Source organism: Passer montanus, unplaced genomic scaffold (genome assembly GCF_014805655.1).
Source record: "Passer montanus isolate IOZ18808 unplaced genomic scaffold, ASM1480565v1 scaffold191, whole genome shotgun sequence".
Taxonomy (NCBI): Eukaryota; Metazoa; Chordata; class Aves; order Passeriformes; family Passeridae; genus Passer; species Passer montanus.
In genome coordinates this window covers 1-72,089 of record NW_024366492.1, presented here as the reverse complement: position 1 = coordinate 72,089, position 72,089 = coordinate 1, and the positions used below count along the sequence as shown (strand labels likewise).

General features: G+C 38.8%; 2 protein-coding genes across 3 annotated transcripts; both read left to right on the top strand.

Annotated features, from left to right (window-relative positions):
* The first annotated feature begins 14,359 nt into the window (after positions 1-14,359).
* EDNRA (endothelin receptor type A) lies at positions 14,360-47,510 on the top strand. 2 transcript variants are annotated; one of them, XM_039706401.1, is made up of 8 exons: positions 14,360-14,627; positions 17,502-18,007; positions 32,084-32,211; positions 37,785-37,983; positions 41,767-41,919; positions 43,563-43,696; positions 44,069-44,177; positions 45,491-47,510. In XM_039706401.1, exons 2-8 carry the CDS (start codon positions 17,606-17,608, stop codon positions 45,629-45,631), a joined length of 1,266 nt encoding a protein of 421 aa, XP_039562335.1. In that variant the 5' UTR covers positions 14,360-14,627; positions 17,502-17,605; the 3' UTR covers positions 45,632-47,510. The 2 variants fall into 2 exon arrangements, with proteins under 2 accessions (XP_039562335.1, XP_039562334.1); XM_039706400.1 differs by having other exon boundaries at positions 14,362-14,697.
* A 17,387-nt stretch (positions 47,511-64,897) lies between these two features.
* Positions 64,898-71,843, top strand: LOC120500899 (transmembrane protein 184C). The gene is made up of 8 exons (XM_039706394.1): positions 64,898-65,230; positions 66,973-67,103; positions 67,201-67,237; positions 67,931-68,136; positions 69,047-69,121; positions 69,884-69,977; positions 70,880-70,992; positions 71,675-71,843. The coding sequence occupies exons 1-8, from the start codon at positions 65,114-65,116 to the stop codon at positions 71,826-71,828; spliced, it is 927 nt and encodes a 308-aa protein (XP_039562328.1). The 5' UTR covers positions 64,898-65,113; the 3' UTR covers positions 71,829-71,843.
* Positions 71,844-72,089: the final 246 nt, after the last annotated feature.

The following is a 72,089-nucleotide window of genomic DNA, read 5'->3' as shown; positions in this document are numbered from 1 at the left end:
TACAGGTAGAACAAGGTCTATGCTTGGGGTTCAGAAGCCTTCTCCTCAAGAAAACACATTTTAAAAGTATTTCTGTGAATATAAATTAAACCAATTTCACTGACTGTCAACATCAGCTCAGTCTGAGAATTGGTAAGTTATGTTTTTGAATGTTCATGAAGCTTCTTTAGACAAAGTCAAGCCTTGCAGCACCAAAATGATGTGGGAAAGATGGTCTGAAGAGTATTTCCATCAAAGACAGAACAATTCCAGGAAAGCCCCTGGTCCCCTGAGGCTACCAGACCAGTGTTGTTCGTTTCAAAATGGGGCAACACATTCTCAAGAACCATCACATAATCACAAGACAATTCTATGGCTTTCTCGGAAGCACAGATGCTTCTCGAAAATGAAAGAAATTTGTAAAAATTATCTCTCTCCTACTTCTGTCAAAATCTACAGCAAGACTAACAATGTCTATGTCAAGAGAATTCACAAAATACCTGCAAATTCAAGCAATCAAAACTCGAAAATGAAAGAAATTTGTAAAAATTATCTCTCTCCTACTTCTGTCAAAATTACAGCAAGACTAATAATGTCAATGTCAAGAGAATTGACAAAATACCTGCAAAATCAAGCAATCAAATTAGTTGAAATCCATGGAATTCAGGGTAAAAAAAGAAGGTGTCCTCATATGAATGGGATCTCCAAGGCAGAGTTTTGTGAAATGAGACATTTGCTACCAATTTTTCTGACAAGTCACGCAGTACAATCTTATTTAGAGCAATGCCACTACATCCTGGACCAACCTCAGATATGAATCTAGACCACTGAAAACTTATTTATCATGGACTTAAACTGATTTTATATGGTACCAATTTTACGGCATAGAGAAAAATTAACTTCTTTTTCTTTATCCATTTATATAAACTGCATACACATGGGATATATGCAGTGGTGTAGTCATTATATGTATATATTTTAAGATACATTTGCAATTTAATTACATCATCTGTCAAGGGACAGGAAGCAAAGGAAAATATATAATGGCTGTGAGTTAATAACCCAGGTATAGGGACCAAAAACCCCAGTTGATCTCCGGGTGGTGGGGGGGGGGTGTTACATTTTTCCCATGCCCTATAAACATTCAAATATAAACTGGTTCTATAGATTACAAGCTATCATTTATTATTTATCAACTTTACTTACTCCAGCCATGCTTATTTATGGACTATATTACTGGATACCCTTTACAGGATGTTGCTCTATTGAAAGGAATTTGAACTGGCTTTATAGTAAAAAACATACTATGCTTCTTGTAGCTCTGGAAACACAAACAATTTTTCTTGGCAAGACATATCCTGAGCTTTTCACCCTCTTTCTTGGGCTATCTATTACTATCTTTTCTCTTAATCTGTGTTCAGCCCAATATTTTATCCCATGTACTTTCAGAAGTGTTACCATTTACTTTCCTGGTCATAAAAAAAAAATATATAGTTAGTAACACTGACACGGTTTACTCTGGACAGGCTACCAGTTCTATATCCACAGAATATTCTACTCCAGACACAGAAGAGAGAAAAGGGTTTAGAACTAAAAGGCTTCAAAAGTTCCATTAAAATTGCTGAGATTTTTAAGTCCTACTGATCGCGGGTCTCTAAAGTCATGTGTGTGACCTCACGAAGTGTCCCTTCCAACACAGAGCTTTTCATGTCTGCTGAATTAGTGTCAACCCCCAAAATCTTGAATGCTGTGGTGATAGTCATCAGAAAACAAGCACAATATTTCCAGACTATCAATGAACCAGTAGGAAATAGATGGAAAGAAGCTAGTCTACCTGAAATGCACAAATCAAAATTCTTAATGTGCCCAATCCCCCCTCTGCAATAGGTTTGTAATCAGTGGTGAGAAACCCTAAAGCTTCTAATGCAATGTCAGTGAAATAGGAGACTCTGACCCTCCAGGAATCATAACTGTTGGACTTGCTGCTTCTTTTTTGCTGCAGAAAACACTCCCAATTCTTCAGAAGCAGCCTTTCTGTACAAATTCTTTGGTGTACAATCAGAGGAGCATGAATACTTATGGAGCCCTCTGGTTTTCAGTCTGCATATGTCAAAAAACCCATATTGGTTCTCAGACCTCTGTCACAAGGCAGAGAAGCTGAAGAGAACAATCTCTTAAGGGCTTCAAGCAAGATGCCAGTTGAAATTTACTTTAAAGCCTGAAGCAGGAAAATGGTATAAAATAGCAATCTAACCTCCTCCACAATGCAATTTAGAATAACGTAATACTTGAGTCACTTGGGGTGAAATTCTAGCTTCACTGAGAGACAAAAAGAATTTTCCAAGTGACTTCAAAGTGGTCAGGATTTCATTCCTTATATGCTTCAGATATTTTATTCAGAGGAGGAAGAAGCTGTTGAAGTATAAAAAATAGGCTTGCTTTAGTTAACTTTCAAAGGCACCAAGATGCTGGAAGTGTACCAATTCCTTAGTTGTAAATGGGGAAGAAAACCTTTTAAAATGTCACTTTAAAGAGAAAACCCAGGCTTCTTATTAAAGGGTCTTATTTGGCAACAACAAATTGTAGCATGCATTCTCCTCTTATAACTATTATTTGTTGCCATTACTGGGATGTGTTCTATAATTGGATTCTGGCACAGATTAGTGGAAAGAGAAAAATCTTTCCAATCTCATCCAAAGTAGGGTTTTTTTCTATGTAAAACACACATGCAAGAGCAAAAGATTATCTCTGTGCTCACCAGTAGTTAGTCAAATAACTTAGACATTTTAGTCTAGGCAGATGTTAAACCTACAACTTGTGAAGTTGTTTTTATAACCTGTGATTTGGAGTTTGGGTAATTTTTCATTTTTGGTGGATAGCTTTCTAATCATAGATTGTGGCTGAGCAACTGTTATGTTCCTTTCAAGAAATACACTTTGAATTAAATTTCCCTCCCACCAAAGAGTCACATACATCATGGTCATAAATAAAATAAAGTCAATATTTTATAGACTGACTTAAAAGCTGAAAATGAGGCATGGTGATTAGACACCCATCAGAAAGCACACTGAAGTAATTAAGTAAATATAAGCATAATAGTAAGGAATTGAGTAAATATAAGCATAAGTAAACACAGTAGTACAACAAAAGAACAAATACAAATAACAAGAAACAGAAAAATAAAGTTAAAGCTTCTCCCTCTGCTTAGAAGTTGGTCTTCCACACTTGAAGAACTTTTTCAACCAATTGATCTCAACATAAAAGTGGCCAAGGTGAGAAGTGTCAGCAAACTCATATAGTATCACAAAGCACAACTGATTCAGGCTCATCAGAACAATACTCACAAGCTAATAGGAAATAAAAATATAAGGAAAAGTCAAATTGGGCAATACAGGAAGCTGAAAGCACTTAAGTAAAACATCAGTTTGTTTAACCCTTTCCTCCTCTATAAAGCTTAAATTTTAGCAACTGCCAGCACACACTAGCTAACCAGCTCTTCCCAAGAAGAACTCCACAGTCTTGACATAAAAATAGAGAAATGCTTCTGAGTTTTATAATAGCTTCCAGAGTCAGAGCCACAAACTGACATCTCTTTTAAACAGCATCTCCTGTTCCTCAATGCCCACTCTTGCAGACAGAGGGCCTGACCAAAGTTCTTTTGATTTGTTTCAGACCAACTGAGCTGTGGTGATTTAATGCCTAAGTGCAAGCAGGGATTATCATCAGGTGGAGTTGGCATGAAGAGAATTAAAAATACACGTAACCTTCCTTCCCAAAACAGGGCTTTAGGAGATGGATTTGTTCAGCTTCTGATTGATAACAAGCAATGGATGGGCAGCACCACATGAAATTTGGGTAACAACATTCAGAGGATGCCTCTTTGTGGCCTCCTTTGCACTGGGAGAGAGAAGCTATTTTGTTTCAAAGCAATGAGAGAGCAGATTCTGTATACTGGTTCCTCTTACCAATGCCCCAGAAGAATACCACAGACTTGTAGAAATGTTCTAATTTCTGTGCAAAGATATTTTTTCCTAGTGCCAGCCATTTTAAAAGCTCAGTACCAGCTTGTTTTCATCAAGTGGTTGAAAAAATTTGACTCAATCATTTTGAAATCAAAAAACCCTAAAATCCTTTATTTCTTTAAAAACCCAAAGGACTGCCACAGAGAATTTCACATGCATCTACAGTGATGTTACATACAAAAAGTGTATTTTTAAAAAACATTGATAGTTTTATTTCCTTGGATGTTTGTGAGTACAGGGGGGGAGAATTAGGTATGTTTAATGAAAGATCTGGTTAAACTGACAATTCAGTCTTTTGAATGCTTTCCAGGATCAACACAGTCCCTGACTATTTCTCTCAGGTTTATTATGTATGCATAAATAAAGCAAGTGACAATGAACCCCGAGCCCTTCAGACAAATGCAATGCATATCATGATATATGTTTCCTTCCAAGAAGAATGGTGGTTTTCATTAGAGGCTTGGATGTATCTCTGCTCTCCATTACTCAAAGTTAATCTCAAGAAGTACATTTTTTGAAACAATGAAGCATAAAATATTAACAATAAGTAAAGTGCTCTAGAAATACGCAACTAAACAGGACACTGTCAATAAGTCTGCAATGAATACAGTAACAGAACATTTTTTCAGAAGTGCATGGCCTCTGAGAAGCAGAGTTTAATCAAAGCAGACAATGATACACTGCAGTGGTAACTTCTGCAGCAGTGCCTCAGCAAACACAGGGGAGTGATACAGGCTTCAGTGTAGATCTTAAAATGCGGTGTCCAGTCTGTAGAATACTGTAGGTCGTGACAGGGGACATAATCAGGTGAAGTAAAGAAAATATGATAAACCTAAGAAAGCACAAGCAAATTAGAGAATAAGAAAGCACAAGAAACAGTTCTTTGAAGAAGAACCTTCCTAAGATGGTAACTGAGTGGTGCTGTCACTTGTTCAGCAAGGGAAGTGGTGTGAAGCTCAGCCAGGGAAAATATTAGAACACAATAATGCTCTGTGTCCCTCCCCCTCTTCACCTGCATTTGCAGCTGTTCTGAGCATGTATTCCACAAAGCAGCATTGTGATACCAAACTGAAGTCCCCCACTAGGTCAATGTGTTTTCACATAAGTGGTTTAAAGTGGTTAAATAAGAGACCAAAAATTGCTGTACTCTATCAGAAGAAATAAAATTTTTTAAAAGTTGAGTTGATATCATTACACATCCAAAGGCCTAAGTGAAGAAGAGACTCTGTGTGTTATTCATCCACCTTCCAGAACACGGGAGATGCTCTGTCAGTGGTAATTGACAGAACCTTCACATGACAATGGGAGGCAAGGGGTACTATCATGGGACAAATTTCTAGAAGGAGATAGCATGACCCTGATAGAAATTGCCAAACACATTTCCTCAAACTAGAATTTCTTAATACTGCAAATCACACCAGCCCTCCAGGGCAGAAGGAATTAAACTATCAGTTCCTACCCACCACCAAGAAAACCCTTAAAATCTGTTACATGTTGAGACACCTCATTGGGGGTGGGAAGTTAAATCTACAGACAGCATTATAATAAGTAACAATTAATTAAAAAATAAAAATGAAAACACAACAATTGAGAATTTGAACCCTTTAGAAAATTGAAGAGACGAAGCATGTGACTATCTGGAGGCAACAATTATTGTTACTATCTCTAGAGAATGCTTGGCCCAGACATGTCTATTAATACCAGACTTATTAGGTCTTGACAGCTTCTAGGACATCTGTTTGTTTCATTTCCCTTCAGTCTCGCCAAAAGCTAGCAGCAAAAATCACACACTTTTTGTTCCTACTTCTGCATAACTTTAAAGACTTCTTTGCATATACGAATTTTGACAATACATGAAATCTAGTATTCTGTAGCTGATATATATATACAGGCATGTGTATTCAAAGAACCACAAAGGCGGGTAAATTTCTTTAATCTGAGGGCATCTATCCAGGAATAAAGGTGCTAGCAAACACAAAGTGGAGCTAACAAACATTCCTCAGAGGTGGGACAGTTTTCATAGATTTGTTTTGCAACCTGAACTTAAAAAGTTTGCAGAGACCAAAATATCTCACCAGGAGTTTTTCACAAGCAACTCCCTCAAGTATTTCAGTATATTGCAAAATTCCAAGAAAACACTACAGAATTGCAACAAATAATATTGAGGCTTTTGGTATGGCTTTCCCTATTTTTCCAGAAGTCATCACACAGGTCCTGACACAAAGTTCAGTCTGAGGTGAAAAATAAAGGTTCTAAGTTAAGCTCTTGCATTTTGCTAGACTGTTACTGTACTCTAGACCTAAATCCAAAAGGCATTTCTGTCCTATGTGGCTCATCATTCTAGTGCATAATTCTGTTCTTCTTGGCCATCACTTCAAAAGTAATAGTATAGGTGAGATCTAAATATCACCTGCTGGAAACAGAAAGAGAAGGAGATAGCTTCTTGTGTGCTATAAATCAACCACAGGCAGTTGCAGGTGCTTTGATCCAGATATTTCTATGACTATATGCCAAACAGTGAAACTATTTTATTTACAAGAGTCCGGCCCTGCCCAATCATTTCATTTTCATATGCCTGTATAAATAATTTGCTTGCATTTTAAAAATAACTATGCTTATAAACTTTATGTGATCAAAAACCTCTACACATATACATTATTTGTAATTAATTTTTTAAATGCTCTCAGTCAAGCTGTAGGACCCATTCAGAATGTCAGTACAAAGTAGTTTTATTTCAGTTTAAAGCTTGTTTGGATGCAGATTACTTTAAACTACAGATTATTTCAGAATCCAAATTTGAATTTCAACTTTTTTCAACACTTACTGAAAACTAGCCTATCTAGATTATTATAGCCACTAGCTACTAGCAAATAAATAATAAGTAACAATTCAGGAAGTACTAAAAAATATTCAAATAAATCAAAATTCTTATGAAGCAGGATCAGCTTTTGCAGAAAATTAGAGCAGCTGCTCTGTTTCAGGTACATTTTGAGAAACATGCATATAATGGCATGGATCCCTTCAATGTCCATGAATGTGACTTGAAAATAATTACACTATCTATGATCATTCCCTGAAAATACAAATAAATGTATTTCCATTTCCAACAAGAGATTTACACTTGATCATGCCAGCTGAAAATCTGATCCTACAATGCTGTAAGAGCCCCACAAGAAATGTTTGACTTTGGGGGTCTGTAGGAAATAACACAGGACCAGAAGGTTGATATGTATGCTTTCAGCACCTGTTTCACAACAATATTCCTGGGGTTTAGTATATTCATAATCCAGTATTCTAAATATGTACAGAGGTTTCATGGGGAAAACAGAACATTACATTCCCACCATCTTAGATCTGAACCAAGTTAAATTGGAGCAGATACCATTTATTCATGGGTTAGAAAACACGAGTTTTACATCTGAAAGTAAGTGGAAAGCATTTTCCCAGATGTTCTTCCCCAGGAAAGTATGATGCAAATAATTTGCTAGTTCAAAGAGTACATAAACTTCTATTTGCATGCATTTATTGGCTGTATTTTTTAACCTCCTTCCTGAATAGTTTAATTGAATAGCACATTAAATCAATTAAGAGGAGATGAAAATTTGTGACCAGGATAATTTTTAGTTACAAATACAAATTCTGAGCTTACTGTTGCTCGATACCTAAAACATATTATTTTAATTATTGACGATAGTTTGCTTTTACCTACATTCATAAGAATTATCATAGAAAACTACTATCATTTTTGACCTCACTGTGCTCAGGAAGTGCATTGGTCTCAAATTTAATTTTTTAGTCTACCGCAGAATAGTCTTGTGTTACAGCTTAATACAAAGGACTTATTGTATACTCACTTCTGTATGTTATTTATGACAAAATTCCAATGTCATAAAATGAAAGTCCGTATAACTGTAGTGGAATATCGGCCAGGACAGGGAGACTGGCAACAATATCTCTTGCTCCTTTCCCTTTCATAATCTGAACAACCTATAAGTAGTGACTGTCACGAGAATAAAAATAAAATTAAAAAATACACACGTATTATTATATGCTGGTATTTTAACAGAATCATTAGTTTACCTTTTTGTCATTTCCCTTTATTTGAGAGGACATAGTGGCTTGACACATGGAAATCATCTCAGTTTCAAGTTATTTTATAAGACCAAATAAAATTTCTGTTACCAGAGAAAGAAATATTTCTGTCCAAAGATAGCCAAAGTGAGTTGGACTTTTGTCTGGGGTACTTGGACTAAGACACATAAAATTGTTCCTTCTTCCCAGTGCACTCTCCCTCTGCCAGGGAGCAGCAAGGGATGGCCAGCAGCCAAGGGGGATGCCACAGTCCTCCCACTTTGCTTGTCTGTCTGTCCTCACCCCACCAGGCCCCAGCACTGTGACTGGGATTAAGGGTAAAACAGCAAAATCCAACCATTTCCTGTTCAGTGTATGAAGAAATGGGCACAATCCCAGCTGCTGGAGAAGCCACAGTGGGTCATCAATAGGACAAGGATCAGGAAGAGGAAGACAGCTGATGATCACTGGTGTCAGTGGCTGAGGACTACCAGGACTACCAGGAGAAGGGAGGGGTTCTCATTAGACAGAACACAGCAGAAGAGATAAGGCTCTCTATGAAGAAGCTGGGGTGGAAGAGGAATGAAGGAAACCAGGGTTAATTGCCTCCCAGACCTCTGAATCCTCAAGACAAAATTCAGATTTCTTGACCATTCTGAAATTTAGTATTACTGACCGCCAAATACCATAAAAACACATAATCCACATAGCAGGTAAAAGTCATTGCAGTGGAAATCCAGGTCACAGTAAGGCCATGACAACATGAGACAGCACATCACACCAATCCTATAGCCAGGAACACAATCATATCCCACCCCAGCCTTTCCAAACTTGAGCTGGAGCCAGCTGTACTGTTTTAAAGGATTGAGAGCCTTTATCACCAAAACCTAAAGAACTGTCAGCTCCTTCTGTCTCATATCTAGATTTTTCTATTCATACTGTCTTAATGCTGTGTTAGTTACCTAAATGTGTGTTTTGATTTCCAATAGCAGAAAAGAATGGTGAATATTTTTCCAGAAACCTTGATCATTTATCTCAAAATTGTATGGCAGAGAATTCCTTACATCTATAAAAACACTCAGAAGTTTGTAATTAATTTATCACTCAATAAGTCTGTAAATAGGCCTACGTATATAGCTTACAGAAAGATAATATGTCGAACAGTTTATGCTAGCCATTTAATGTTGAATAATATAAAAATGAGACTTTACTGAGTCAAAGTAAATGTACATGCAGCTTATTTCAACTCAGCTTTAGTTATACTAACAAAAAACTAGATAATGTAGAAACATTAGAAAGAAGTGAGATGAGTCAGGGTTTTCCATGAAAAACAGCTTCACTGCAGAGTAGCCAATAGAAATAATTTTAACCTTATTTAGATTAAGATAAAATGGCATTCTAATATCTCACTATCTTATCTAGATAATTTTATTAGTGCTTAAAATGATAAAAGATGCATCTGGCAGCAGAATAGCATTCCTCTATTGTAGAATTTGTGTTCTGCACAGGCTCACATCTGCAAATGCAGATTGACATTTTTGTAAATTATGGAAGATTTTCTAATCTAAGACATTCTCTTCCTCTTGTGGTTCTTTAAATCATTCCTTCTAGTTTTTTTCTGGTTTTCATTCCTTCTAGTTTTTTTCTTTTGTGTGTTTATAATCATTCATTGCATAATTTCACTTATTGCATGATTATATAACGGGGATCTTCTGTGACATATTGCTATTTTATTCTTCTTCATGTATATATATTTTACTGCATACCGAGGGGCTCATGTAGAAATATTTTTATCTGTCACCATTGAAGACTGGTCTTTTTGGAGCAGGTTCCTTAGCTCACAGCTAGCTTCAGGGTTGCCTGAAACAATGGGGATGAAGATCCCCAAATGCTCCCTACAGTCACTCATTTTGCTGTTTTGGCCTCAAAAGCGAAGACAAAAATAATTTCTTCATTTTATAGAACTAGTATTTAAAAAGTACACTCTTTGATAAATATTTCAGTAACCATCACCCATTATCCTTTTGGACATTATCCAACTAGCCACAGGGCAATAATTTACAAGGACTCTTTTGCGTGTGTGTTTGTGTGTGTGTGTCGTTTGTGCTCTATTCAACAGCACATCAGCTGCCAATACAAACAACATAACTTGAAGAATTCTGAATGCCATAATGCCAGAACTCAGGTCAAAATACTCTTGACATAATGGAAGTTTCACCTGAATCACAGATTTACAGACTTTTGAGATTGGAAGAGACCCTTAGAAATCATCATGCCCCTGCTCAGAGCCCAGCCACCTAAAGCAGGTTACTCAGGACTGTGCCCATCTGGGGTTTGAATATCTTCAAGGATGGAGATTCTCCAGCCTCTCTTGGCACCCTGTGCCACTGTTTGATGACCCTTAAAGGGAAAGTGTTTTTCCCTATATTCAAATTTAATTTATTGTATTTCAAGAGCAAATTTCTTGTGTCCTTTGCCTCCCCTTCTGTCACTGAGTATCAGGGAGAAGAGTCTGGTTCTCTCTTCTTTACTGCCTGCCAACAAATAGATTTATAAGATCCAGACCTTGAAAATTAGAGCTTCCATCTGTGGAAATGATGACCAACAGCACTGCCTCTCCCAGTAAGTCTTTTCTGAAATGTTCTTAGTCTATCGCATTTCACAGAGTAGGTAAATGCTCCCCAGAGGAATCTGAAATGCTCAGCAATTGAAGGGAATTATCAACACATATTATTACTTCTCTAATCTGCACACTAAAGGCCCAGGAAGCTCACTTCTTACTCAGATTTTCCATCAAGGTTCTGCAAAATTTAGACACACCCAATCCACAGCACCTGACAAATATTCCCTTTTGGGGTGCAGTAGCTCCTGCAGTTTTTCCTGTATTAACTGTTTGGATCCATGGTCAGTTTTGTCCTTTAAACTTCAATCCTTTATCCCTTTTGATTCTTTTACAGCTTCCATAGTCCAAGGGCAGGAACACTTTAGTGGTTCTAATACAAACACTTTTCTATTTATAAGAATAAATTAATACAATAGTATTCTCACTATAATTTTCTTTGAATTATAAATTCCTATTGTAAATTGCCAGATTTTTCTATTGACATGAAGGAAACAAATGAGGGAGACAGGGAAAGGGGGAGGACAGAAGGAGGAAAGGAGAGGGCAAGAAGAGAGGGAGGAGCAAGACAGCCTTGCCAGAAACAGGATTTATTTGTGCTAAGCCCTTAAATAGAGTTACAGATATGGCATTAATAGATATACAATTTAAATAAATCAGCTGCTGGGAAACAGAAATGTTATGCAACAGAAGCAAATAACTGGTTCAGTGATCACTGGAATTAATGAGCCCTGAGTTTCAATGTATTTAGATTTTCTGGAGGGTGCCATTTTTAACTGAATTCTTCTAAGGCAGCTGCGTAAGTGCATCTCTTGTCAAAGAACAGACAATCTACACAAGATAGAAATACTCTCTATGGTTTGGATTATTCTTCTTTTTGTTCAGTGATGTGCAGCTTCAGACTGAACTGGGGTAATAAAAGTTGAGAAACCTGTCCAACAAGTGTTTTTGAAATTAGCAGGATTCCATGAGAAGTTTTGGGTTTGCTGAGTTCTTGTTCACTAGACCTAGGTATTGAATTCAAAGTGAAACAGTTATCCGGTATTGTAACCAAAGTATTTAGGTGCATTTTTCCAAATTCTCCACATGGCTCCTATTTATTATTGTTTGTATTGTTTCTGATAAAAACTGTATCAGAAATCTAGTGAAAGAATTCAGAATAATTAGATATTTGCAACCTTTGTCATTAATAACATCTGGTTTTCTGAAAATGCTACGGATTATAAACCCACCAACTGACTGCTTATAGAAATATCAGTTATAGACAATTCCTGGTTTTGATTTTGGTCTTTTGAATCTCAGTAATTTGATTTAGAACTCAACAATTTGATGATCATATGTTCCTATTTCATACCAAATCCATGGAAGTAAGTGGCTTAACAGGTAATACATTTGGTTAACACACCTTTCAATCCAATAAAATGAAAATATTTCTTTCTATTGATTTCCATGAAGGCTTCATGGAAATCAATAGCTTTATAAAAGCTGGTATTTGCTGATAGTCTTCTCGACTCCAGCTGCAAATCCAATTGGATTTTTTCCTAATGAGATTGATACATTGCCCTTACTCTGAATCTCTGGAGTTATTTGAGACAAGCTAAGCAGTTTGCTGAAGACACAAAACAGAAGAGGTCAGGGGAAACACTTTCACTGTGCTGAAACTGGTACACAGAGTCCTCAGTCAACTCTTCCCCACACAGGACAGCAGTCCTACAATGATGGTGAAAGTGTCTCTAAAAGATGAAAATATCTTGGTCTAAAGAACTGCATTTTATCACTTTTCCCAGTAGCTGAGGTCAGCTGCATTTGCAACTACAGTTTTTGCCTAATTCTGTGAAAACTTCCTCTTCCATGTTACTTTCCTGAACACCATCAAAGCAGGAACTACTAAATATAATTTTTGAATTTATATTAGTTTAAGACAAGATATCAACTGAGCTTTAGACACCTAGAAGATTAAAGACAAACCAAAGGTTCATTTAAAAAATCAGCAACAGTAAAAATAACAAAGGATCAGTAATTTCTAATAGCTAATACTACTTATGTGGATTAGCAGTAAAATAAGCTGTTATAAAGGCTGTCTATAAATAGATCTTTAACAGCGTAATAAATTTGATAATTTCATTACATTTATTTCATGTAATAGTAAATAGAGTTACGCATGGAATCATGTATTATGAATTTAAATAAAAAATGTGTGCTTGAACGAGATCAGAAACGTACTTTTTTGTTTTGTTTTGTTCTGGTTTGTTTTGGGGGGGGTTGTTGTGGTTTTTTTTTACAGTTCTAATTGTTTAGACATAAAGGTCAAATAATCCCAGGAAAGGAATTGGGTCTTAACAAAGTTTAGAGAACATACAAGAGATTTAAGATTTGCATTCAATAAAGCACTCCATAAAGTGAACATGGTTTTTAATAACAGCCTTTCCAGCTCTTCAATGTTTTTTTCCAACAAGTTACCATGAAGATGATTCTTGACAAAGCTAATCATTAATACTAAGCACCTAGGACCAAAGAGTAAAGAATTTTTTTAGTAGTATATGGATAATTTAGTGGCTTATCAGACTTTATTGAACTTCACAGCAACCTGAGATTTTGAATAAAACTTTCTACCTGATTCACAAACAGTAGGCTGCTTGTGATTCTCAGCTGAACATGTATATTCCTTCAAAGATCCTGTGCTTTGACACTTCATTTAACTGAGATGACTTTCTCAATCCAGCAAGTGGATTGACTGGATTAGCAGTATTTTATTACTTCTAGAAAGTAATAAAAACAGGTTTTTCCTGTTCAAGATTTATCAGATGATTTCAAACATATTACAGAAGCATACTTTTAACTATGCAAAACTGAAAAAGTTCAAAACAATTTCCTACATGATTTAGTGCCAGATATTTTTATTCACATTTTCTATTGTTTTTTTTCAGTCTACTTTTGCAGTTTTAGGACGACATTTTTTACATCTTATTTAGGAAGGTTGCCTTTTTTATTCAGATGAAGTCCATATATGTTTAGAAAATAATTTCTGTGGTACAACAGATGACAACTTGCCAGGAAATGAAAAACCTGAAATGATTCAACAAAGGACTCAAAATTTCATAAACTTGCTGGCATGAAAGAAAGGATTTTGAAACTCTTTCCTGTACAAGCTGCTCCCTCTGATACACATTTTTTTTCTCATTGTGAGAAAATATCATTAGGTATAAGTGAACTTTCCCCTTTTTCTGCACAGATTTTTTGCATGCCTCTCTTGACAGAAGAATAGTAATGGGAAACACGGGAATGACAGAAAATGCCTCACTCTTACTATCCTTGTAAATGCAACTAAAAATGTATTAGCAAGCAAATGTATTAGCAAATGTATTTGTCCTTGATGGATCAAAGAAATTTTCACTTAGGAGCAGTTTCTGTTTACGGATCCAGCATTTTTGAAACTCTCACACACGAAATTTTACCGATTGTTTCAGAGACTGATCCCGGCCAGCCCCGGGGCAAATGCAAAGCAAAAGAAGTTTATTTAATCCGATTTCCCAAGGAAATCTGATTTTGCTCATGGATCAGTTTTTGCTCATGGATCTTCTGCCGTCTGGTGGGATCAGGTTCAGACCCTTGCAGAGAATCCTGCGTGCCATAGCAGGCAGCTGCAGCAGTGGGTTCCGGGGAGGAACTGTGGTTTGGATGAGTCCAGCGAAGCAGCTGTGCTCAGTTTCAGCCAGGAAAGAGTTAAGGAGCTCCGTGTTCCCCTGTGCCCGGGAGGCAGCCTTTGTGTTTAACATTGGCAGGGGCTCAGTTCGGGCTGGAGGTTTGTTTTAATTGGGGGAGGGGGCAGTGAAGAGGGGACGCTCCGACTTCTTCACTCTGTCTCTCTCGTTCACTGATTCAGCGGAGGTGGGGATTTTCAATTCCACCCAGTCAGACGCAGGCAGGAGGATCTGGTAAGACTATCCCAGGAAAAGCCACTCCGAAGGAATTCTCCGAGGCGGCGGCGGCAGCCGCAGCATGAGGGTGAGCCGGGCGGGGAGGCGCGGCGGGGGGAAGTGCGGGATGCTGCGGGAGCCCCATCCCCATCCCACGCCGGGAACAGCCCGGCCCGAGCCGCGGGCACCTCCGCACCGCTGGGAACGCCCCGGACAAGGATTCGGGGCCGGTGGTGCGCCTCTGTGTGCGGGTGTGAGCGTGAGAGACAGAGGGAGGGAGAGAGAACAAGAGACGGGCACAAGGCAGCCTGGGGGAACTGCTATTCCATAAAGTTCAGCAATGTATGGATCTTGCCAGAGGCTCTCTGTATAGGCGGCAGGGCAGGCAGCACTGCTTTGCCAGTGCGTGCTGGAATTGATCCTTCGCTGGCGGAGCAAGGAGCGTGTTTCCTCTCGCCTTGGAGAAGGAGCAGCGGGCGGCTTCCCCGGCAGCGCTCGCTGGGAGCAGCCCAGAGAATCCCCCTTGCCGGCGTCGTTCCCTTCGGTGCCTTGCTGCCCTGCTCCGCTTCATTTGCTCCTGTTCACATCTCAGCTGCCTTGCACTCGTCAAGAACTGTTAGCATCTTAGCTGGTCTTTGGAACAATTTCTTTTCCACTAGTACGGTCTCTTCTTGCGAACCTCGGCATGGGAATTTTTTTGGTTTGGTACTCCAGGCAAGTCAGGAATTCAGTTCCCCGCATCCGCGGCTGCAGGCACAACACAGGCGGGTGGCTCCCACATTCACAGAGCATCCTCACACCCTCCAGGTACCCGGGTTGCCTGCGTGAAGGACAGTCCTAGATTACCTTATCACAGAAAGTTATCAGGGATGCCAGTGTGTTACTCATATGAGGCAGACTGCATGTTATATTCTGCAACAAGATAAACACTTTAAAAATATTCACAGAGGAATGAAGGGCTGTCAGGAACCTATAAAAAAAGTACCCTTAGTAGTTAGCCTATTAAAAACTTTCTCGTTTTTCTTCTAAGGCAAAAGTTTCTTCCGGGAGAGGGAAGAGATGGTAAATGGCAATTTTGTTCGCAGCCATGCTGCCACCATGTTTATATGATACATACATCAATTTTCACAAAAAGGGTCACCAAGTAAGGAGGAAACTAATATAACTACTAAAACATAGGGTTATGGTTTCTATTCATAGCTTTATCACATTTCCTTGGGAAAGCCATTAATAGTGATACATGTTTCCCATTGGTAAATTAAAGAACCATAATCAAAGAAAATAATACAAGTATTAATCCTTGCCTGAAAAGAATTACAGCCAAACATCTCTGTTGTTTCTGGTAAGATTTAGAAACCTAAAGTGAAAACACTTGGACCATGCTGCTGCTGTATGTCCTGAGATACTGTCATAACCAGCATTTAATTTAATTAAATAACGAAGGATTTACTATTTAGTATGTTAAACTTTGAAATTAACTCCATGGAAACTCACAGTTGACCAGTTCCTGAACTCCAATACAGCAGTACAAGGATTGAAAGGCGGATCCCTGGTCTGTGAGGCACAGCACTCTGCATGCCAGACAGGAATACTCGGGTCAGCATCGCATCTGCTGCTCCACAGAGGTACACACACTTCCACAGACCACATACAACAGGAGCCTGCAATACCAGTAAATATTTATACTCTGCCTGCTCCAGAAGTACTATCAGTAACTTTTCTCCCTCCTTCTCTGGTAAACGTCTTGCTATAAACTCTGATTTAACAGCCCCACAGGGAATGAAATTAGGATTCATTTATTTAAAAGGATCCTCCCAAATTCTTCAGACGAGTCCCTGGAAATCAGAAAGTTATAAATACTTAATTTGCAACTCTTCTTTTGTCAACACTGCAGCACTTTGTCTTGTTTTGTAGACACCAACCATGTTAAAAAAAAAATAAAAATCTTAATCTTAAATTAAACCAAGGCTTCAGGAAAATGCACTTAAATGGCATCCCTGGTTTCACTGGAGGTTTGGTATTTACAAATCCAGTGGCAGTGGTTACACACAGGCAGTCACACTTACTAGGGCAGGATTCTATGATGCTTTCTTCCCTACCTGGAAATGTCATGAGTTGTTGCTTAGAATACTAAACCAAGTATTTTTTTATCCTTAAAGAGCTTAATTTTTTATTATTAACTTCACTGTGGCTAAGTACTGAGCATGAGTTGCAATTACATTCAGAACCAGATGACAGAGTTTGAAGGTATTTTCCTGGCCAGAGATCTATCCTAGGACTATAAAATCTTCCTCCTAATATTTAGGGATTTTGGATCTAGTCTGGATTTTGGATCTGGTCCAGATTTTGATTTCAAATACATGTCTTATCAGTTTTCATTTGAAATCCAGATAATAAGTCAGACAAAAATAATGTAAAGTCTAATTGTTGCAGGAACTCAAAAATACTCAGAAAATTGATGAATTTGCTGCCTTTAATTTTTAATGTAGTGCCTTTACCTTTCATTGTCAAAGAAAAAAATAATAAGTTCTTCTTTAGCTAAAATACCATTTAGCAGTCTCCGAGAGAGGTCGACTCCAAGACTATATTTCAAAACAGAATTTCATCCCCCTTATTTTTTCCATCCCTATACAAATTCTGTTTCAGCAGCGTTTTGTGGGATCTTATTTGCATAGGCTATCACTTGAGGAAATTTTTGTGTTTGCCTCTTGTCAGACAGGTAATGGGGGTAATCTAGATTTCAGAGCAGCACAGTGAGTATAAACAGGTGTTTATCCATATGTGCTGCAGAGGCTGAACATTCAGATACCTTCCCTAAGTAGAAACAGGATGTGTTAGACTACCTGTTGTACTGACTCTGTGGTTTTTTTCCTTTTCTTTTTTTGCTTACAGTTTCTCTCTGCAGGTGAAAAAGTGAGAAGTATCTCACTGAAATACTAAAGAAAAAAAAACCCAAAACACTTGTCTCACTGAATTTACTCATTGGGGACTTCAGGATGGAAGCATTGTGTTTAAGAGTTTCCTTGCTGCTGCTGGTCCCGGGATTTGTCCTCAGTGACAGCTCTGACAGAGACGTTTCCAACAGGAGTGACTTGGGAAACCCCCTTTCCACCTTCTCAGGGATGGAATCCAGCATTCTCCTCACCACCATGCAGCCCCCGGTGTCCAACCAAACTGTCAAATGCTCCCAGCAGACTAAGATTGCTGAAACTTTCAAATACATCAACACCGTGGTGTCCTGTGCTATTTTCATCATTGGGATGGTTGGGAATGCAACTCTGCTGAGGATCATTTACCAGAACAAGTGCATGAGGAACGGCCCGAACGCACTGATAGCCAGCCTGGCACTGGGAGACCTTATCTACATCGTCATTGACATCCCCATCATCGTCTACAAGGTAGGACACCACCACCCATTCCAGCTGCAGCTCCTTGCCGCTTCCCTGGCTGTTCTCTGTGTTTCCTCCTCTATTTAGTGCTCTTTTGTCAATGAATAGTGCACTTAAGGAAACAATACAACTCCTTTTTGTTCTGCAACAAACCCCTTGCTCTCAGGTCTCTCCTCCATCAAGAAAAAGTGTTTCTCCCGTTAAAGATAATGTAGCTCTTAGCTCCTAACCCAAGTGTGGCCTTGGGAATTTCAGAGGAGCTCTTCATTTCTCATAGCTGCTACAGCTAGCAAAAGAATTTATGAGGGAAGACTTTTTATAAACTGTTCTCCTCCTTGATGAACTAGCTGCTATTTTTATATTGTCCAATCCTTACTTTATATTTTCACAGAAAATACTCCCTGTGATATGCAGGCTTCATATTATGACTTTGAAGGAAGAGGTTACGTCAGTTAAGTTGAGCTTAAAGTTTTCATTTAATATTCATTAATAGCAGATTCTCAAAATCATTCCAATTATATCACAGACCATTTCTGAAATATTAAATTTCATCTGGATTTGTCAAAGTGTAAAAAGGCTCCTCAGCAATTCTTTTATTCAGTATAAAGTTATCTTCTCCCAGTGTTTTGATTTTCCAATTTAATTAAACAAAGCCATTAAAGCAGTGCTTTTTTATTGGTACAGTTTATGTTTACAGATATAATTCAAGCCAGAACATGCTTGAGTGAGCAGAACTGAGCCCTTTTTAAATATATTTCATTGATATTAACTTAGAATCATCATAGAAAATAATCTTAGAATTATCTTATAAAATCATCAAAGAATTTTGTAAGCTTGTACCTGCCTCTTTGTGGACCATACACAGGTGCATAGCTGACAGGATATTTGACTTTTTCTTTCTTTTTTTCAGTAGAAACATTAAGAGTTTTATTTACAAACACTAAGTCATATAATATATATGTCATATAATTAAGAAAAAGTGTTGTTCACAATTTCAGCCCTTAAAGATTCAAATTACTTTTATTTACATGTGTTTTATATTTTAATGCATTTAAATGCATGGTTTTATAATAACTGGTGCCCTGTGGTTTCAAACTGGATTTTAAAACTAAGGAAACAATGATTTTAAAACATTCATTTTGCATCTCTATAACACTGACATCATAACTGCATTATAACTCAGGTATTCATAGGACAAGATAATAAAATTTGAATTAATTAATGGGAAAAATTCTATGTGCATGTATTACATTTGTACAGAGGCACTGGGAGCCTGTTAAAATTGTACACTTGTCTACCCAGCCAGGAGGAAGAGGTGGACAATTTATTCTATAAGCAGCTGGAGAATGTTTCAGGATCACCAGCCCTTGTTTTTGTAGAACCTACCACACATCTGCTGGGAACTTAATACAGCAGAAAAGAGGCAGTCCAGGAAGTTCTTAGAGTGTGTGGAGAAGAACTTTTGTCACAGCTGGTGAGCGAGCCCACCAGAGGAGGGACTGTGTTAGACCTGTTGTTTGCAAACAGAGATGGGCTGGTGGGAGATGAGGTGGTTGGAGGCCGCTTGGGGCAGAGTGATCATGAAATTATAGAGTTCTTGATATTTGGTGAAATCAGGAGGAACATGAATAAGACTTTTACATTGGACTTCCAGAGGGCAGACTTTGGCCTGTTTAGGAGACTTAATCAGAGAGCTTCATGGGAAGTAGCCCTTAAAAACAAATGAGTTCAGGAAAGGTGGGTGCGCTTCAAAACAGAGATCTTGAGGGCCCAGGAACAGACTGTCCCTGTGTGCTGAAAGATGAGTCAACAAGGCAAACCTCCAGCCTGGATGGGCAACGACATTTTGAAGGAACTCAGGAATAAAAAGAGAATGTATCATCCTTGGAAGGAGGGTAGGGTCTCTCAGGAATTATTAAAGGGGTTTGCTAGGGCACGTAGCAAAAAAGTTAAGGGAGATCAAAGCTCAGCTCAAACTTAACTCGGCAACTTTCATAAAGGATAATAAAAAATGTTTTTACAAATATATTAACAGCAAAAGGAAGGGTAAGACCAACTTTTGTTCTCTACTGGATGCAGGTGGGAACTCAGTAACTACAGATGAGGAGAAGGTGAAAGTGCTTAACGCTTTCTTTGCCTCAGTCTTTAGTGGGAAGTTGGCTTGTCCTCAGGACAGCTGTCCTCCTGGGCTGGTAGATGGCACCAGGGAACAGAATGGTTCCCCTGCTATCCAGGAGGAGGCAGTCAGAGAACTGCTGAGCAGCTTGGATGCTCATAAATCCATGGCAGCACATGGGATCCACCCCAGGGTGATGAGAGAGCTGGCAGATGAGCTTGTGAAGCTGCTCTCCATCATTTACCAACAGTCCTGGCTCACTGGTGAGGTTCCAAAGGACTGAAAGCTGGCCAATGTGATGCCCATTCACAAAAAGGGGGGAAGGAGGATCCCAGTAATTACAGGCTAATTAGCCTGACCTCTGTACCAGGTAAGGTTATGGAACAATTTATACTGGATGTCATCACGCAGCACCTACAGGATGGCCGGGGTGTCAGACCCAGCCAACAGGGGTTTAGGAGAGGTAGGTCGTGTGTGACCTGCCTGGTCCTCCTTTTATGACCAAGTGACCTGCCTGGTAGATGCAAGAAAGACAGAGGATGTTGTCTATTTGGACTTCAGCAAGGCCTTTGGCACTGTCTCCCACAGCACACTCCTGGAAAAACTGCAGCTCATGGCTTGGACAGGAGCACTCTGTGCTGGGTTAGGAACTGGCTGGATGGCCAGGCCCAGAGTGGTGGTGAATATTGGTGCATCCAGCTGGGGCCAGTCACCAGTGGTGTCCCTCAGGGGTCTGTGCTGGGACCTGTTCAATATCTTTATTGATGACATGGATGAGGGTATTGAGTCCTTCATTAGTAAATTTGCAGGCTAAGCTGGGAGCGTGTGTCAATCTGTTGGAAGGTAAGAGGGCTCTGCAGAGAGACGTGGAATGGTTGGACGGATGGGCAGAGTCCAGTAAGAGGAAGTTTAGCAAGTCCAAGTGCCAAGTCCCGCATTTTGGCCACAATAACCCCCTGCAATGCTAGAGGCTGGGAACAGTGTGGCTGGACCATGCCCAGGCAGAAAGGGACTGGGGGTGCTGGTGACAGCAGCTGAACATGAGCCAGCAGTGTGCCCTGGTGGCCAATGGCATCCTGGCCTGGATCAGGAACAGTGTGGCAGCAGGAGCAGGGAGGTCATCCTTCCCCTGTACTCAGCACTGGTGAGGTCACACCTGGAGTGCTGTGCCCAGCTCTGATCCCTCAGTTTGGGAAGGATGTTGAGATGCTGGAGCGTGTCCAGAGGAGGGAACAAGGCTGGAGAGGGGCTTGGAACACAAACCCTGTGAGGAACGACTGAGGGAGCTGGGGGTGTTTAGCCTGGAGAAAAGGAGACTCAGGGGTGACCTAATCACTCTGTACAGCTTCCTGAAAGGTGGCTGTAGTCAGGTGGGGGTTGGTCTCTTTCTCCAGGCAGCAGCAGAACCAGAGGACACAGTCTCAAACTGTGTCAAGGGAAATATAGGCTGGATAGCAGGAAAAAGCTTTTCTACAGAAACAGTGATAAAGTACTGGAATTGTCTGCCTGGTGATGTGGTGGAGTCACCATCCCTGGATGTGTTTAAGAAAAGACTGGATGTGACACTCAGTGCCATGGTTTAGTTGAGGTGTTAGGGCATGGGTTGGACTTGATGATCTTGAAGGTCTCTTCCAGCCCAGTGATTCTGTGACATTATCTATGGTGAAATGCAGCACCTGGTTCTGATCTTCCAGTGGTATATATTACAGATAAGTCTTTTAAGTTTAAATGGGTTTAATATAGCATGAATTTGAAACTAGGTTGACTGTAAATTATTATGGATATGATTTAATGGGAATACTAGTTTACACTTTTCAATATTCTACCTGGGAAGTTAAATTGTCAATTAGTTGATAAGCTATCTGTAGAGTATTTTGGATTAACAAGTTGATGAGAAAGATTAGCTTCCTGATTTGAGATCCTCCTGTCTTCCACAGCAGGGTGAATGCCTTATGAGACATCAGACTGGGGTTCTTAGCTGGACTCAGAGTCTACACAAGGCCAGGCTGGATGGGGCTCTGAGCAACCTGGGCTAGTGGGAGGTGTCCATCCCTGTCCCATCCCTGTCCATGCGACTGGAACTGGATGATGTTTAAGGTCCCTTCCAACTCAAACTATTCAGTGATTCTATGAGTGCACCTCCCATGATGTATTACAGTTTCCTCCCTAGTAAATTGCTCTTATGTCTTTATGGATAATTGCTAAGGCAGCATTGTCACTCTCATGGTATATCTGACAGTACATTTTAAGGAAATATAGCATGAGTTCTTTTCAGAGTCAAGTTCAAACAAAGAACAAGAATTTTATTTCACAATTTTTTCTAACCTTTCAAGAGCTCTGCTTCTTTTTTGCAAAGAGGAATGGAAATCTGGAATTAATTATGCCTTTCAGAATTGCCTTTTGATGGTCTTCTGAAAATTCTTTGGAAGTTTAGTTGAAAGTAACAAACAAATTTTTTATATTCACTTTATTATTTTGCAATGTATTTTTTCCTATTATTTTTCTCTCAGTTCTCTGGAATTCCATAGGTGCATTTGTCTTGGTATATCTTACATGATGAGCTGAACTATGGTTCTGATTTGATGAATGAAATTTCCTTAGCATACATGAGAAATTATTTCTGTGCTGCAGAGAAGTATTGGATAAATAAAGGCTATGACCAAAACTGCAACCCCTTGACACCAATGTCACCAATGTAAGAAGGCAGAATTAAAATAAACTTTAAAGCTTAATTCTAGCTTTTAGTTATTTTTCAGTTATTTAACTTTCAGAATAAATTACTTATAAATTACTACATACAACCACCTTGTTGTCTGAGGTTTGCTGCAAGAATTTATGGCTTTGGTATATCTGATAAGAAATGCAATTATTATTATTATTATTATTATAGTCCATTTTTCATATGAACCATTCAGTAACGTGGATGTTTACATTAGGAGTTGTGTTTAGTTTGTCAAATGCCATTTCTGTTTGCACCACTAGGGATCCTAAAATCTGTGTCATCTTTCAGCTCCTCTTGTTGAGTGACAGTGAAGAGTGGCCCCTGGAAATATGACGATTCGATAATTGAAGTGATAGGCTTTTAAGGAAAAAAAAAAATCAAGTGTTTTTATTTTTGTTAGAAAGTAATTTATACCCTTCAGAACTTTATTTTAAAAGATTCTTTTAGTTTCAGGGTCAGCCTCATGTTGAACCATATATTTGTATCCTACATATAAGTGGTTTCAAACACTTCATACCTTTAGGTCAGACCTTCATTTTTAGGACAAAAGAGGTCTGAAATCAGATTAAACAATCATTCATCTGCATATTAAAATAACAAATGGTAGAGTGTTAAGATGGTCACATTGTGTAGAAAAATGTGTAATACCTGGAATTATTATTGAATATCAGAAACAGTTATAATCACTTTCCTGAAACGTGTGTACTTAACTATTAACTATTTTGATACTACTTTCAAAAGAGAAGTAGATAATGCTGCTGGTACTCAAATCCATTTTTCAAACCCTTAAAAAGAAGCAGGTATAAAATTGTATTAACTGGCAATGTTAGATCCCAGGAGAATTGAGTCCTTTATACTATTATGCATTTACACAATTAACAAAGATATGATCCTGGGAAAAAAGTAATTATGTAATTTATGTCAACTGAAGATGTGGTCACAGGTGTTTGATGTTTTTAACCTTTCTTTGTGGTACAGTAGGCTCAAAAACTCACTCCTTACTTTCTCCAATTACTGTAATTATATAGTGGAATCCCCTTATTCTTAAGTAGATTGCTTAAGTGAGTAATATTTACTGTCCTTTGAAGACGTTCTGGATGTGTTAAAGCTCCATTACATTTAATTACCACATTATATCCACTTGAAGTATCAAATCAATCTTAAAAATCTTAATAAATTGAGTTTTTCAGGAAGGGTGACAGTTATAAATCCAATCTTAATGGACTAAACTAAGGCAATTTAATTTTCAATCACATTTTTATACCACCGGGACCCAAATAGTCTCCTTTTTACCCAAAACATACCCATCTCAGACATTCAAGATGTTAAAGTCTAAACCTCTATATGAGTAAAAATTATTTCTCTGCAGGGAAAAGAAGACCAGAAAATAAAAGTTTCATATTTTACACAGCTGTAGAGGTAGGGTTAAGGCTTTGAAGAAGAGACGGGTTCCTTTTCTTGTATCAGGTGGCATTAGCACATAACAGAAAGCTGCTGATCACCTGCATTACCCATCACTGCCATGTGCATTTTTTAGCAAACAAATTCAGATGCAAAGCAGGAAACTTCTTTAGGGGGCTGCTTTCCATAAAGGCATTACATTAGCAGTACAAAGGCAGCAGCAGAATAGCCACAGCACCAGTGCTGGCTTGGCTGCTCTGAGCTCTGGCAGACCCTTATGGCTGTTCCTGCTGCTGCTCTCATGGCTGGAGCACAGCAGAACAGCAACAACAACAGGTACTCACCACAGACACTGCTGGCCACTGCTCTTTCCTGAGCTCCTGGAGCTTGAAACACTCTAGATCAAGGCTCTCAGCCTTAGAATGGCAAAATTTTAACTGTTATTGGGAAGTCCTCAGCTGTCTCTGCTTCCAGTTTTATGCACTTTAGAGGAAAACATAAAAATGGTTCTATTTATTGGAAACTGGCCTAAAAAGGGCTGACATAAACTGCACTGCCTTAGATCAGAATATGCTTAACTCCTTAAACCATTAGTTTACAAAGTAGATGAAGCAAATTAGGCATCTTTTAACTTGTTTCTTTAATAATATTTTCTTAGCAATTTTACTGTTATAAAGTGGAAGGCATCTACCCAGGAAAAAATCAATCGTTCACTGCTCAGACAGCTCAAGGAGATGTTTTCTTGAATAAAACAGGAGGATTTTCAGTTTGTTAATTGGTATTCACGCTTACTTAGTTGCAACATTATCTAAATCTGAGTAGTCCACCCAGAACATTAAAAATCTAAATATAGAAGGTACCTGACAGCAAGCAAACATGTTCCTCCATTCTGTCATCAGTAAAGGAAGACTCAGCTAAAGCATTTCTAGTCATGGACAATTTTTAGCATCAGAGCACGTGCGTAAATGTCAGAGCAATCCCTTCTGAATCAGAAATTATTTGGCATATCTGAATTCCTTCAACAACAGAATTAATAATTATACCTGCATGGGGATGCTAATTAGCCACATTGGCACTGATTTGTATCTGACAGCTGATAGAACAAGTGGCATCTTTTGTGCCAAAGGAGTATAAAGCCAAGTCAACACCACACAAAAAGGTAGAAAAGATACCCTTCTTTAAAGGCAGAATTTTTCATATGTATAGTGCGTATTTCTCAATGAAGTACCAACACAAGAAGGAAACTCTGAGGCCTCAGAACAACTACATTCTGGTTTTCAAGAAATTCTTATCAGGGATTCCAAGGGGCAATGAATGGGTAGCCCAGTGTGATGCAGAAACCCACAGAACCTGCTCCACACAGGACCTATTTTTTCAGGTGTATGTCTCCATGTAGTGACCAAACACAGCAGAAATCCAGAGGCAGCACAGGAATTGATCACTGAGTCCTGAAAGCAGAAATTTCCCAAAATGGAGCAGGAAACAGAAATCCATCAGGAATCTGTTCTATTTACAAACTGCCACTTCCCAGCAGAGCAAAATGCGCATACCAGGGTAGCAGTCAATGAAGAGATTTTATATTCTAGGTCTTAGTTCAAGATCCACTCTGCCTTTAACTCAAGGCTGTTCTTTGGGGAGTGGGACATATGTTCCCATCAATGCACAGCTCCTCCCTCATCTTCAACTCATCTCATGCTTGCCTTGCTGCTCTGTGGATTTGAAATAGTGTACAGTACTTAGCGACTTTAGGTTTAAGAGAATATTTTAGTGTATTTTCTGTCTTTATTTCTCGACCATCTGAACTCTACAGATAACAAGGAATTGTTTTGATTGTGCATATTCAGGGCTTATGGGTTCTGCAGTAACTTCTTAGAAATCCTGTCACTCTTTTTAGCAGCACACAAAAGAAAACACAGCTGGAAGAACAACAAAAGAAATATTATGCCCAGGGATTGAAAAAATTCCTTTCAACAAATCACCATGCACATAAGCACACCTTGCAGCTCATTTCCCTGAAGAAGAGCAGCTCAGCCTGAGAAACAGTTTACCTAACAGGATGGGAAGATAGCCAACACCATGGAAAGTAATCCTGCTTTGTAAACAGCAAAAATACCACAGGGGAGATGCCTAGAGTTGTTAGGAATGTTTTACTGCTAAGTAGATTTTTTGTAATAAATATAAGCATTTTAACAAGAACCTAAAACTTAGGATTTCTTTTTCGTCCAGTTAGTTGAGCCAGAACATTTTGCTGCAAAACCAGGGCATTTGTTTCCTTACTTTTCAGGATTTCTTGAAGTATAATCTATTTTCCCTTGTGTAAAAACTATACATGCCCTTCCATAGCTGCCTAAGCAGGAGAAAAACACTGTAGGCATTCAGTGAATGGCATGAGACCCTTTGCTACCTTCACCTTTACTCAGCCGGGCTAAGATAAGCAAAATAGCAGAAAAAGCTCTGGCAGGGCAGTTCAGAGTAAAAAATGTCTTTGATGGTTCTTATGCATCCCCACATAACCTTTCTTTCTTCCAGGAAGAAAACCAGTCAGTCTTTTATCCACCCAAAGTGGAGAAAAGACAGTTCTTGGTTGTAGCAAAATCAGGAATGTATTTCCTGCAAAGAGTTGAAGTGATAGTGTGTTTTCTCTACCATGCCAGGGCTGTCAATCTAAGTATAAGGAAATAAACAAATTATCCCAAAGCTGGCAGAAGCTTGAACAATCACCTCACCATATACTCAGTACTGATCTTATGCCCTGCAGTATAAAGGCTACCCTTGTTCTTTGTTTTCCTCTACTCTTTGTTTTCTTCTAGTCACTGTCCTTTCAAAATCTGAGGTTTTTCACTTCAGCAGTGGGAAGGAATACTTAAAGACAGACTGTGTTCCTCTCCACCCTGACAGCTCTCCCTCTTTGCTGCAAAGTGGTGGAGCACAGCTGACTTGTGAAGCAAGAAATGGATGAGCTTTGTCCAGCAATGCAATTCTTTCCTGTATATATGGGTTTCAGAAAGAAGGGAAACGCTTGAAAACATGCAATGAATTCTTACCCTATGACATTTTATGAGGACAGAAGGGTCTTGTTCAGTCACCGCAACCAAAATACCACTGCTGAGGACTCAATACATCCTTATTCCTAACTAAGCAGTCTTACAGATCAGAGATAGGTGAGACACTTCAGTCAGAATCATCATCTTTTGTCACTTAATGCAGCAACTCAGTGGTACAGAACTTAGACACTTTTGTGCTGAGCCAGATATCTCCTAGATTCCACCCAAAATACCACCAGATACCTTGTCTGGCCCATGCCTTCAATCAGACAAGGGCATATATAATCGTAGAACACAATTTAATCTTTAAGCTGGCTTTATCCAGAGAGCTCAATATCTCCTAGAGAAAACTAGCCTTAAAAAAAAAAAAGGAAAAATAAAAGCCAGCAATATCAAATGTGCTGATGTAACAAAACCAAAAGAATTTCCCTTATCTTTCATTCTGGACTATGTGGCAAGGAAAGAAAATCACCCCAGACTACACTGCTTTTGTAACTGCTGCTCCCCAGTTAGGAGATGTTGGTGACTTACACAACTGGATTGTATCTACACAGACTATATCTGCTGGCTTGGTCCCTCTCTCCATTACTGCCCAAGTGTAATTTCAGTTGTGGAATAAAGAAGATATTTCTATTTTTCCTGAAGACAGAATAGAAGCTGACTTCCATGGTTGTGCCAGAGTTGTTCCAGCAGTATCATGGAACATTTCAATGCCATGAAACTCAGGAGAGTGTCCTAGATGGTGGCAGCATGAGGGACAATGCTTGTAAGGAACACAGTCCAGTTTCTGGGAAGAACACCTTGTGTGTCAGCACAACAATGGTCCCACATGGATATAGGAAGAGGCAGTCTCTAGAGCACTAGGATGAAATCAGAGCAGGAAAGGGCAGGTATGAAGCCTTTGCTGCCATCCTCAATGGCACATGGCAGACAGAGGGGACCTCCTGACATGCACTTGAGCTGAAGCAGTTTTAATAGAGGAGCTCAGAGACAGTTCCTATGCAGCACCCCAACAAGCCCATCTATTTTGGGCAGAGCTCCAGGGCCATCATCTGCCTACAAACACAGGATCAGCCTGACATGAGATAAACACTGTGGCTGCACATGAGCCTGCTCTGGGCAGCACTTATGTGGTGGGGTTACAGCATTCTCTCTTTCAGACTATATATAAATTGCTTGGGATGCACAGTGGGACTTGGTGTTTTGTACATCAGCTACCATACTGAGGGGGGTTAGAAAATAGCAGCAGCAGCAGCAGAATAAAATCAACGGAGTGACATTTAAAAATCACTGCAAAGGAATGTTCTCAGTGCTGATGTCTTGTTTGTCTTCAGCTGCAGCTCAGGGCAGAGAGGCCATATAAAGCAGCAGAGAAGGGAGGATGCTCAAGGAAGCTGTGGCTGGCTGTCTGGTCACTTTGTGAGTTTTTAAAGGGCAGTCTTGATTTCTGATTTCAGTGCAAAAATACATGTTGACCACACTCTTTTCTCAGGAATTGCACCACAATATGAAATACTCTTAAATTGCAGACTACACAAGGGAAAAGTGTGTTTCCTTTGCACATGACTTATTTTGAAACCTCAGAGATTTTGTAAGTGGGTTTGCAAAAGCACAGTCCACTTCCACAACTTATAGAGAACTGGGACATAAGTAGGAGCAATCAGTCTGATTTCTTCTATCCTAGAGCCTTGAGAGAAAATATAATTTTCTAGAATTTTATAATAATTTTGTTTCAATATTAAAATATGCAAAAGCAGTCAAAGGGCAAAGCCAGTAGTTCCAGTTCTTGTATTGCACCTAAGTAAATCAGGATTAATTAAATTAAATTCCTGGCTCCATTTTTTAAAATACAAAATAAATGTATTATTTCCTTCTGAAATTTCCATACCATGCTAGGGCAGAACAGAGGGAAATGGACTTGTTTTGATGCTAAAATTAGTAAAACTAAAGACAGGGTCAGATTTGCTGACTAAAAATATCTACAGAAGAAAAAATTGGCACCTGATCCAAGGGGAAGTAATGAATGCATAGCTGATGCCGAGTGATAATGGACTACACCCCCAGAAATGATTGCAAAGTGAATCTTGAAATCAAAAAAACTTATTTCTGGTCCCAGGGATTTTGATTAAAATACACTTGAAAAGAATGTCTAATGATTTGGTACTGAGATTACTTCAATTAGTGGAAAGTGTAAGAAACAAAAGGAATAAAATACTTTTAATCTCAAAAAAGGAGAGCTTCCTGGGGTGTGGGGTTGAAGCGTACATGCTGGAAGCATGGTAAAGCTTCCCCGTGAGGAGTAATGAGTTAGTGAACCTTTTTCAAGTACAACACTTTTCTTTTTGAAGCTAATATTTGCCTTGTAGTAGCAGAGTTTCACAGTCACTACAAAGTGCTTTCTCGTTTCTGCTGCTGGTGTAGCTACAGCCACAGTCAGGGCACTGAAATGAATAGGTGCCTTTCAGTTGCCTTTTAAAGTGTGATCTGTAATGATAAATGGGTTTGGGGGCTCTGGTTGGCACAGGGGATTGACAGAAGTCTGCTAGAGCTGCTTTTCCATGGCAGTGCCATTTATAATTTAGCCTTCCCAGACTGAGAACTACTCTGGTTTTACCCAAACCCAGCCAGGAGTTTGGAGCTGAAATTCCACGTGACTACAACATGGTTGAATTACTATGGGTGATCATCCCTTCTTTTTTCAACATTTTTGTGATAAAAACTAAAATCTCATATGAGAGTTCTAGGCAAAATGCAGGATATGCTCTGCAAACATTTGTTACACTATTGCAAACCTCTCTGGAAAGCAATTCTGCTGGAGTTTTCAATGTATTTCATTCAGTCTATAAATACAGATAGAATCAGAGGAACTAATCAAGAGCTTGCAGATATAAACTTATCACCTCTGCTGCTGAAGGTACTGCAGTTAAATCACCAATCCTAGCAATCCAATCCCTAGTCTTTTGAGAAAAGGGGAATTTCCTTTCATCAAATGTGACTATCCTAAACTGGGATACCACACCAAAGGTGCTTGCACTGTTCGATCCACAGTTTCCACCCAGCTGGCTGAAAGCAGTGAGTTGCTAAAACCTGTCCTGAAGTACAAGTAATCAAATGACATTAATATAATCCTAGAGAGACACAGGCAAAGTAGAGTGCATAGGTGCTTCCAGCAATTTTGAGATATCATTTGGGGGACAAAACCACAAGTAACTCAGCATTGTGATGAATGACTATAAAACAGAGGGAGTGCAAAAAATCCACTGCAGGACTATGAGGAGCAGATTAATTCCTACTTAGGTGGAATTTTGTGATAAACATCTATACACTACAGCAAAGTTCTCTGAAAAAACTCATGCTATGAAAATACAGAGAGGTAACATCTATCTTAATTTTGTGATAAACATCTATACACTACAGCAAAGTTCTCTGAAAAACTCATGCTATGAAAAAACAGAGAGGTAACATCTACCTGAACTAAGATAAAGATAGATGAGAATTTCAACTTCCCACAGTTGACATTTGTATTGCTAAAGGTCGTGATTATTAGCATACTTCAGATAAACAGTAATTTAAATAGAAATAAAATGTTTACTTTGAATACTGTAGTCCTGAGTTACAATCAGAATTTGTTTTTCTAATTCTACAATGAGAATACACCCACTTTTACCAGATAAGTGTGTTCCAAGACCTAAAAAATATTTCTAATCCTTGTGGTTGCAAAGCTAACTCTCAAAGCATGAACATCCTACCACTAAGAAAGCCTCAGCAGCAGAGACTTTGAGAAGAAGATGAACAAAATTGTAGTGCAAGAGCGAGGAGGTTTACTAACTTTGTTTTTAATAGAACTATTCATGAGGGCTGAAATATCCCTTACTTGAGTTAAAATAGCTAAATTGGGGCTCAGTACTTTGTATGTACTCAATTTTTATTAAGCACATTTCATTGAATGTACTCTGCCATTTTAATGTCAGCACAGGTAAAGGGTGATCTTCTGTGACTCTGCAGCCAGTTGTGGATTTGATTATCCTGAATAATTTTATGTCCTGTATTTTATATGTACACTTGCTACCAAAGACATGTTCAAAGCTTTAGCAGTTATAGCTGGAAATATTACTACTTATATGCTAATTCTTCACAACTATGCACATGAATCACTGTACTAATATTTATTATGTAAATGCCTCCTTGGAAATATTGCTCTAAGCCCCAGTCACTCACATCTTTCCAATGGATGCCTTTCTGTTGCCTTGAAGCACAGCCCACATGTTTGCACGGTTGTCCTTTAAAATGCAATATGGAACAAATTATGCATGCACAGTGTTTTCTTCACACTCCTCAGAGTCTGGCACTGAATATTGCCATGAGTTACTCAATGGTACATTTACCATGACAAGAATCTATTTGCGTGCAGCATCAGGACTTGGCTCTGAGGTATTTCATTATGGACCCTGAGTTATGTTTTGACTGCCTGGTTCTGGGACACAGCAATCACAACCATTTATGACAGGCTTGAGCTGGATTTTCATGATTCAGTACTGCTGGCAGGTTCACAATAATAAAAAAAATTAACAATGCAATTTAGTATTGCAACACCATGAGGTCAACATTTTATGTAAACTTTCAACTTCTGTGCTTCCACAGTAGCAGTTAGTTCCCAGATCCACTCAGTACTAAGGATATGCTTGAGTTAAGGAGAATTCAAGGTTACACTGGCTGCGTCTAAGACAGGAAATAACTGCAATTATGGCATACTTGCTAGGTTACTGTTTAAATATTCTGATTATTTTGTATCTTCTCTTTAGCTCCTCGCTCAGAAGTGGCCTTTTGGAAATACAGAATTTGGACAGTTTCTTTGCAAATTCCTTCCCTTTATCCAGAAGGCATCAGTGGGAATCACAGTCCTTAACCTGTGTGCCCTTAGTGTGGACAGGTACAGTATCCTTTACTCTTTTGCCACTGTTCTTGCACGTGCAGACTTCCTAAATCTGGGAGCACTGAGCATGGTCTTTTTAGCAGGCAGATTACAATACAGATATATCTTAGATTCTGGTCTTTTATATTTTGGCTAATGCAAAGCACCACGTTTGTGGCTCAAAGTATAATATTAAGTCCTTGGGCTAATGAACTTCACATGTTTTTTAAAGGTATTTAAAAGTTCTGGTAAAGCATTATTTCAATCTCTTTCACCAGACAAAAATTTACTGGGGTTTGACTCAGTACTCAGATTTCTTTCTTTCATATGCACTCATGGCTTTTTTTGTATTTGAACAAGATCATAATGTTTAGGCTTAAAAATTAGTTTTTCAACTCACTGCCTATAGACAATAAACAGGGGTTTATTCTGCTAACTTTCCAAACTAACAGAGCACTACTGAAAAATATGCTGGAAACCTGCTTTGATAGTTTGACATAGGTGGCTTGAGAATTAATGCCTCTGCTATTTTTTCTTAATACATAAAATGCAATAGCAGATGAACACCTGACTTATGTAAAAGTTGGTTTTATGTCTTGAGTTACTTGATCATGTTCTACTCCAAAATATCAGTACCTCTAAATACAGAAAATACTGTTAAATAAAATGCAGTACGTGTATTATTAGTACAGGGATGCAAAGAAGTTTTAAAATTAATCTTGTTTTGGCTTTAGAGAAAAAGTTAATGTATAAGGTTTGCAGTGGATAAATCACTGGTACTATCCATACCTAAAATACAGTTCCTTACTGCATTAGTACACCAATAGCCAAAGCCATTAAAAAAAAAAATTAAAAATTAAAAAAGGTAATACTGTTCTACTTCCATTTTTTGAGTCTGAGAACTACAAAACCAATTCTATTTCTCAAACAATATCTGCCCACCACTGAGCAAAACCCCATGAGCCCCTCTAAGGAATAAATCATAGATCAAGCACACGAAACATGAGACAGTTTGTTAGATAAATTCTGACAACTGCAGTTTCAGTAGATGAAGTTCCACTGTCATATACATTTTTATAAATTGGAACTAACTCAGCTGAAGCTACCTTTTAGTAGATATATATGTTTTTTTACAAGGACTGATTTGCTAATCCTCACAATAACCAAATGCTGTTTCTATTTGAGTATAAAATCTGGTATGGGATCAGACTCAGACTATTTAATTTCCTCCCTTAGCTTAGACACTTTGCCAAGGACATATTCTTTATCATCTGTTGCTACTCTAGTAAGTGGTTGCAGAGGATGTGTGTTAGGAAACAGATGTATGGAGCCAGATTGGCTAACAAGAACTGAATCTAGCTTCAATCACCATGAAAGCAGAGAGTACCTTCAATAAGTTACGTTGGACAGTGAAAGTTGGGCACATTAACACAAAATTCCACATCAGCTAATGGTTGCTTTCTAGAATGGAAAATGAGTACATATGAAATAGTGTGCTGTCACAGCGGGACTGTTTCTGGTTTATGGGCAAGTTAATTCTTGCTTTAAAAAAGCTCCTGAAAGTTATCTTGTTTATACTTATTTTGGGTCTCTATATACTCCATCCTATGGCACATAAAAGATGAAGTCAATAGGTAGAGAGAATCCAGAGCTCCATATTTTTTAGTCGCTGTTGACTCTCTATCCCTATTGCAGACTACAGCCATAAGTTAGAACAGGATTTTTTTTTTTTTTTTTTCTATCAGGAAGATCCCTGTGCTAACTACATCCTATTGTGAAACTCCCCTCATTACTACTGCCCTGAAGTGACTTGCCCTGACAGTGTATTAAGGTTTAACTGTGCTTGCCCAAGGGGAACAATGGCCACTCACATGTGGAGAGGGTTTTAAGAGGCTGGCAGAAAGCCACCAATTCACCCTTCGGAGGAAGCTCACTTCGAAGTTGCCTCAGATGCCCCCCAGGCATTTTTAAACTCTAGGTCACGATGGTGAGGATAGAGTGACTCTTTTTCTAAACAGTGCCTAAGTGTGACTAAGAGGAAGGATATTTCCCTGCCTGAGTTTTTATTCTTGCTTATGTCTTGGGCATAATGATTTTGATGAAGAAATAGGCTGAAGAAGAAAAGTGAAGATATGAATCTCATTTTACACGTATACACTCTCTTCTTGCCTCCTCTGCATAGCACAGTGCAAAGAACAATGATCCTAAAGTAAATACTTTTATCTGGACTAACTCACAGTAAATGTATGAGACAAGTCAAGATTTTGACATTAAAATAAAACTCTAAGAGCTTTATTGCATTAAGATAGTAGCATAAAATGAAGAACAGCTGTGGTTGCTAATAAGGAAGCAGAACACTTCAGTACCAGCAACATCAGGGACATTTAGGAACAGTCCTGGCACTCATCTTGACAGTGACTGCTTCATACGTGCTTGATCCTGTCTCTTATGTTTCCTGCATTGCTTTTCACCCTTACAAAGGGCTGATGATACACACAGAACAGACACTTGCTATACTACAGGTCCATTTGAACACCTAGTTTTCTAATTAACACCTGATTTCTAATCTAAGTTAAAAGGAATAGGGGAACAAAAGCACCCACTGATGTTTTCAGATCCAGACAAGATGTCCTTCTGAAAGAAATGGTTTAAGCATGTTATAACTGGATAGGAGTGCAAATTATTTAATTGTGTGTACGTATACAAGTTGACAGCACATGCATGAGCAGTTGAAAATCAAAAAGGGAGAGAAGAGGAGCCACAATATCAAGCAAAGAACAGGAAGTGACCTGGAAAAAAGTGAACATTTTAGACAAGACTGGAGACAAGAGGGAAATAAACAGAAGAAAAGGAAAGTTAGACAAATCTCACACAGATTTTAGAGTGAGGAATTAAATGAAATGCATTATGCATGCATTTTATGTCAGGTCCTTGGCAGACATCCTATGTTTTCCAAGTATGAGGGAAATAAACCCTGCAGTACTTTCTCACTCTTGATTGTGGGAGGTTTGTGGCTAGACAAAGTTCCTCTGTATTACATAACCCACAGAACACCCACCTGAAAAATTATTACTAGTAAAATTATTATTGCTACCACTATTTTTCAAATCATTCCTACAACAGTGAGTAAAGAGACCGAGTAATTGCAGCTTAATATGCATTCAGCAAATTCTGATGTAATTTCTGAGCTTCTTATGTTTTAGCTGAAAATATTAATAAAATTATTTGGCTAACAATTCCCTATTTGAGAGTTATTTGAATTGTAAACTGAAAAAAAAATCTGAAAAATACATACAGGACCCAAATCCTTACTGCTGTGCATAGCAATCTCCTTATGTGCAAAATAGATGTAACTCAAAAGAACAGGAACAAAAATGCAAGAAAGCAAATAACTGGATTCACAGTTTTCAAGTCATTGTTTGTCAGTCTTATATTTACAGAGGTAACACAAAACAAGCTTTATATTTGCTACTTGAAAAATATATACAGTGTACAAGCCCTGGTTTGCTAAGAGCATCAGTCAGTCAAGGAGGGGATAGTACCTTGTGCAGCTGACAGAAATGATTGTAAAATTGCCAGGCTGTAGAAAGTAAACTTCGAACTGATTGTCAAATTTCTACAGTTCACAAATACTTGAACATTTGTGTGAAAGGTTCCATTTCAATGCATGTTCCGTTTGGTGATGAAAGCCAGAATTTGATATTTGGCAAAAAGAAATATTACAGGATGACAAAATATTTAAAATTAAATTTGGATTTTAATATGAATATTTGTGAGAAGATATGATACTGGATAGTTCTTTCTTAGTTCTCCCAGTATAGTTCAATTTGTTTCAATAGTCTCAGAATTTTAATCTCAGAGACCTCCTTCCCTTTTTCATATTCTTGGAACATAAGGATGCCATTAGATTATATGTTTATTTTTCATGTGCAATTCCAAGCTGTAGTTTGCTTTTTTATACCTGAAGTATTTCTACACACATTTCTGTAGAAATGATGCTCTGAGAGCCTGTCTGTAGTTCACCTGTGACTGTGCTGTGCACGACACTGCTGTAGGTATCAAGGCAAAGCTCTCCAGTCTGTTTTCTGCAGGGATGATGGCAGGCCCTGACACCTTCCAGTGATGTTGGGTAACAATGCTTGCTGAAGTTTTTGTGAGGGGCTTAAGCCTGGATTTGAATTCAGGCATTGTCATTCCTCTAACACTGAGGCTACAGGGGATGGAATTCCCAAGTCTTCCATTTAGTTAATAAGCACACCTCCAAGCTAAAAAGAGGGTGTGATACAAGAAATCAGAAGAAATGATTTGTGTGTGAATCCAGTGTTACTGTATTGGTTAAAGGAGGGCTTAGAAAGCCTTTCAATAACCAAATTTTCCTGATCTCTGTAGCCTAGGTCCTGTAGCCCTCAAAAAGTGTTTTTCCCCATTGGAATCTCCTCATTCCTTCCATTTTGGTTGGACTTGATCATCTCAAAATGTCTTTCCCAACCTAGTTCATTCTGTGATTCTGTGATCTCAAAAATTCCAGATACAGTATTTCCCTTCCTAATACGATATTTTTTTAAGCAGACAAACAGCCTTTCTTGATTTTTTTATCCTCAACCAAAGAAGACTATTTCATCAGTGGATGCCATGATATGTCCATGCAGCACTGTCATTCCAAACAGTAAGGTGCTATTATTTTAAGTAAGCAAAATAAGCAGTTCAGGAGCTGTAACATCATTAATGACAGAGAGCTCTCCAGAATGAATTTCAGATTATTACAAGATCAAAAATAATATTGGTTCTTTCCACTGATTCCGTCTTTACCAAATTGTTGCAAATGCTAAGCAAGTAGTTTACTGCAGTAATTGTAGGGCAACAGTTAAATCTACTACTGAAAATTTAGTTTATGGACTGGATTGCACCCTGTATCCTATGCCTATGGACTGGATTGCACTCTGTATCCTATACCTATAAGTCTTCTCTGAATAATTTTACAACCTTCTGACCAGAGCTGATAGAGAGATTGAGGTCTCAAGGCTAATAAATTTCTACAAGCTCATTGAAAACTGAGAGACAACTAAAGAAAGATCCTCTCAGTTCATTGAACAGTACAAATGACTTTTCACTTCATCGAGAGTATTTTCCTGGTGTTTAATTTGCTGGAAGCTGACAGCTTCACTTTGGATAGCACTGCTGCTACAGCTGAGGTAGCTGAAGGAGATGGATGCTTTGTATCTGTTAGAATGGCTGTGTGCCTGGAAGCTTTTTTTCCTCTGTTATGGCAGTTATTTAGTGAAAGATACAGTCTGTCCTCACAAACCTTGCCTACTTTAATTAGAATCATTAGCGCAGTCCACCCAGCAGAATTCCACACAATCCCACACCCAAGCAGAACAGGAGCAGCCAGCTCTGGGCTCTCCATCCCTTGATGTGCCCTGTTATGTCCTAGGTAAGTTGATAGCTGGCAGAGGCCCTGGAATATGCAGAAAAAACAAGCAATACAAGTCTCAGATGTCAGCTTTAGGAATTTACTTGCCATATGACACTGAACCATGAACTTTCAAGAAGGAAAGCATGGGCTGGAAACTAACACCTGTCTCTTTCAGGTACAGAGCTGTGGCATCCTGGAGCCGTGTTCAGGGGATTGGAATCCCGATGATCACTGCTATTGAAATTTTCTCCATTTGGCTTCTGTCCTTCATACTGGCCATCCCAGAAGCAATTGGCTTTGCCGTGGTACCTTTCAAATACAAGGATGCAAGTTATGTTACCTGCATGCTCAAACCTACAAATGATTTCATGTTGGTAAGTAACATCCTGTCTTCTGTTTTTTGGAACCCACAGTATGTGGGTTAGATAATCAAGATATTGGATGATAAGAGAGTTTATTCATGGATTAAACTGCAAAATGTATTTCAGTGTGTATTGGTGCAAAGAGGATCCTGTGTTCACAGTGACTTGTCTCTGCTTTCAGCCAGATAGATTAAATGGGGCTTTACTGCATTTTCATTTCTTTGCTACTGAAGATTCTTACTACAGACATTTGCAATTCATACCTGCTAAAAGTACAATCAAGAGATGTATCAAGGTAGCCAGAGCCTTGAAAAGTTTTGAGTTTCAAGGTGCAACACCTTGTAGCTTGTAAATGTCAAAACACATGCTTTACCATGATTAGTCATCCTTCTCTATGCAGTAGTCAGCTCTTTTGGCACTGAAAGAAAAGGGTGGGGCCATGCTACATGCATTAATGTCAAATAAAAAAATAATCCTGTAGTTTACAAGAAATCACGACTACAAAGCTGACAGACCCACACCTCCAGCTAGGTGCTTGAGCAGTGTTAGCTGCCATTAGATACAGCAGCTGAAGAGCAAGAGGAGTGCCTGAGACACCCCAGGCTGCTTTGGCATATTTCCTACCCTTCACCCTCTGTGCTCCTGCAGATTAACAGCTGTCAATACCCACATCAACTTCTGCACAGCTGCTCAGGTGAGAAGTCACTACAGAATCAACAGATTACTGCATAGGGGCATAGTGGTTTTCCACCTGGCCTTACAATGAGAAAATATCTTTAATTTTTTAAAAATTCTGAATACAATGAAAGGCCAGGTACCATTCATCCAGTAATGAAAAAGAAAGAGTAATCTGATCTGTTGCAGAGAAGGCAGATAGCACCAGGTCTTCAGTCTTGAGAAAAACTCAGTATTTTTTTCTGGACTAGAATTTTTCATAACAGAGTATTACGTTTCTCCTTTTTGAATGTCTGGTTCTTCTACTTTTATTGGACCAGAACGTAACTTGGCCTAGAATTGGGAAAGATAAGGTAAAGTAGAGCTAGGAATTTTAGAAAATAAAAAGTGTGAATGATTACTTTTTCAGAGGAATACCCCCAGCTGTGGTAGGGTTACAAAGACTATAGAGATGGCCAAAAGAGCATGAGATAATTGAAAGAGAAGAAAAAAGGTATTCCCTAATGAAAATAATTAATGCAGGTAAAGATGGAGTGGAATTTCCCAGAGTTTATTATATTTTTGTTTCTTCACTCCACAGCCTATATGACTGTAGATACTGTAGTTATAAGACTGTGATTTATGAATTAGACACTACAGCAAAATTTCCCTTCTCTAATGGCTGTTTTTCTCCTCAAATGTACCTGGACAACCTTCACATCCTTTTTCCCTAAGAAAAAGAACAGTTTTCCCTTTTCTCAAAAACATTATAGTTCAGGTCTTCCATAGGCATGCTAAACTTTAATGATTACTGTTCTGTTCTTAATGTTCTAAGCAGAAAAGCTTGGTTTGTTTTCCCAGCAGGAAGTAGTATCTCTTACTTGCTCAGTATAATTCAGAAGTGCCAATCTTCCCATAGCAGTTTAGTTTTTAGGGAAACAAACCAGCAGTTACATCCAAGCTGAGAGTAAATGCTGGATGTGTCAGTCAAAATGGAGAGCTTTGTGTTTCAATGTGTTGCAAGCAAGTACAAACATGAGATTAAAGTGGAAATACCATTTTAACCTTAACTATAGTATTTACTACCACAAACACCACAATAAACAATTACTAAACTTCAGGAAGGATTTATTATTAACTTCTGTTTTTAATAGGAGCTTTATTCATGTTTAAAGCTATCTTTGAAAGATTTAAAATATTCATGCTAGACCATGATTCCCAAGAGGCAGAGCGCACTAGGAAACTTGTTTAAAATGCACATTTCCTGTAGAAAACCAGTTCCATGTGGGCTTTCAAGACAAACAAAAGAATGTCTACTTCTCTTCAATCAACCCATTTTTGTGCATTGATGTAAGCTTTGTGAAACTCAAATTCCTCAATTAATCATTTACAGACATTTTAGAGTAGGTTTTATAGCTCCACGAGGCCAACTCCTCATCCAGAAGTGATGTATTGCTCAGGGCTGTGACACAGACCTTTCCGGTGTTTTCTTGACCAACAGGCAATGCTCATGGAGCCTGGAACACTGGTAGGACACAAAGTTTTCCTTGTAAACATGGAATGGTTTCACGTAGTACACATTTTGTAGTGCTGCCCAGCCAATGTGATTGCAGGCTGACTTGGAGGAATTTGTCATGGAAAAGATAATTGTCTCCATGTATTTGTAATCCTTTGCTCTGCAGAAGGAGCAGTAATTACATTTGCCCTCAGTACAAGCTCCTCCAATACGAGGGATATTGTTTTCCGGTTTTCTGCTGGCAAACGCTTTGCTCCCAGAGGGGGAAATTCTGCCCCCAAGGAAAGTGCAGCTATGCAGGAGATTGCAGCCCCTTCTCAGGGAGGAAGCCAATGAGGAGGAGGAAACAAGTTAATCAACACAACAGTGTCCCAGAGTGAGGTCGGATTGTGGCTTAGAAACCAGCAGCATAATCTAAACTAGCAAATTCTGTATGCAGCTGTGTTGGGGCAGAGGGAAAAAAATCAAAAGCACTCCCTTTTTCTTAGCAAATCAACTTCCTAATGTAACTGAAGTAGATTTTTAAAGTAACATTATTAAACACCAGTATGTGAATTGTATCAACTTTATCTCATCTTTCAAAGTATAGTGCTATTTGGTTTTAAATGTAAACATGATGTCAAAAGTTTGAGTTTTTCAAACAGGATCCAAAAAATCCTCAGGCATAAGAATTTTGACATTTGGTGTGGGAACTGTGATGTTACGAGAGCACATCCTCTAGGAACAAACAAGCTGGGGGAAAGAGTGACACATCCCTTTTATACTAATAACCTAGACACAGGAAGTGTTTGAAATGCTATATTTCAGCACATACTTTTGGCTAAGCATAAAAGTTAAAAACCAAGATACAGTATTCTGAAGCCTGCAAACACGATTCTCTACAGAAAAGAGCTATTTTAAATGTTTTCTCAAATGTAGTATTTCCCACAATACATAAATGTATTAACTCACAGCACTGCTTACATCACAGCTAATACTTAAAATTACACAGAGAAAAGTGTGGCTATTCTATCAATACCTCATTGTCCCGTCACAAAAGGCAAATGGTGGAAATGGCAGTCAAGGGTTAAAAGTAACTGTACCACTGGAAGCCATCCCTAAGCTTTGCACATATCAGACAAACACTTATGAAGTGGCTCCTATCTGCCCAGTACATAAGCAAACCAACTGCCAACCTTTTCACTGATAACAAAAGGTGATTAAACTTACAAGACATTTTGAATTTTCCTTTTTTGGCATCAGGACAGAAGCTTTAGGGGTAAATGGCATTTCCTGAGACAGGCTTTTAGTAAGATTCGTTATCTCAGACTGACACTGTCTACATTTTGGCAGGTCTTTTTCATGCAGCTGTATTCCAGTTTTCATGAATGAATATAAATGCTCAGAAAGTACAACCAAAAAAATTAATTCCTACCTGAGATAGATTGCGACAAAGGTACAGGCAGACTATCTGTAAATGTTTACACTACCACAATTCCTATTTTGATGTTGGTCAAAAAGAGATTGACAATAAGCAAACAGACAGATACCAGTGTACCAACTGTCATGCTTTACCAAGGTCTTTCTGTGGTATTTTGCATTCAATCATAAGAAAATATCTGCTTTCTTCTTTTCCTTATCTACAGTTTTACAAAGATGCAAAGGATTGGTGGCTGTTTGGTTTCTATTTCTGCATGCCGCTGGCATGTACTGCCATCTTTTATACGCTAATGACTTGTGAAATGTTAAACAGAAGAAACAGCAACTTGAGAATTGCTCTCAGTGAACACCTCAAGCAGGTAAATATATTAGAAACACTAATGCTTGAAAATATTGTTCTTCTCTCTATGGGTTACCTTAGAAATATTTCAAAGTGTACCTGAATACAGTAAACTACAGAAGTAGAAAGTGAGCATGTGGGTTATTTATGATGTTAAGGCATTCATTTAAACCTGGAACAAAAGACTAAATCATTGTATAAGGAGGCATTGAAGACAGTGTGCTCAGGAAGCTAACCCTTTTCTGTTCTTATGCTGACAGTTGTGCCCTCCTTCTCTTTAACCTCAAATCACTACTGGCTAAATGCTCTGAAATTTAACTACAAAGATTTGCCAAAAATGTTTCTTTTTCTCTATAAAGATATGACTCCATGGATCCTCTGTCCTTTTGGCACTCTTTGATATGTAACTGTAGTTTCATATAAAAAGCAAATTGAGAATAACCTAGTTTAGAAAAGAGTGCATTTTGCCTCTCAGGGTTATTGCACTGCTGTAGCTGCTTTGAAAAGAGCAACAGGAGAAGAGAGCAAAGGATTACAGAACAAAGTTGCTCATGGAACCATCAGGTCTCTTTGCTGGTTTGGCAGTGCTGGCTGACGTTTAACACTTAACTGAACTTTAAAAGAGTCTGGAGCTTTTTCCCTGCATTAATATCAGCCCTTCAAATTCCACTCTTTTGACTTCCATGTTCACAGATGTGAATCCCTAAAGCAGTCCTCTCTGCATCACAGTGAGTTCTCACAGAGGTTCCTCCTCTGCTGGCTCATTCCAGATCAAGGCTGACTGGAAAATCCTCCCCTTGTGCAGATTCTCCACTTTTTTCCCTCATCGGGCCCTAGAACTGTAACACAGTGTCCTGGGGCCACACACACAGGCTACTCCACCCAGTAGAAGTAGAATGGTATGTACTAGGAGGTTGGGGAATCCACTGTCCTAAATTGCAGTGCCCACTAAGCTTCTCAGACTGGCTGCTGCAGGATGACTTTATGACACAATTTTAAAATGTTTATCTTTTTACAAAGCCTAACAAGACTGTAATCACTATTTGACTTCAAGTTCTTTCATGGCAGAGCCTAGCAGTGCTTGTCACTGTTATATTACCGTGGAATCCTTACCCCTTCATATGCTTCTCTTTATCAAACCCATGCCTACCAAACACTGCTGGAATGCATTGTCAAAAATTCACTAAAACATCTGTAACTCTCTAGAGCCACTTAAAAAAAACCCTTAAATTGCAATTATTTCCTAAGTATTACAAGATTAAGCTGTAATACCAACATTACTGAAATGTTTGTAGAGGAACTATTTACCTGAGAACATCAAGATCTCATAGTAAGGATCGCATAGCAAAATCAATATACTGGGCAGTATCCCTTTATAGAACACTATATCAGAGAGAATCCTACAATATTCTAGCAGTACCAGTATCTGTGTGCCCAGCTGCTCCAGCCTCAGTGATGAGCAGGTTCTGCTGAGGATGGCCAGGATCAAGAACATGACAAACCCCATGAAAAAAGAGTACTACATCAGTCTGAAAGCCTCACTTTGGGAATCCTTTTATAATTTATCTGTATTACTGACTTTGCTGCCAGCATTACTCACTACAATCACCTGCTATATGAATTGGGCACTCAGAATTGGGCATTCTTATCTCCTTTATCTAGCGCCGAGAAGTTGCCAAGACAGTTTTCTGCTTAGTCGTGATTTTTGCTCTTTGCTGGTTCCCTCTCCATCTGAGCCGGATTTTGAAGAAAATGGTATACAATGAAAAAGACCCCAGCAGATGTGAACTGCTCAGGTACTTCATTTTCTATGCCAATAGTTTGTACTGAAAAATATAATGCTGTATGCTTAGAATTTCTATGAGGAATGTCACTGTGCAATGCAACTGTGGTGTTCATTAATTTTAAGCTGCACCTATTTTCACCAGTTTCAGTTTTAATGGGATAGCATAATCTCAACAAATGTTGTTTGTCATTATTTCAATCACTTTGGATTTTTTGAACATCTGTGAGACAGGTTATTACAGACATGGCATGGTAGAAGATTAGATTGAGGGAGTTAGGTAAGAGAAAATGAGTTTGTGTGACAGAAGAGGCTGTAACCACAAGGAAAACAGATGTTTCTGTAGCCTACAAACTGTTTAAATGTTTGTCTTCCTCTTCCCCAGTTTCTTGCTGCCCTTGGATTATATCAGCATCAACCTGGCAACCATGAACTCTTGTATAAACCCCATAGCTCTGTATTTTGTGAGCAAGAAGTTTAAAAACTGTTTCCAGGTAAGATTCTCTTGATAAGATTTTATGTCCAGTTAAATAACTGTATTGGACCACTTGGCTGTTATCTATTTTTAACAGCTGGGAGAAGAGGCATGCAAAGGAATGAAAGAATATAAATTAGCTGGTTTAGCAGCTAGCAGTTTAGTTCACATAGCACATGTACCAAGATGAAAGTGAAACTATCCACTTCATCTGAAATACTAAACCAATAAATAAGTTTGACATAGTCCTCATATGTGTAAACTGAGATAGACATGCTCTTGTAAATACTATTTATCTGCACGTGACATGCACATTAAATAGAATTTGCTTGATAACAATTGTCCACTCTCGATGACACCAAGTTGCCCATATTAAACAATCTCATTAATGACTAAAATTTTCAGGCTTGAATACCAAATCAGGCACTGACTTGACTTTGGCAATCAAATATGAATTATGTTTTCTACCTGCATTTTCCAGTTCCTACACATGCAAACATATTTTAAGGCTAAAATAATTTCATTGTGACAATGTGCCTCTGCAGTCCCTGTCCGCCTATTAAAGGCAACAACAGGAAGCAAAAAAAAAAAAAAAAAGAGAGTAAAGAAAGTAATGAAATGGAAGACTGAAATATCTGCAATGAAAAACAAAGGATGATAGGACTGTACTACTAAACTTCAAGTCTGAGAATAGGCAGAATCCAAACTACTGAGAAAAAATGAGAAGAATTATTACACTTAGGGAATACCTGTTTGTCTGTAGCCTGCTCAGATTTACAAACTGTATAAGGGAGCATTTTCACATGATAAGTAAGAAATCAGCTTCTATTCCTAAGTGTGCAAGATGTTACACCTCATTATGTTCATTGAACCTTTTCCAAAATAATTTTGCCTTTTTCTAAGATGTGAGAAGAGACTAAGTCACGGGCTGGGGAATTTTTCTTCTTTTTTCTTCCATGCTAAACAGCATGCTGATCCCTAACTTTGTCAAGTACAATGGAAAAGCAATCAACCCGGCACCTAACAATATGTGTTGAATTCTGTAAGTTCTCAATCTATTTACCTTAGTGAAATAAATTTTCCTTTTCATACTGTGAAAGTTTTTTGCAAATAAGAGGCACAGACTGGGCCTAATTTGCTGCACTTGTGACGCTCAATCACAACAATCATTTATGTTCTAGGATAAAAATTGCCCCGAATATAGCTAGAACTCCCATCAGCTAGAATCTGTTATCTGTCATTTCTGAATGAAAAATATGGCTGGCAATCTGCACAGAACGGAGAGATTTGTCTTAACATTTATTTATTTATTTATTTATTACTCATTTTCAGTCATGTCTTTGCTGTTGCTGCTCCCAGTCTAAGAGTTTGGTGACTTCAGTGCCCATGAATGGAACAAGCATTCAATGGAAAAACCAAGAACTAAACAATCACAATACAGACCGAAGCAGCCATAAAGACAGCATAAACTGAAAACTAAGGACTCTCACACCATTTCAGAATGAAACAGGAAAATAAAAGTCACTACAAAGCTATTTCAACAGGAAGCCCAGTGACTGTTCCGTAATGAATTCAGACATCTGCACCATTGTACCTAATTCTAGAGGTGACTGAGTAGATGGAGTGAGTGTAACTGTGATGTCCTGTGAACTGAGATCCACTGGATGGTAATTCTGCCTCTGAAAAGGATATTGATGTGATTAGGACACAAAAAAATGGCTTGAACTATACAGGTGGTTTTGCTGTTCTGAAGCAGGCAGGAACTGTCCAGTGTCTGTGACTGGTACAATGAAATCTTTTTACCTGACTGTCACCTCAAATTAATCACTCTGGAATTTCTGAGAAGATATCAAAATGGAATCTATCTGTGACTGTATTTTCTCTCTGCCCATTTGTCTTTTAAGTTCTGTTTCTGTGGTGGATAAAGCCCACACACCAGTTTGTTTTGCATGTTGTTGCTGTTGCTGTTTTTCAGGTTTATGTTAGAAAATGTTTTGGTCCACACCAGAATTTTACCTGTTACAATGGATCAGGACATTAGCTGGGCAGTTCACATTTGTAGCACTTCAGTATTCAAATATAGGAAGAGACCATTTAAACAGCATCAACATTTGGCACTTAAGCACAGATTAATACCAAAAAAAGAGGTATTAATAATACAGTACTATACTGTGTTATTTATTCTAATGCTCTGTACAAAATAAACATAATCTGTATCAGTGAAAAGAATGGAAGATGCTCACAGATGGGCACCTTACAATGTGTTTTATTAACCTGATGTTAATTCTTAAACTATATGAACCTTTTAATTATTTAGACTATAGCTGCATTAAATCTAAGTTGAAATGAGGGTCAGTGAAACATTATTAAAGATGTCCACAGCACTCTGAGAATATGGTTACTATCAGAGCAGCTATGCACTCTGTTTTCACATTGTGAACATGAGGTTATAGTCAGAGTGAATGTAGAAATGTAGAAGTCCATACGAGTTGGATGTGCAGAAGGATATTTTGTGCCTTATTTCTTACAGAGCTCTTTGTCTTACAAGACATTCAAAGATTTTAATGAGGTTTAATAGGTTATCAGCATTGTTAACCATACAAATACTATTAACAATATATAGAAGCTATTGCTTGCATATATGTAAACTGATGGTTTCCTTATTATTTCCATCCATTAAGGCTACATGGCAAGAGATTCCAGTTTGCCTATAAACATTTTTAATAGGTAGCCTTTCATTAAATGGTGGAACTCAATAGTGTGGTTTCATATATAATATGTCTCATGCACAAATCTTTAAGGCAATTTATAGCATCTCTTGTGCTAGGCTAAGAAGCAGTAATCAAAATTCCACAAATTTTTAAACATCCGTTTCCTTTCCCGAAAGATGGAATCCTGCATAGTTTTATTTAAGAGGTCAAAATGCTAGTGCCTACAGTGACTTCTGCTGCACAATTTTCCCCAATGTTTACATTCACACAAATCTTCTGAAGTATATTTAAAAAAGGTTCTTTAAATTGGTTGGTTTGTGTATTTTTTGTGTGCTTTTGTCTCTGTGACATATATGCCTGTATAAATACATATAAATCTATGTTCATATGTTATAAACCTAAATACACTCTTCTGACAGTGCTCTGAGGTAGAGCCTAAGAGCATGGTATGGAATGAGACTTGGCTGAATTTTACTCAGAACATTTCATCCTCAAACTGTATCAGAAATCATAGTAAATGAGCGACAATGCTCTCCTTTGAGAAAATTGAGTTACTGAGTCTCTAAATCCTGAAATCTTCCCTGCTGCTTTGACTGAATGTATCGAGGAGATGATAAACAGAAAAAGACATGAGGATTGGATTTAAGTTGTAAATTGTTCCTCCTTTATTTCAAGGCAGGAGAAAGCTTTGTGTACATTCCCCTTTTCTGCTATTTACCTGATGGCTAGATGAACAAAAAAAATTTATACACTTGCAAACCAGTAATGTGATTGCCCAGAGACAATGCTTCTACCTGCCTACAAAAGACAGTTAGCAATCAAGACAATCTAGGTCAGTTTAGGGTTCTTAACTTCTACCAAAAAATCCCCATCTACTTGCAAAAGTTTCAGACTGTGAAATGGGTCACTTCTATGCTTTTACAAGCACTGATGCAAACCATAAGTCGTGAAAATTTAAACTTTTTCCTTCCAGGACAGACATTTCCAACATCTATTGCCTTCATCCCAAGAGCAGGCTCTGTTATGTGGCAGAGATACACGACACAAAAAGCATCCTTTAAACCACCTCAGCCTAGATGGAAAAACTATATTCCTACTGCTCATAATGCTGACTGACCTTGGCAGCAGCAATAAAAAATACAAAACTTTTTAACTAATGAAAAGAAGAGGGTAAATTATCTAACAGAAGTGAGAGGTACTTTTAAAAACCCTTTAGAATTACTTTAGTGAGCTTACTTCGGGATCAGAGCCTGCAAAAACTAACTGGTGACCCTCATTCCAGTTCTCCAGCCTGTGGAAGGACAGAGAGAGTTTAAATAACAGTGACAAGCGAGGTCCTGAGAGATCTCATACTCTTTTTTGTCATGTTTGCTTTTTTGTATTTTTACTGGTGGCTGCTGCTCCCACTCACAAACCAGTTGTAAGAACAAAGGGTGTTGTGATGTGGCAGCTGCAATGGGGGTGGGAATGCTTCTGAAAAAGTTCCCAAAATACTTTTTTAATTCTCTCCTCTTCTTCACACTGAGAATGGTAAATATTCTGCCTGGTAAATATTCCTCAATTCTGAAAAAAGCTGATTTTCAAAAAGAACCAACAAAAGTATTCAACAATTCTGGTGTCACACAGAAGCTGCTTTCTCTTTTACATCAGTACAACTTTCCACAAGTATCCTTCCATTCTCTTCTCATTTTATAGACATTTTTAATCCTGCTGTTTACATCAATCTCAACTGAACTAAGCCAACTTTTGTCTGCAGACAAAACAGGGTCTATTCCACAAGCTTCAGATTAACTTCATAAAATTTTGTCTGTTTGATCATAATCAAAATCCATTTAACTGTCACATTCATCTTTTTTTTGCAGACCTCAGAATTCCCAGCTTTTGTCAGACCACTCAATGTAAAATTTCATTGGCAGTCTCACTTCATAACTTAGTTTTAGAATACAGCTGATCTATTTGTTTTCAATATGCATTTTTTTCAAACTCCCTCACTAAACATTTCTTTGGTATATTTTATTTACTTCAAGGAAACAGCATACATGGGTTTTCACTCATATCTATGTCTGTATTTATTTATTTATATATGCAACTCTGTGCTTCAGAACTAATCTAGCCAGCACCTGTGCATTAAAAAAAGTACATCATGAATCTCACCTGACAAAACCATTAGCTTGGTTCTAAGAAAAGATACTTATGCTACCCTTAAATCTGAACATGATTCTTTTTTATTTTAATACAGTCAGTTTCAGGTGTTTACCTGACTGTCCCTCCATCCTTCCAAACCAATTATCAACCCCCTGTCCAATTTCAATAAATTTTACAGAACAGAGTTATCATCCTAATAAAGCTGTAGAGAATTTAACAGAACTGCACGATGGCAGGAAGAACAAAATTCTACTCATGCTTTATGCAGAAAATTTCTGAAATATAGTTTGTGCGTAACAATAAATTCACTTGATAGAAAGATGTCATAAACATTATGGATGCAGGCCTGTACACCAACGCCGGCCTGGACCTGAACACCAACGCTGGCCCTTTTCCCTGGGAAACAAAACTCACCAGCCCAGGTTCCTGATGTCAGGTGGCAGGAGGCACTTGGCATTGTCAAAGCAGCCACAGTTGCTGGTGGTGGCACCTTGGGTGTGGGAGGCCTCCCTCACAGTTCGGAATTTCTGCAGGAAGACGGAGAGTCAGGGCCACAGGTACCTGAACACCAACGTCAGCACTTGGCATTGTCAAAGCAGCCACAGTTGCCGGTGGTGGCACCTTGGGTCTAGGAGACATCGTGTCGCATTAAGAATTTCAGCAGGAAGATGGCGACCCTTGGGTGAAGGCCGCTGAACACCAACGCCAGCCCTTTTCCTGGGAAACAAAAGTCACCAGCCCAGGTTCCTGATGTCAGGTGGCAGGAGGCACTTGGCATTGTCAAAGCAGCCACAGTTGCTGGTGGTGGCACCTTGGGTCTGGCAGGCATCCTGCGACGATCGGAATTTCAGCAGGAAGACAGCCACCACAGGCCACAGGCCCCTGAACACCAACACCGGCCCTTTTCCCTGGGAAACAAAAAAGCCTTGATCAGAGCATGCAACTTGTAATACATCTGAGAATCAAACCACAACCCATATATTCTTGGAAGTGAGTATTTGTAAGTTCCCTTGCTCGTGGAATTACTTGCTGCTTTTATTTATTTTATATTTTATTTGTATATGCCTCTTTTCCATCATTTACATACTTACTGCAATCTTCTTACTATATAATTTGATTCTGTGAAGCCTTATGGGTTTCAGTGTGCGAGAAGTCATGGTACAAATTCAAATTCTGATGCATTTGTATCAACAGATTCCTGCTCAAAGGTCCCTGAGGCAAAGCACGCATTTTCATTAGAAGAAAAACCAAGACAGCACGCTAACATTGCCTTGCAAAGTTTCTTCCACACAATCAATGCTCCAAAGTATTGGCTCAGCAAAGTATTCCTAATTTACACTCCTCACTCCTTCAAAGACTAAATAAAGTCAATTCTCCAAAATCAGAGTAAAAGAAGACAAATAAAAAGTTTACAGACCAGAAACAGCTCTCAAGTTGCATAGTAAAAAAAAAAAAAAAAAAGACACCAAACCCAGACATGTTTAAAATATGGCTCTAAAAGAAATACAGTTTATCATTAGTTCAAGTGTGGGAAAGGAAGATATGAACTAAATAAAAAAAATGTAGGTCATCTCCAGTTTCTCTTAAGGAAGATGAAATTAATTGACCTCTACTATTTGTCTAAAATCCCTTTTCCCCTGTACAAACATCACTGCTTCTGAACGGAGCTGTCACTTGAGTCACAGCCTTGAACTCCTGTTAGTTACAGTAGCTTATTATTACAACAATAAAGCTCAACAAAGTAAGTTTTACAACTGGTAAGGGGAAAAAAACCAAACCCAATCTGAACTTCAGAAGCACTCTGTCCACATTTGTGAGAGTAACTGAGTGTCTGCCAACTGCTCTGAAATCAATGCTTTGGTGCGTCTCAGAATAAGGCCTTTACTTCAATCTCACTGTCTTAGTCCTTGGGAGCAACAAGATTGAGAAGTTACTGAATCAAGCATCCAGAACAATTAATGAGAAGCACTTCAAGCTCTCCAAGAGAACATACCTCCTACTACATGTTTTAAACAGAGGGGAGGATTAGAAATCCATCATTAACTACTGTGCCATCCTGTAGCCACACTTCATATTTATTGAAACATCTGTGTCAAAAAGGTTTTTTTTGTCTTTTTCCCTCTAAAATTGTTGTACAGTGGTCTCTTTGGTATTGCCTCTAAATAAAGTATACATTTAGATTAGCTTTCTTTCCAATATATACACAGTGTTAACAAAGCATTCATCTCCAGATATATATATACACAGTATATTCCAATATGGAAGCACAATTAAACCAAACTACCATTAGGAGAGTACTCTTGGGACAAATTACTACAGCTCTGTACTACTAGTGGAAAATACATTGATTTTTTAATAGATAAAGAAGAAACCATACCACTTTTGCAAATTCAGGAAAGAGCAGGTGATAACAAGAATAACGAGAAACTCCACATTTCATGAGCTGGAATAAAATACTGTAAGAGCAATAAATCTTCATGCTCCATTATATAAAATACATGTAAATTCTGGGGAGTAGGAAGACATAACTCTCTAATGCAAGATTCTTTGATTTCCCTGCAATGTTCCTCTAAAGTATTAGTTTCAAGACACATCTCACACTCAGAGTTAATTGTGAAGAAAGGGAGATGCTTACTGAGTTTGCCTTCTTGAACTGCACAAAAATCTTTGACTAATATTTTTTCATAATATCCAGCATGTTCTGGCTTTCCTGTACCACAAATGAACTGCAACAACAGCAATACCAAGGACTACTCCAAAATCAAGGAATACAGTGTTGAATTTAGTTCCTTTTAATGATCATTTGTGTATATATGTATATACATATCATTTGAGAATTTGCTTGGCAGAACATTAAACAATGGTTGTTCTGCCATACAAAGTCCATTATTAATAGTAATTCCCCGCCCAAACAAAACTTCTCTTCCATTTACTTCAGCAGTATAAGACCTCAACCAAAATTAAAACCAGACAATAAAGTAATGGCAAGGGATAAATAACTTGGGATAAAATGCTGAACCTACTAACTTCAGTAGGACTGGGATTTCAGTCAGAATTTGTGATGGAGCCCATTGCAATGGTAACTGTGGCAACATGACTAAGCCCACTACAGCTAAGCAGGAAAGAAGTAAAAGATTCTGTGGGGCTTGGATGAATAATAATGAAATTATCATCTCTGAAATATACTCTGGTCGGGAAGCCTCAAACAAAAAACCTCAGGACACTTTGTTTCCCATAAAGTCTTTTTTTAATAAATAAATGTTTAATAAATGAAGTCAGAGTAGTGTGAGTTCTCCCCTCACACTACTCCACCAACAGAGACAGAATAGAAGAAAAGGAATATTGTCTACTTGCAAGGAGCAATCCTCATTGTAGAATACTGATATTCTGAAAATCCAGAGTATTGTCCTGAGCCTGTCCTTCCTCCAAGATGTGACTATTATTTAAACCAATTATTGCACAGATGTCAATGGAATAATCTACACCAATGTTCTTATTGCTGTGTCCTCCTCCCTGTCCAGGCAAATATTGGGAAAGTACCATTGGCTGGAATATCCTCACACTATGTATCCCTGACATGCCTGCTGCAATTATGCAGATCACTTTTACTGAACCTATTCTGGCCCACACTGAAATCAATGTGGACATATTATAGCATGAGCACATATGTCTCAAAAATGTAGTGATCCTACGTCAGAAGGACCATGGATCAATATTTATTACTGCAGGGGATGTAGCACACTGTATTCCTGAAGAATTCCATATGTACAAAAATATCTCTGTGGGAGCTTACACTGCTGAGTCAAAGTGAAAACCCTTACAATTCTCCTGATATGCAGGCCTTTGGGATCTGCCTCTTTTCAGATAATATCATGTCCTGATTACATATTTAGCTGTTCTAGGGATGTGTTTTCTAAGCTTTGGGAAAACAGAGTGCTCTAACTAAACACTGTATGAGAACTCTCATGTACAGCCATTTCCACTTTGCAGTTTTTTTGCCACAGGGATGAGATTTCATAAACATTGCTCTGTATGCAAAAAAAAACCAACAAACCAACAATCAAGTAAAATAATATGGGAAATGTACTACATGAAAAATAATTAGATGTCACAAGAAAAGGAGCACTCTCTAACTAAGCCAACCTGACACACTTCTTTGTAAAGATCCACTTGGTAATAATGGATTATTTTTTTGCATGTTGAGTCTCAAAACTGAACACAGACACCTAATTTAAAATACTGCTTATGTCTTAGTTCAAGTGAGGCTACTTTGACTCACCATGGTACCCATGGAACTGGTTAACAGTTCCAGACGTGTTAGCAAAAATTTGTTACAGTAGGTGCCAAGATGGAAAATGGAAAAGAGTGACCAACCCAAATAAACAAACAATACAACTCAAGAACAATTTTGAGCTCACCAGGGGGCTGAAAATCTATTCCAAATGCTGCTTTAACTGCCTGTTGTATAAATACTTTAATTTTTTTTTTTCAAAACTATGCTCTGCAAACCCAGGGCAACATAGGCTGCATAACAATTTTATGGAACATGAAAAATGCAACTTTATGGTGAGCAGTAATCTGTAAGACATTTTCAGTGTTAACTAATTTTCCTTATCCAAATTACAGAACCCTGAGAACTCTGCAAATTCAAAGTTAAGAGAAACCTTTTCTAAATAATGTAATGCATAAGTTAAAGAAACTGGAAGTTGAAAATTCCAATTTCTATGACTTGATGCCTACCTTTTGCCCTTGAAATATTTTTTGTTATCTTGTCACTCTCTCTGAGATCCTTTCTTATTGTTGACTTATCATTGCCAAAAAGCAGGATGAATTAACTTGTGCTCAACTCTTGACTGCTTCCACTTCTTCAGATTTTAGTGTTATCCATGCCTAAAACTGGCCTTAAGTATTACTGCCCTATAAAAAAATTTCCTATATGAACATACTTTGAATTGTTCAGGTAGTTTCTGATGATGAGATGATCAAAATGTGACAGTTTAAGTGTAGGTGATTACAGGAAACAGTGAGAAATTAACTAGGGGAAACCAATTAAAGATTGTATGGTTAAGCCGACAGGGGCTCCTGGGACGAGTGAAGAGACAAGAATTCTGACTCCATGTTTCAGAAGGCTGATTTATTATATTATTATATATATTATACTAAAATACTATACTAAAAACTACACTAAAAGAATAGAGATATTATATTAAATGCTATACTAAAAACTATACTAAAAGAACAGAGATAAAAGAGCCATCAGAAGGCCAGAAAGGACAGGAGAGGAATGAGTGAGAAATTAACTAGGGGAAACCAATTAAAGATTGTATGGTTAAGCTGACAGGGGCTCCTGGGACGAGTGGAGAGACAAGAATTCTGACTCCATGTTTCAGAAGGCTGATTTATTATATTATTATATATATTATACTAAAATACTATACTAAAAACTACACTAAAAGAATAGAGATAAAAGATCCATCAGAAGGCTAGAAAGGACAGGAGAGGAATGAAAAGAAAAGCTTGTGACTCTCAGAGAGTCCAAGCCAGCTGACTGTGATTGACCATTAATTAGAAACAACCAACACGCCCCAGTCACAGATGCACCTGTTGCATTCCACAGCAGCAGATAGTTAATTGTTTACATTTCTTTTCTGAGGCTTCTCAGCTAGAATAGGAGAAAAATCTTAGCAAAGGGTTTTTCATAAAATATCATGGCTACAAGATTGCATTGAAACGAGTTTTCTACCATTAGGACTAGCTTTCTGTCAATTTTCCATGTCTTTTCTCTCAAAGATTCTTCAGAATCATAATCAATCAAGGAAGAAAAAGGTTTTATGCAGCCTTTACACTAAATAAAGAGTAATAAACAGCATTTTAAACTTTTAGATGCACATAGTATAGAAGATTTTGATGCCTAATTTGCAATAGATTTGTTTCAGAGCTGTCTAACTACAGATAGAAAGAGATACAGCCAACGTAATTTTAATCTAGATTCAGTATTTTTAATCCCAGTATGCAGACACATACTCTCTCTCGGCGTAGAGAACCCAAACTTTGCTCAGCAGCACAGCAAACATTAAATTCATGGTTACAGGTTCCCAAATGAATTGATTCAGAAATAGATCAAGTGTAGCTTTGGCAGTCATGATTTGCATTATGAATTTTAAGAAAAAAACAAAGTTCCAGAACACAAAGCTTCTTCAGGACTCCAATTAAAAAATGTATCCTTTAGGAAGAATCTAACACAAACTAGCTTTATGTCCCAAAACTGCATACTTACAAGAAAAGGAAGGAAATCCCAAATCTAAACTATTAGTTTATATCTGTGGAGTGGAAGGAGTGTTGCATTAGAAATTTCACTAATATAAACACTGCTTTAAAAAGCCCTTTCAAGTCAAATTTGAAGTGTATTAATAAAGAAATGTGTGAAATTTAACAGTTTACAGGTCTTTCTTTATTGTTCATGATCCAGAATAGCTGGAGAATTTATGTTTTAGGACAATCAGTCTGACACCTTTTAAGTATTACTTAAAAAAAAACCAAAACCCAAAGGGATATAGAAGATAAAGGTTTTGCTATAAACAAGTAAGTAAATCAATTTAATTTTATAATAACATAATAGAACATATTAAAGCTTAAAAAAGATAAAAATAGACAGGAGATAAATGGCATCAATTTGTAGAAAATTATAAGAATGCATGTATAAAAGATAATCAGAAGCTGCTCTCTAATGGGAAGATGGAATCATGGAAACAGACCTCCAGGTGACTGTGCTCACCAAGTAAGTGATGTGTTTGCAATTGAAATATGGCATCAAGAAGGAGAAGTGGTTTGGAATTAATACATGGAGATATTAAGTGTTACAAGGCAAGGATTTAATTTGTGACTATAGTGTGATTATATGTGAAATAATTGCATTCAGACTGCACAACTGTGATTTAAAACATTCTGTTTTGGTAGCATACAGTTTAGCGAGTGAACAAGCCTATTTCTTGAGAGGCCCTTCAACAGTAAAAGTAATACAGGAAAAAATTCATGCTATAAAAATAGATTAGTTTAAAACTATCCATGTTAAATTAACACATTCCTGACCAGCTCTGTTTTGTACATTCATGAGCTGTCTCTCTGCTAATGATGAAAAGGATCTAAAAACCTAAAGCAGATATTCTGTCACCCATGAGGATCCAAAACAGGCCCTAGAGAAGGGTGCAAGGACAGTATAAGACACAGCAACACTTCCCTGGTAGAGTGCCCAAACCTCCACCAAACTGAAGTGAGAATCAGTACATTTTGGCTAAATTATGGGTATTCCTCCATGAATTTATGTTTTGGGGCTAAGTAATTACGTTCTCTTCACTCTAGCAAAGCTCACACTGAAATGGAATTAACTGCTGCTTTACAGGCTAAACTGTGTTCTTGGAGGTCCGTGGAAGCTTTGCCTGAGTGAAGAGGGTAAGGACCAGAAAATTACAAGGTGAGTCAATGTCTTCTTTCAGATACTGCCAGAGTGTCTTTCAGAACTGAATTAGCCATTTGACTAATTTTTTTTTTCTGAATTATGTGCAAGCGACCTCCAGCCAAGTCCACAGGAGTGCTCACATGCACCTGGGAATGCTGGCTCAGAAAACAGGACCAAGCTCGTGATAATGATCCCCTGCTGCATAAATGATCGATGTGTATTGATGTATAAACACTCTATAAATTAACTGAAACAATCAGGTTCAGTGTTCTTGCCCACAACTGGAGTAGCAGCTGTAGCACTGACTAGGAATCTGATGTGACTAATGGGAATATTTTTGCTGTAGTTCTTTCTTTGTCACCTCCTGTAAATTTCTTCTTCTGTGCCCAAACACTTTGCAGTTGGAAGTATTTTCATGTGGTTGTAGGTAAATAAAAGTATGGCTTCATGTCTGGCAAAATCAAAGTATCCTTACATTAGAACCAGCACGTCTAATTTACAAAACAGTGCTAGGACTCATATTGGTGGTAAGAAAAAAGCAAAACGCTAAATCAGTGTAAGACCCAGAACTGCATTTCTTATATTTGTAAGAAATCCAAGGAAAAGTATTGCTGGGTTCATTCAGAGGGTAGCTTCTATATTGTACACATTTTGGAATCCTGTAGTGAAATCTCTCTTTGGGAATTGCACTACTCTTCTGTCCAGCACTCCAAGTTTATTAAAGTTTTGTGGGAAAAAAGCTATTTGGCAGCATCCCAGTCCATAAGGGTCTGAGAATGATGTGCCAGAAAGACTCGAGAGGCCTAAAAAGCCACTTTGAAATATGGAAAAGATCCTTTTTTTTTTTTTTCCAGGGGCCCAGTTCAGGGGGTTTCAGTCTGTTTCATGGATTTTTCTATGGTGCAGCACAGCAAAAAAAGCCTCTACAATTATCACACTTAAGCAAAAATGCTGGTTTAGAACAAAAATATTTGGGTTTACGGTTTTTATTGATTATTGAAAAACTGTTTTTTTTTTCCACTAATAGTCATCTATGTATCTGTAGAAGTTTAGAAATGTATTTACTGTGAAGACTTTCTTTCAGTCACATCACTGTTTACATGTTGCCAGGGATTAAACTCCATTTGTATCTCCAACTCTTTGTGCTTCTTTATGCCAACATTTCTCAAAAAGTAAAAACTCTGTCTTCAAAATTTGTGCCACAATGACTGCCTAATCATAGACACAAGCTGTTACAAATATGTTTGCTAAACATATCCCTGCAAGGATAAAGCACAAGAATGCATGTATTCTGGAAAGAAAAGCCTATTTATTTTTCTCTTCCCTGCTTTTTAGCTGTCTTTTCAGTCACTTAACAGACAACATCTCAGAGCATTTGATTTTAAATTACTATAAAACTGCTTTTTAGCTACATTGTTTTAAAGTATTGAGGCAGGCATTGACTTGGTGGCCATAGCAGTTTTGAGAAGTTGGAGAAGAAAGGCAGGAGTTTTACGTAATGGGTACTGTACAGGAAACTTTTCCAAAAAATCTTCTTCCATTAATACTTGGAGCCCTTTTCTAATTTAATGAACATCACAAGGAGTTTTCTCTTTGACTTCTGGAGAAAAATGTCAGGCTCAGACTATGTTTCTCGTCTGTTAATTTTAAGGACTGACCACAAGACTGGAGAGAAACAGAGAAACAAGGCAAGAAAGGGAGGAAGAATCTGGTCCTTCTATATTTGACAGATTCCTATGCCTGAACCTGGGACAGATCTGGAAGGAGACAAAACACTGCACAGCCAAGTATCACAGCATCTGATTTTCATCTCTGTAATTGAATCCAGAGGTTAGGGTATTTACACAGAGCATGGAGGAAATTTTTTTCATTTGGTGCACCCACAAAGTCATCATGTGGTACAGAGAGCAGACTAATATAAGCAGGCTCTCACTTAAGAGCACTAGGTTCTAGTCCCAGCTCCTACAAGTATTCTTGTACTTCTCCAGAACTGAATATTTCTCTATTTTCTGTAAACTTTCACAATAATTCCTCTTTTGCACCAATAGTGCCATAACTGCAAGACTGAAGCTCTGACAGTGACTAGTGAGTATTTTCTTTGCAAAATGGAATTGAAGAGGAAAGAATCCTTCCTACGTTCCAAAACATCTTCTGCCTGCGGACTAAAGCATGGTCCAAAGAGGAGTTGGATCCTTTGGGACAGACAAGGGAATTGAACCTGGACCTCACCCACATTTCTGTCTGTACTAAGCACGGAGCTACAGTGTGAAGGGAAATATTTTTCTACTGTGGGGCCAGCATTTTCAGAGCTCACCTCCTGGATTGAACTCTCCAGGGAGACATGTAGAGGAATGGCTAATTTCTGGACACCTACTGGGCATTAGCCTGAGTTAATTACAAAGCTGCTCAGTCTTATTAGGTCTTAAGTACCTTTGAGAGCACAAATAAGCACTGCTGGAGTACAAAATGCACCTCATAATAAAAAATGCCAGTGATTCCACTCAGCCTTAGGAACTTCCAGGGTTTTGTGGCAGATGTGTAAACATTTTCAGGACAGCAATTTTGACTCAGGGCATCTAAATTCTACCTGACTTGAGCATCAGTTGTTTATGACCTTTTCTGGACCTCATCCCAGATTAGAATCTACAGCTCAGAAATAATCATAATATCTGCATAATGTTGATTTTCGGGGAAAAAAAAAAAAAGTAATTAATTTTCATATTGCCCCTGGGCAAATATTTCCATTTTACATACACAAAAAATTGTGATAAATTGCCATAGGCTACAACAGAGTCAGTATCCGAATGAGAATGGAGGAATTCCTGGCTCTCAGACTAGAACTTTGTTCATGGCTCTCAGAAGGAGAAAAAAAATCTTGCTGTTCAGTCAGAATAGTTGTGCTGTTGACAAGTTTTAATTGACTGAGACCTTTTTCTTTTCAAGTGGTTTATGTTGTAGATTTGGCATCTTTCAGACTATACACAAAACTTTGCAGCAGTTTTGCAGCAGTCTACTAGAACTTTTCAGTTCTAGTACACTTTTAGCAACACTGATGGGTAAAGAACTGAGAAAACATGACCAAAACTCACTTTCAGTAAAACTCAGTTTTTGTTTGGAGTTAGAAAGGAATGACTGGAAAGACTGTATTTAATACTATGCCAGCCTGATGCATCAGTTAGACAATCACTCAAAATGAAGAAAAGGCTCATTAGATCACTTAATCACTACCACTGGAAGCACTGTCTGTACTACACTGACATTGAAGTATTTTAGGAATCCTTGACATTTTATGTTCCGGCTTTGTTTTTTAAGATGGAAAATCCAGAAGAAAATTAATAGGAAGATTCTTTCTCCTTTTGTTGCTGAAGGAATTCCAAAATTCTGGATGCCTGCAAAAACTGTTGCTGGCATGAAAGTACTGTCAGCTATCAAGGTCTTCATATCACATGCTAGGTTTGAACAGTCCAAAATGACCCTTCCCTAAGTTCTCTTGCACATCTTATCAATTCACTTTCTATATACACAATTTAACAGTATGTTGGCCACTGTAAAGTTGCAAGTGCTGAAAATTCTTACATAGGAAAGCATTTCTAGGCTAAAGTATCAAAACTGATAAATGTAAGTACTACTAAAATGACAAACCACAAGCCTTAGCAATGATGCATCAAATATTTCCATCATATGTTTTCAGAACTACACATCCTGATGAATGTACATTGTTTTACACCCAGTAACACAATATAGCAGTTTAATTCCACAAATCTTAGCTGAACAGTCTGATACATGTTTACACTCACAACAGGCAAAAAGACCAAAACTACAAATAATTCACTATAGAATACATTTCATTTTTTTGTGTGTGTAAAGGTGCTACATTTATTGCCTGTGTGATATACACGGGATGTCTTAGCACAGGGACCACACCTTCCCCAAAAAATTCCTAGCTGAAGAAGTTCTAATGTTAGATATTGAATAAATTTGACATGGTCATGGCTCTGACACTCCTTTGGGAAACTCTCACTTCAAGTATGCTAGCTAAGGATAGTTGCACTACAGGAAAATTTGCCTGCCTATCATTCAACCACCCCATGCCTTTTCTTACAAAAGCCTGTATTTTGTACTTCTCTGAAACCTCCAGATGAGAATACTACAGGGATTATGTATGCATCATACTTAAGAATTTCGAAATTTCAGTTTCTTAAATACCGAGGCTTCAATTTTAGGCCAACAGCACATCCTAGTGGGTACTCACACTATTCCATGGCTTTTAAACTACACTTCAGTCATAGCTGCATAAATACTCTTGTGACATCCTTCAGTGCATGCACTTTTCTTCCTTCCCTATATGGAATAACAAATAATGAAGTCAGGATTTTGGAAGTGTGTGCCAATTAATAAAATTGAGATAATTCAGGAACACAGAAGACTTTACAATTGGTTCCATGTATCTTTTAAGCAAAAACGTGCTTCTGAATATGCATAATTTTAACCAATTTTAGGCAACGAACGGTAGTGTAGTTTGTTCTTTTGTTTTCATTTGCCAATAGGAAAAAACAACTTTAGTTTCATAGGGGCAGATTTACCTGGCAAATATGAGCTCAGTAATATGTGCATATTACTAAGTACTAGGCTAAATAATAACTAATCAATAAAACTATATATTTACTCATCAAAAATGCATCTATTACAGCTTTTTAATGAGTGGCTTTGCCAGTCAAGCATGCAGTACAATCAGAGAGCTGTCTGTTGAACCAGACAAAAATCAAGAGAAAATGGAAAGCAAATGCTGTTTAACTCTGTCACGTTTTGTAATAGTCCCATTTACAGATTTTTAATGACTTCATATGAGAAGGGTTGTGAAGTAGGGGACATGGGCATGGCAAATATTCAAGATATTTTCTCCCAGGTAAGTTCACAATTTTGCATAGCTGCAAACCCTTTCAGCATATTTCTCACTCTCTGGTATTGTCATGTTTATAACATGTATTTTCCATAGGAAAGATGAGGTGACCTGTGTGTCTTTTAAAGAAGCAGGCCTGTGAATGCAGTGCTGTATCTTTAACAGGCTCTGTAAGCTGAAATTTGGTGAAAGGGGATTTGGGGGACACCTTATGAGGAGCACTTAAGAACCCCATGACTGTGTAGAGAAACAGAGGCTGAAGGGTGACCCTTTAATCTCTAAAGTTTCCTGAAGAGGGGAAGTAGAAAGGGATGTGCTGATTTATTCTCCCAGGCATCCAGGGATATGACAGCTGGGAATGGTTCAAAGCTGCATCAGGGCAGGTTTAGACTGGACATCAGGAAGCATTTCTTCACCAAGAGAGGAGTGAAACACTGGAACAGGATTCCTGGTCAGTTGATCGATGCCCCAGGCCCATCAGTATTTCACAAGTGTCTGGACAAGGCCTTTAATAAAATATTTTAACTTTTGGTCAGCACTGAAGTTGTCAAAGAGATGATTGTTGTAGGTCCCTTCCACCTAAAATTATTCTATTCTATTCTATTCTATTCTATTCTATTCTATTCTATTCTATTCTATTCTATTCTATTCTATTCCATTCTATCATTTGTCTGCTGAATATCTGCAATAATCAGCAGGCAGCACACTTCTGCTACAGAACCTGATACCATGAAGGAAGGAAGGCAGTGACCATTCTATGCTCAGATTCACATATTTCTTCCCCCTTCTTGAATCAGTTTCAGTTGTTCCAGGGCAATTTTATCACCTGATAAATTTTTGGTTTCTTTGTTTATGGTTAAAGTGTTTAAAATCATTATATGAGAGAAAAAGATTTTCTGCTACTATTATGTGGCTTTTCCAAAGGCTCCGAAATCAGAAGTCAGTGAAAAGGATCCCCATTTTTTAGTTCATGGTCTTCTGCTGCCTGACTCACGTTCCAGTGCTAACGTCTTAATTTGGCTGAGAGGAAAAGCTGCCCAGGAATAGTGCCTGTGCCCCACCTACAGGCGAATCCACCATTCCCTCCAACGCTGTGCAGGTCTCAAAATTCCCTCCTGAGAAGGGAGTGAAAGAAGGGAGAGGCTGCAGCACTCTGAGCTTTGTTAGCAACCCCAGCTGGGTACATACGCCGTGTTTCAAAGCTGTAGTTGCAAGGTGAGAGGTAACAGAGGGGTTTTTGTCAGTCCCCAAACATTTCCTAAATGAGCATTGACAGTGGCTGTTACAGCAGCTACAGCCTAAGCAATGACACTGCCCACTTCTCTACCAGAAGTAGAGATTATTTTCTGGAATAATTTCCATATCAGTGTTCAGGAATCCTTGCTGTAAATAAAACAGTTAATATAAGGAATTCTCAGTAAAAAGCTATTAACTTCTCAACGGTACAGGAGAAAAGGTGCTCTTCAGTTAATACTATTTGCTATAAATAAATACATTTTTATGCTTAATGAAAGCATTTTTAGTTGGAAGGGACCTCTGATCATGGTCCACATGACAGTTTTCTTTCTTCACAGATGGTGGGGTATGGGAGGGATTTCTATAATCTTTGTCAGGGCTGAAAAATTTTATTGCAGAGGTGCTGAGCAGCAACTTTTCCCACCATATTTGTCATATTATATGGCAGCAATCTTATTCCCACGAATGCCATAATCCAAATGGTTGAGGTTTGAAAGGAGGCAGCTAAAAAGTCCCCAGCCAATTAACATGCACAAATCTGAGTGACCAAGAAAACAGAGAAGCTGCATCTAAAGTTACCACCCAAACCACTGCTTACAGATGCTTCTAGATCCAAAACCCAGTCACTCCCTTCCATGTTCACCCCCAAAAGAAACAAGGAAGTAATCTGAATGTGGTGGCAGCATTTCCCTAACAAAGATCAATTTCTTCTGACTGGTGACAATGATGGAAAGGAAAAAAGAAAACGAGTTCTTACATCTGTTCTTACATGAGTTTTTACATCTCATTCAGTTTTAATAAAATGAAATAAAAATGCCTTGGAAAGGTGGGTGGTGTGAGTAAGCACCAGAGAGGAAAGTAGACTGATCAGGTGTTTGCTGTTGGATATCAAAGAGCTGACAGTAAGACCACAATAATTGAGGGGAAATCTGTCATTTTTCACTGTATGAGAATTAATCCTTACTGTCCACCTCACAGGGAAATTATGATCAGGCAAGAGGGACAGCCCAGTTATAACCATGAATCTGCACTTGCTTAACACAAAGTAAGAACAAAAAATGATGAAACCTATGAAACAAATGGCAAACAAATAAAAATATAATTAATTAATAATAAATACCACATAATTTTCCAACCACAGTTATAGTCTATTTTCTTTGCCATTTTAATTTAGTAAATTTTTAATAGAGTTCCATAATCCCAGTTTATTATATTTCGACATAACTCTCCTTTAAATAAATTTGAAATTCATGAGAGCAGAATGTACATAATGACTGACACCAACAATAATTCACATCAGTCTTTCCAGTAGCAGGGAATGCTGCTAATACAGCTGTTACCTGCAAATTCTGGGCAGTAGCTTTGTTACTCTTGCTCTATTAGAAGCCCTAGAGTTAGTGAACTCTGTCCATTTGGTTTTTACCAATATTTCACAAGTAGCTTCTGGCTGAAAGCCAGGAGGAGTATGTGTGTTCTGGAGATGGAATCAGCGCCACGCAGTGCTGCTCACTGACAGCCCCTCACAGACAACGCCTGGGGAACTGCCCCCTTCTCTTGGATGTCAACTACAACAGGAATAACAGGTCCTGCTCCTCAGCACCTCTTCATTCATGGGGATTCCTCCAGCACGTTTTAGTGACACCACAAAATGCAGTAAAACCTGCATTTGCCTCCTGGCAGGGAGCTGCAGTTCTTCGGACATCAGGCAGCGCTATCACCCGAGGGCCCGTGTTTGCCACTGACCACTACGGGCTGGCAACTCAGCAGCCTTTACACGGCACTTCCAAAGCAAAGGAAACAAACTCCGACACTTGAAGTTTAACACCTATTTCGCATTATTTCGCAATTACTGCGCTGTTGCAGTATTGGTGCGCCCGCGGGAGCTTTCCCGTCCCGGCTGTGTGGCAATGCTGGCACCGTGAGGCGCGGCTCCGCGGGCACTGCGCGCCGCGGGCGGCTCCCGGCCAGGCGCCGCTCGGGGCAGCTGGAGCAGCCGCTCTGGGTTAGCCGGCCCTGGGTTAGCCGGCCCTGGGTTAGCCGGCTCCGCTTTAGCCGGCTCCGCTTTAGCCGGCTCCGCTTTAGCCGGCTCCGCTTTAGCCGGCTCGGCGGCCATTCCCGCGCATTCCCCGGCTCCAGCCGCTCCGGGAAGGCGGCACAGCCCACAGCCGGCGGGCGGGGGGTGCGGCTGGAACACACCAACCCTCCGCTCCCCCCGGTGGGCGGGGCGGAGGTGATGGGCAGCGCGCGGAGCCAATCAGAGGGGCCACCGGGGCGGGGCAGCCGGAAGCGGCGCCGGGCGGAAGCGCCGTGGGGGCGTGAGCGGGGCAGGGCAGGGCAGGGCCGGGAGCGCCGGGGCGGGACCGGGCCGAGCCGGGATACGGGGCGCGACCGGGATACCGAGCCCAGGCACGGAGCCCAGGCGGCGGCCCCGCCGGTGATGCGCGCTCCGCAGGGGCTGCCGGCCCGCTGAGGTCGGTGCGGGCAGCGCCGGCGGCGTTGCCGCGGCCATGCCGTGCACCTGCGGGAACTGGCGGCGATGGATCCGGCCGCTCGTGGTGCTGCTCTACATCGTGGGGCTGCTGGTGGTGGTGCCGCTCTGCGTGTGGGAGCTGCAGAAGCTGGAGGTGAGGGGCGCGGCCGGGGGGCCGCTGGCAGCGGGCTCGGCCCCGGGCGGGGGGCGGCGGGGAGATGTGTTAGCTCGTGGGGAAAGTATAAAAGTATAAAAGTATCGAAATCACCGGTGCCGGGAGGATGCATCCAGGATCTGCTCGGTGGTGCCCAGCAATAGGACAAGAGGCAACAGCAGAAACTGATGCCCAGGAAGTTGCACCTGAATATGAGGAAGAACTTCTTTGCTGTGCAGAGACCACACACTGGAACTGATAGCCCAGAGAGACTGTGGAGTCTCCCCTGCAGAACATATTCAAGAACCATCTGGACACAATCCTGTGACTCTGCTTGGGCAGGGAGGTTGGACCAGATGATCCACTGTGGTTCCATCCAGCCTGACGCATTCCCTGAAAGGACAGGCTGGAGAAGTGCCATGGTGCTGCTGGGCTCATTTGTCCTGCTGCTGAAGCCCTAGTGAACTTCAGAGGAGCAGGGCAGTGTTTCTTTCCCCTTCTGTTTCCATAATAGTTGGTGTTTGAACAGCTGGTACAATTCTGAAGAAATTCACGTCAGCCAAGAGTCTCAGAGTGACAAGTTTGGGTCAGGTTGGAGGGGACCACAGTGGATCACCTGGTCCAGCCTCCCTGCCCAAGCAGGGTCATCCCTGCACATGGCACAGGATTGTGTCCAGACTGTTCTTGAATATGTTCAGCAGGGGAGACTCCCCTCCCTCACTAGATGTGTGAGTGATCTGTCCCAGTGCACGGTCCCTGCACAGTAAAGGAGTTCTTCTTCATGGTCAGGTGAAGCTTCCTGGCCATCAGTTTCTGCCCATTGCCTCTTATCCTATTGCTGGGCACCACCAAGAAGAGTCTGGCTCTCTCCATAAGTTCATCCCAGAACACAGATTTTGAAACTTAGTTCTCATGCTGGCATTCACAGAGGTATTTCTGTCTGTTTTGGGAGAATTTAATAGAACATCTCTGTGGGTAGAGAAGCTCCTCTTTCATGCTGGTGGTACTGTAACTGTGGTGTGTGAATTACACACACGTGATCACATCGCTTCTCTAGCAAAAAGTAAAATTTTAACCTTAAAATATCTGCATTGTTCAATGTGGTAGAGGCCCTGGAGGTAGGCTTTTTCAGGGTGTAATTTTCAGGACTTAATGACAGTAAGATCTGTCTTGACTGTGTTTAACATTTACAGGTTTGAACTCCTGATGCATAATGCATGTTCAGCATAACAGATGTTTATATCTAAGTCTGATACTTGTAGAGAAACTGATCAGAAGTAAAACTAGAAAACAACAGGAGAAATGGGATGTCGATGTAAAGTAGGGGATCAGAGAAATGATTCTCATCAAAGGAAACTGAGAAGAGTCTCCTATGTTTCTCAGGTTTGGGTATTTAGGATTATTAGTTGCTTTTCAGAGAGCTTTGGTTTAAAATTTCAACCCTGTGTTTTAGCAGACATTGAGGTTTTATGTATCTACATGCATATCTATTTCAGTTTGTTAAATGAAAACTAATTGATTACTATTTGGAACTTGATTTTAAAGCTAAAAAGACTTCAAATCCACAAGTTTTCATAAACTTTATAATGCAGCACTGAATCAAGACAAGTTCCATACGTAAAACAAGGAATCTGTTTTGGGTTTCAGTAAATTAAGTACTGGGCATTACTCTGCTTTTGTGGAATGTTTTGTGTACTTGTAATAACTTGATGGTATTAAGACTGAAACTTTGATCTTGCAAGGTTGGAATTCATACCAAGGCATGGTTTATTGCTGGGATATTTCTGCTAATGACTATTCCAATATCTCTCTGGGGGATACTACAACACTTAGTCCATTATACTCAACCTGAGCTACAGAAACCAATAATAAGGTAATATTTCATGTTTTACCTATGCTACAAATATTGTATTTAACTCAGGCTAAAAATACTTCAAGTAACCTGAAATGTTCTTTTATTGTTGTAACAGGATTCTGTGGATGGTGCCGATTTACAGTTTAGACAGTGTAAGTGTTCTCTTACTGTTACCAGCTCAATCAAATTCTGTTTGTTGTGGGTGTGAGGGAAAACAGTGCCAGGCAGAAACTGTGCTGCATGGAGGGGGTAGTCCTGGAAACTACTGGGCATTCCTGTTTATGTCAGAAGCATAGTTCTAGTCATACCACATTCTTCTTCTGGAGATTTGGGGTTGCTTTTGATAATCTTTCTTAACCCTGTACTTGGGTATCCTTTGTGATGGATGTGGAAGGGGGTATGACAGGAGCTTGCTTTTGGCCCTTCCATCTTAACAGCAGAAGTGGAAGGGCTGATCCAAGAACTGCCTCAAAATTCAGTGCTGTGCCTTCCTTACCCAAGTTAGGCTTACTACTAGAATTCTTTCCTGAGTTATGGTTAGTGCTAAAATGATTCCTTTTTGGTTCAGGGGACAAAGGATAACATCCTTGGTGCAGTACAACAGCATTGTGATAGTCAGAAACTGAGAACTCTGACAGTTGATCCATAACCACAGTTTCACTACAAATAAAAAATCCAGTTTTGGTCTGAAACTCAGCTGTGTGTGTGATTTTGTAGCTGTAGCACTGCTCTCCCCTTAGCCCAGTGCCCCCAGCCCTGTTGATCAGTGCCTGCTGGCTCAAGAGCTTGCTGAACCAGTGTTGTCTTTCTCGCACATAACCTTTTGTGTACCTCTCTTCTTGCAGTGGATAGCTTTGAAATACCCCAAGATTGCAATATATGTGGATACATGTCGAGAATGCTATGAAGCTTATGTCATCTATAACTTTATGGTTTTTCTTTCAAATTACTTAACCAACCGGTACCCAAACCTCGTGTTAATAATAGAAGCGAAAGATCAGCAGAGACATCTGCCCCCTCTCTGTTGCTGTCCGTCGTGGGCTATGGGAGAGTGAGTATATCATGACATCTTCAAGATTTAGGCTGTGTAGGCAGATCCAAACATTTTGTTTTCATATTTAGCAGCGTAACATTTGCTGCTTGATGGAGTGAGTTTATGGTTTGTGTGTGTTTGATCAGCTGTGAGCCTCTGCTGAAAGCAGCTGTGGATGAGTGCCAGTCAAGCTATAAAACATCCTGTGAACTGGACTTAGTTACTAACATGCATTGACTCAGGGAGTGCTGAAGGAAACTTTCTTATTTTTCAAAAATACTAAAACAAGGTCTCCTGGAATTTGCTTATTTTGCTATTTGCCAAAAATCTCATGTGGAATTTGGAGTAGACTGAGTAGCCTGATGTTTTTACTTCAGGTGAAGGGTGAAAGGCCTTATGCATCTAAACTGTTTATTTCTGAATGCTTCACTGATAAAATATCTCTCTCAGGAGATTTTGATTTTTGTTTTGATAAAGCTGTTTGGGGTGAGGGGAAGGGAAGGTGGGCTTCAGCTTCTTTATACAGTCACAGCTTCTTTATACAGTTTGCCATACTGGGCAAAGAGCTTTGGTTCTCTTAAGTGTTTAGGGAAATTATTATGATTTTTAAGTCTCTTATATTTATACATAGTTTTTCTTACATCTTCAAACCCAGCAAAAATTGCATTCTCTTTGTTTAGCCCAGCCAGAAGCTTTTCATGACTAAAATAAGTGAATCATTGAATATTTCCTGTAATGTGTCTGTAAAAATCCAGCTCTTCTGTGTATTTTGTGTACACACACCATATGATGCAACATCTTAAGTCCTGGATATAGAAGTTCAAATTACCATACAATTAAAATTTACCTTAGTAAATCTACTGAGAATATCAATCATCCAGAATTGTATTTAAATCCTTGTACAATGAATTTTGTGTTTCTCTTTCAGAGTTTTATTATTTAGATGTAAACTGGGTGTTTTGCAGTACACTGTTGTCAGACCATTTACTACCATTATTGCTTTGTAAGTACACTGATAAATAATTAATATTGATCTTCAGGATATGATTTTGAGTTACACTGGAAAGAATTTTCATGCCCTTTGTATTGGATCAAGGCAGTTTGAAAGCAGACTCATGTTGCATGCTAAATGGGTCCCAACAATTTGAATCAACTTATGATTTCTTTATGGCTTTTCTATAGCAAATGACTATTTGCAGAATTGAAATCATAAATACTTAATGCCAGCTTCTGTAATCAGTGGGATAGAATGTGAAGTACTGTTGGGGTGGGAAAACATTTTTTATGATCTCTTAATTTTTAGATACTTTATTCCTCCTCCCGTTTTTTCATTGACTTCAACAACTGAGAATTTTTAAAGGCAGGTTTCGTGTAACTTCTAAATTTTTTTAAACTTCACATGTGACAAGCTTGACTGCGTGCCTTCATATCCTACAGCCTGTGTTTGTAAAGGAACAGTAGGCAGTCAGGCATGATGATGCTGAAAGCTTAATTTCATTAGCTTTGCATTGATGGTCATTACTGTTAATTCTGTGGTACTGTGAAAAAAAATTTGCTACTCACAATGAATATCCATATAAATATTTCTATTTTATATATATATAAATGTGCTGTTGGAAACTGATTCTTGTGCAGGCCCACAGTGCCTTTATGTGAGTACCAGAAGAGGTTTTGAATTGTAAGGATTGATTGTTGTAGTGAAGATGTAGCACTTGAGAGAAGTGATCTGTTACTCCACAGTGATTAATTCTAAAAATTCTTTCAGAATTTGTGAACTGGTGGGAGTGTATGATGAAGGAAACTTCAGCTTCAACAATGCATGGACTTACCTAGTTATACTTAACAACATGTCACAGCTAGTGAGTATCAGGAGTACATCTTTCTGCTCTTGGAATTCATCAGTAATATGTGAATCTTCTATGTGAACTGTTGGCAGTGATTGTGTAAATGTCTGGTAATTCTTACAGGTAGAATATTTTCTGTTTTGAGTCAAAATTGCTGTCTGTTAAATATTATGTGTGAAAAACACTGGAAAACCAGATCATCTAAAACTTTGTTGTTTTTACTATGAAGCTCCATAAAGTAAGCACCTTTCTACCCCAAATTATTTGATGGGTCAGGTGGTATGGCCCAGGCATTAGAGCTGCCCCTCTCTGGTAAGAGATGACTCCACTTGCCCCCAGAGCTTCCTCCCAGCACTCATACAAAGAATCAATATGTTAAAAGTTCTGTGTTAAGAATGGTGGTAACATTCACAGGAAAAAAATGAAAATGGTGTGTGCAGTGCTAGGAGTCTGGCCTACCTAACACCTTTTTTTGTTGGGTTAGCTGTCAGGTAATGTCAGGGTAAGATGTCAGCCCCTAAAATTGAGAGTTTCATTTTGGAGTCCATGGATTGCTTTTACTTCTCCTGGCAACAGCAGCAGGAGTCAGAACAGTGTAACAACTGGGATCACTTGGAAATTCTGTCCTCCTCTTGCTGCCACCCCTATTCGATGGGTGACTGTCACAGAAGGAGCTGTAATTGATTTCTGCTGTGACAGCAGTCCCAACAGCAGCACAAACTTCTGTGTCCTGGTTGAAATGATTGGAATTCCAGGAATTAAAAAAAAAGTGTTTTAAAACTCTTAAAAAAAAAAAAACGGGTAGCATTTTATCTCATGCTATATACATATTTTAACTGTATAGATGGTGTAACACAACTCCCTCACAAAATAAACATGGATTTGAAAGCTTTCATTAATTTCCTTTTCCTTGTCAGTTTGCCATGTATTGTCTGGTGCTGTTTTATAAAGTACTGCGTGAGGAACTGAACCCTATCCAGCCTGTTGGCAAGTTCCTTTGTGTGAAGATGGTAGTTTTTGTTTCTTTCTGGTAAGTGGATTTTTTACTTGTTAGTTCTTGCTCTCAGGGCAGATCATAAAAGAGCTAAAAAGGCTGGATTTTTTACTGAAGTTGGAGGGCTTAAAATGTCTACCCATAATCTTAGTGAGCTGCAGTGAGGGGAAAGGATACTACTGTGTTGGAGAGAGCAGTCTTGTTCACTTAAGATTATTTTTTAGACTTTGTCTTTTGTTAGGTGATTCTCAGGAACATAACTTATTTTAGAATCTTTAATTGCAGTTATTTCAAAACTATTTATTTTTTCCTTTTAAAAGTAAAAAAAATACTTTTTCAAAATAAGTTACTGTAAGTTAAATAAAAATTGCTGTTTGAGCATTGCTCACACTTAGCTGCTAATGAGGGAGTGTATTTGACTATCAGAGCATTACTCTCTGAGCTACAGCAACATCCTGAAAGAGAAGGAACTTGTTCTAATGACTAACTGGAGCAACAAACTCTTCTTTAGTTCTCTGTTCTTTGGTCTTTAGGGTCAGGGATGAATGACATCTCTTGTTAAGTTTGTTTCCTCCTCTTAAAATCTAAGTATATAAACAGAAAAGGTTTTTTTTTAAGTTCTTCCTATGTATACATTTGACCAGATTTGCTTGCAGATTTTTGGCACTACTGTTACAATTCTAACACAAATACTTCTTGCAATAAATTCTTTTTATAGGCAGGCTGTGCTCATTGCATTGCTGGTGAAAGTTGGTGTTATTTCTGAGAAACACACCTGGGATTGGCAAAGTGTGGAAGCTGTGGCTACAGGCTTACAGGTAGGAGCAGATGGTTATCTCTGGGGAGAAATTGTTATATGTAAGATGACATAGCTGATCTCAGGGAAATACTTGGAAATACTCAAGGAAATAACACAGGCTTGATTAGTAATGATTTATTCTAAGCTGGGCTAAGTTTCAGCCAATGAGCCCATGTGAGTTTTATGCTTAACCTTTCTATATCCATGGCAGAGGGAATGGGCCCCAGTAAAATATGTCTGGATGGCCTTGCATTTCTTCTTGCAGGTATTCATTGTAGAGCTGCTGCTTGTTTAATTATCTGTTTAAGAGAAGTTCTGTATGTATGTGCCGGGG

Bases quoted from the DNA above. Each gene is read 5' to 3' on its own strand.
- EDNRA (XM_039706401.1), top strand. From the start codon at position 17,606: ATGGAAGCATTGTGTTTAAGAGTTTCCTTGCTGCTGCTGGTCCCGGGA. The intron at 41,920-43,562 runs GTAAATATATTA...TCCTTTATCTAG, and splicing joins TCAGTGAACACCTCAAGCAG to CGCCGAGAAGTTGCCAAGAC. The intron at 43,697-44,068 runs GTACTTCATTTT...CCTCTTCCCCAG, and splicing joins AGCAGATGTGAACTGCTCAG to TTTCTTGCTGCCCTTGGATT.
- LOC120500899 (XM_039706394.1), top strand. From the start codon at position 65,114: ATGCCGTGCACCTGCGGGAACTGGCGGCGATGGATCCGGCCGCTCGTG. The intron at 68,137-69,046 runs GTGAGTATATCA...TTTCTCTTTCAG, and splicing joins CCGTCGTGGGCTATGGGAGA to AGTTTTATTATTTAGATGTA. The intron at 69,122-69,883 runs GTAAGTACACTG...AAATTCTTTCAG, and splicing joins TTTACTACCATTATTGCTTT to AATTTGTGAACTGGTGGGAG.